Source organism: Adiantum capillus-veneris, chromosome 15 (genome assembly GCF_014529385.1).
Source record: "Adiantum capillus-veneris isolate H3 chromosome 15, ASM1452938v2, whole genome shotgun sequence".
Lineage (NCBI taxonomy): Eukaryota > Viridiplantae > Streptophyta > Polypodiopsida > Polypodiales > Pteridaceae > Adiantum > Adiantum capillus-veneris.
Genome location: NC_140945.1, coordinates 88221958 through 88294046, shown reverse-complemented (window position 1 = coordinate 88294046; position 72089 = coordinate 88221958). Strand labels below are relative to the sequence as shown.

General features: G+C 39.4%; 1 pseudogene; it reads left to right on the top strand.

Moving 5' to 3' along the window:
- The first annotated feature begins 37109 nt into the window (after window positions 1–37109).
- LOC147441028 (triosephosphate isomerase, cytosolic-like) lies at window positions 37110–64211 on the top strand (annotated as a pseudogene).
- Window positions 64212–72089: the final 7878 nt, after the last annotated feature.

The following is a 72089-nucleotide window of genomic DNA, read 5'->3' as shown; positions in this document are numbered from 1 at the left end:
AATCCACATGGAGATAAGCAAGCTCCACCATTTGTCGAATCTCTCTTCCATTAAACATGAAAAAACTCATCTATGTTGTACAGGGGGACTTTTTTCCAAGGTCCACCACTTGTCCAAGCTAGGATCCCTAGTAGCACGAGTGGTTTGGTCTCAAGATACACCACTTGTACACTCTATGTCATTATATTAGAAGAAGAATATGTATTAAGGTCCACCACTTGTCCAACCTATAAGGTTATATCTTAATGGTATCCTTTCTCACCACTTGAAATGCCCATGAGGTGTTTTACACGGGGGTTTCATTCCAAGGTCCACCACTTGTCCAAGCTAACTCTATTCAAACATAGAGAGAAGCAAAGGTCCACCACTTGTCCAAGCTAACTCTATTCAAACATAGAGAGAAGCAAAGGTTCACCACTTGTCAAAGCTAGGCTCCGTTGAAGTATGGAGAGAAGTAACCTCCATCATTTTTCCAAGATAGGTGCCATTCAAACATGGAAGAATCAAGATCTACCATGTCTCCGAGATTCTAGGCTCCATTGAAACACCCTAAAACCATGATATTTTGTACATGGGGTGTTTGCATTCAAGGTCTACCACTTCTCTAACGTATTATACCTAGTAGCATGAGTGATTTGGTCTTAAGATTCACCACTTATCCACTCTATGTCATTATATTAAGAATAACTGGGTGTTAAGGTCCACCACTAGTCCAACCTATAAGGGTATATCTTAAATGGTATCCTTCATCCACATATCAAGGTCCATCACCACTTTTCCAACCTATAAGGTTATATCTTGAATGATATTTTTCCTCATCACTTGTAATGTCCATGCTATGTTTTACAAAGGGGTTTTGTTCCAAGACCCACCACTTGTCCAAGCTAACTCCATCCACCACTTGTCCAAGATAGGCTCCATTGAAACATGGAGAGAAGGATGATCCACCATTTCTCCAAGATAGGTTCCATTGAAACATTGAGAGAGCAATCTCCACCATGTCTCCAAGCTAGGCTCCATTGAAATACCCTAAACCCATAATTTTGTACATGAGGGGTTTACATTCAAGGTCCACCACTTGTCCAACCTATTATCCCTAGTAGCAAGAGTGGTTTGGTCTCAAGATTCACCACTTGTACACTCTATGTCATTATATTAAGAAGAAATATGTGTTAAAGTCCACCACTTGTCCAGCCTATAAGGTTATATTTAAATAGTATCCTTTCTCACCACTTGAAATGCCCATGATATGTTTTACATGGGGGTTTCATTCCAAGGTCCACCACTTGTCCAAGCTAACTCTATTAAAACATATAGAGAAAGAAAGGTCCACCACTTGTCCAAGCTAGGCTCATTGAAACATAGAGAGAAGGAACCTCACTGTTTCTCCTAGATAGGCTCCATTGAAACATGGAGAGAAATAAGCTCCACCATGTCTCCAAGTTGCTAGGCTCCATTGAAATACCCAATACCCATAATTTTTTGTACATGGGGGGTTTACATTCAAGGTTCACCACTTGTCCAACCTATTATCCCTAGTAGGTTTGGTCTCATGATTCACCACTTGTCCACTCTATGTCATTATATTAAGAGGAATTAGGTGTTAAGGTCCACCACTTGTCTAACCTATAATGTTATAGCTTGAATGGTATTTTTTCTCACCACTTGTAATGCCCATGACATGATTTACATGGGGGTTTTGTTCCAAGGTACACCACTTATCCAAGATAAATCTATTGAAACATAGAGAGAAACAAAGGTCCACCACTTTTCCAAGCTAGGCTGCATTGAAACATGGACCTTAATACCAAATTATTTCTAGTAGCATGAGTGATATTTTGTACATGGGGCGTTTACATTCAAGGTCCACCACTTGTCCAACCTATTTCCCTAGTAGGTTTGGTCCCAATTTCACCACTTATCCACTCTATGTCATTATATTAAGAATAATTGGGTGTTAAGGTCCACCACTTGTCCAACCTATAAGGTTATATATTGAATGGTATTTTTTCTCACCACTTGTAATGCCCATGATATGTTTTACATGGGGTTTTTGTTCCAAGGTCCACCACTTTTCCAAGATAACTCTATTTAAACAGAGAGAAACAAAGGTCCACCACTTGTCCAATCTAGGCTCCATTGAAACATGGAGAGAATGATGCTGCACCATTTATCCAAGATAGGCTGCATTGAAACATGGAGAGAAGCAAGCTTTACCATGTTTCCAAGCTAGGATCCATTGAAACACTCTAGGGGGTTTTATTTCAAGGCCCACCACTTGTTTAACCTATTATCCCTAGTAGCATGAGTGGTTTGGTTTCAAGATTCACCACTTGTACACTCTATGTCATTATATTGTGTTAAAGTCCACCACTTGTCCAACCTATAAGGTTATATCTTAAATGGTATCCTTTCTCGCCACTTGAAATGCCCATGATATGTTTTACATGGGAGTTTCATTCCAAGATCCACCACTTGTCCAAGCTAACCATATTCAAACATAGAGAGAAACAAAGGTCCACGACTTGTCCAAGCTAGGCTCCATTGAAACATGGAGAGAAGGAACCTCCACCATTTCTCCTAGATAGGCTCCATTAAAACATGGAGAGAAGTAAGTTCCACCATGTCTCCAGATGCTAGGCTCCATTGAAATACGCAAAACCCATGATATTTTGTACATGGGTGATTTACATTCAAGGTCAACCATTTCTCCAACCTATTATCCCTAGTAGGTTTGGTCTCACAATTCACCACTTTTCCACTATATGTCATTATAATAAGAGGAATTGGGTGCTAAGGTCCACCACTTGTCCAGCCTATAAGGTTATACCTTCAATGGTATTTTTTCTCACCACTTGTAATGCCCATGACATGCTTTACATGGGGGTTTTGTTCCAAGGTTCACCACTTGTCCAAGAAATTCTATTGAAACATATAGAGAGAAACAAAGGTCCACCACTTTTCCAAGCTAGGCTCCATTGAAACATGGACCTTAATACCAAATTATTCCTAGTAGCATGAGTAATATTTTGTACATGGGGGGTTTGCATTCAAGGTCCACCACTTGTCCAACGTACTTTTCCTAGTAGGTTTGGTCGAAAGATTCACCACTTGTCCACTTATGTCATTATATTAATAATAATTGGGTGTTAAGGTCCACCACTTTTCCACCTATAAGGTTATATATTGAATGGTATTTTTTCACCACTTGTAATGTCCATGATATGTTTTACATGGGGATTTTGTTCCAAGGTCCACCACTTGTCCAAGCTAGATATGTTCAAACATAGAGAGAAACAAACATGCACCACTTGTCCAAGGTAGGCTCCATTGAAACATGGAGAGAATGATGCTCCACCATTTATCCAAGATAGACTCCATTGAAACATGGAGAGAAGTAAGCTCCACCATGTTTCCAAGATGCTAGAGTCCATTGAAATACCCAAAACCCCTGATACTTTGTACATGGGGGTTTTACATTCAAGGTCCACCACTTGTCCAACCTATTATCCCTAGTAGCATGAGTGGCTTGGTCTCAGGATTCACCACTTGTCCACTCTATATCATTATATTAAGAAAAATTGGGTTTCCATATCTAAATGGATCTTTGCTTGGATAAGTGGTAGACCTTGAGACCTAAATACCCATTCTACACTAGAGCATTGGTTAAGCCTTATACACTTCAAGCATACCTTTAACAACAAGTAGTAGTTATTAGTTGACTTAAGTCTAGTTGAACTCCATGGTATTGAGACTAAGAGAGAGTGTAGCATAAAAAAGAGTCAGGATTTTAATTTGACTTTCTTTCTATTAATGAGTAGATCATAGATGGATTTTGGTATCTAATAAAACCTTAGGGTAGACAATGTAAAAACTCATGTCTATTGTTGTGTTTGCATTAAGTGTTCTTGTTCTTTAATTTCAGAACCATTACAGAAAAATGGATTGGCTATATGCTGGCATAAATTGAAGAAAACTATTGAATTACCCATCCAACCTCCTCCAAGACCTTGTCCAAGGAATGAATCACCTCCTTATCACCTACCACTTGCTTTCAAGGACATCAAAAGAGTACTTATCTTGGATCTAGAGGGGTTACTTCTCAAGACAGTTGAAATGAAACATGGAGATTCTATGCCATCTTGGGCTCAACACATGCGACTTGTGGAGGACAAAGATGAAGTTTATCATGTGGTGCGACCAGACGCACAAAGTTTTTTGGATTTTTGTGCTGAATACTTTGAGCTATGGATATGGAGTTGCTATAACTTAACAAGGGTGCAACGCATCACACAAAAGTGTTTTCCTGAGCAGTATACCAAGTTCAAGGTGTTTATGAGTAACAAAAATTGCCAAAATCCAAATATCATGTTAGGATTTACAAGGGTTTATCACAAAAATCTGAGTGATATTTGGAAGATATTTGAGGATTTGGATGCAAACAATACCTTAATTTTTGATGACACTCCATATAGGGTGATGTGGAACATGCCAGGGACATATCTTATATTTCCAAAGATGTGGAGGCAAACTTCCGAGCAACTTCAAAACTTCTTGCAGAGAACCATAATTCCATGGTTGGTAGGATGGTTGTATGCAAGAGATAAGAGAGTCTATACATACAACACAATTGTAAATCAGTATAGTGATTCTGAGACAAATTATGTCCTTGGTGTGTACTTGTCAACACGAAAGCATTGAATAAATATGGCTATAAGATGCTTTTTTTATTCTAGTGTGTATCTTTCAACATTTGTATAATTTGATATAGTCTTTTTTTTTTTTTAAAAGGTGTGTCAATTTTATGAACACTTGAATGGAGTGCACCCTACTCTAAGGGGACTTCAATGTACTATTGGAGTGCATCCTATTGTAAGGGGACTCTGATGTATTGCTAGAGTGCACCCAAATTTTTGGGGACTCATTTTTTATTTGATTGGGGCCTATGTTGGGTCATATAGTAAAAGAAATTCATTTTTTGTCAATTCATATCGAGGTTGCATTTATTTGGAACTATGAAAGAATTGATGTTTGATGTCAAAATAAAACTTGTAAGTGTGGATCAGAGAATTCATGGACTTTAAATATGTGAGAGGGATCTTTTTCTTGGGCACAAATGTTTGCTTCAAGAATTTTGTCATTACATACTTTATGTGAAAGAGTTTTAGAACCTAAAAGACTTTGAAAACAAAACTATGGAATCTAAGTGCATGTATTCTTGAATGGCTTGAAAGTTGATGTATACATGCATGTCGCCTTGATGAAGATTTAGATCTGACAAGATGGAAAGATATAATTCTTGGACGTTACCTTTGTCAATTTGGTAATAACATATTTAACTTTCTTTTAATATGGGTGGAAAATATATTATTATGTGCATTTGGAAATATATTATTATTTGCATATTTAACTTTCTTTTAATATGGGTGGAAAATATATTATTATGTGCATTGGAACCTAATTGCTTGACCTTCAAACCAAGATTCCTATGTTATTTTTTCATATACTTTTTTATACTGAATTAAGATTGTGGATGCAAGGTCCACCACTTGTTCAAGCTAGATCTAAGAAAGTATATATACTGAGTCTTCAAACTAGTAAACCAAGGGGAGAGAGAAGCAGGGTCCATCACTTGTCCAAGCTCATCTCTAGACAACATAGAGAGATGTTATGTCTACTAATTGTCCAATATAGTCATGGAGAAATGATAGAAGGTTGATCCACTTGTCCAACCTATCATCTCTAGTAAAATGGGAGGTTTGGCCTTAAGATTCACCATGTAACCAACATATACTTCATTGTATTATGAAGAGTAGAAAAGAAAAGCTCCACCACTTGTCTAAGGTAGTTCCAAAATCAACATGGAGAGAAGAAAGCTTCACCATTTGTCCAAGATAGGCTCCATTAAAACATGGAAAACCTCATATATGTTGTACATGGAAGCTTTTTTCCAAGGTCCACCACTTGTCCAAGCTAGGATCCATTAAAACATGGATAGAAACAAGGCTCCACAACTCGTCCAACCTTTATAGCTGCAAAGTGTACCGGTTGTCTAAACTAGGCATGGGAAAATAATAGAAGGTCCACCACTTATCCAATATATTATCTCTAATAGCATGGGAGGTTTGGTCTCAAGATTTAGGAATTGGCTGACCTGTATTTCATTGTATTATGATGAATTTGGTTTTAAAGTCAACTACTTATCCAAGCTATAAGTTTATATCTTGAATGGTATTCCTTCCCATCACTTAGAAAACCAATGATATGTTGTACATGGGAGGGTTTGTTACAAGGTCCACCACTTGTCCAAGCTAGTTTCATTGAAACATGGATGAAGACAAGCTCCACCATTTGTTAAAGCTAGACTCCATTGAAATCTAGAAAATCCATTCTATGTTGTACATGGGGTTTTTGTTTTAAGGTCCAACACTTGTCCAAGCTAAGATCCATTGAAACATGGAGTAGAGAAACACTCCACCACTTGTCCAAGCTAGGCAACATTGATAGTAGTTGGTTTATTTTGAAGATCCACCACGTGTCTAAGCTAACTCTATTGAAACATAGAGAGAAGCAAAGGTCCACCAACTGTTCAAGCTAGGCTCCATTGAAACATGGACAGAAGCAAGCTCCACCATTTCTCCAAGATAGACTCCATTGAAACATGGAGAGAATCAAAGGTCCACCATTTCTCCAAGCCAAGATCTAGTTGTCCAACCTATAAGGTTATATCTTAAATGGTAATCTTTCTAATCACTTGGAATACCCATGATATGTTTTACATGGGGGTTTTGTTCCAAGATCACCACTTGTCCAAGCTAACTCTATTGAAACATAGAGAGAAGCAAAGGTCCACCACTTGTCCAAGCTAGTCTCCATTGAAACAAGGAGAGAAGAAAGCTCCATCATTTCTCCAAGATAGGCTAGCATGGATAAGTGCACCTTGAAACCAACCTTCCTATGAGGCAATAGAGCATATGCTACATATTTTATGTATGCCCCATGCCTCAAATTAAGAAGTTATAGATTAGAAGTGGACCTTGCTTAAATGTCACATGCAATAAATTAAGGAAAAATAGCCAAGTGGATTGTATTCCTCAATGGATCCTTGCTTTCACAAGTTGTGAACCTTGAGTCACTTTTACATTAACTTGGACAAGTGGTGGACCTAGAAACCAAGCTCTCCATGTTGAGATAAGTTGTAGGTAGGACATTAGAACATAGACAACGATAATGGATGCAATATACTCCTCTCCTAATAATCCAATTGATTGAAACCATGATATTTTAGTTGTTTTCATTGTGTATTGTATGTGCATAAAGTGGAATGAGACCTTAAGAAAACTCAAATTTTTGACAAAATCTCTATATTTTATACATGATATATTGAAAGTTGTCCAACCTGGGAATTGGGATTTTCCCACTTTACCTAATATGGTCTTTCCTTATGACTAGATATGGTTACTACCTACAAAATGCATCTAGTTGTCACAAGAAACTAACAATATTGAAAAACCTATACTTGATATACTAGAATGTTTCCTTTTCTTCTATAATTGAAAAAATCAACCATCGTTGTGTACTATGCAAAATAGGGTATTAGGTGCCCCAAAACTTAAGGAATATTAGCTTTATGTTACAATATGCGACATAGAAAATAAAAAATGCATTTGGATATCATGAAATCCACCAAAAAAATCATAGAAGAGCTAAAATTGGCTAAAAAATAGGATTTGACAATTTTTGTAATTTGGTCATAACTTACAACTTAAATATTTATTTCTCCCTAGAAGCATCAGGACATGTTGAGGACTACTAAAGATAGTTCTCTAGCATTATAGACCTCACAAACATGAATTCTAGAGTGGTATAGTTGCAAAAAGATGAAAAAAAGGCAAAAACAGGACCCGTTTTTTCATACAATTTAGGTTGTGAAATGTTGTTCAAGGACAAGGTTAAAGATGGAATTGATATTCCAAAAAAATGTCAAGTTTTTTTCAGCTCATGAGACAACTTTCTAGATAGATAGCACCTCAAAATCCATTTTGAAACTCTTGACATAATTCAAGGAAAATGGTCACTTAACAGGACATAAAAGTGTCCCATTACCAACCTAGTGTTAAACCTTACCCCCATGACTTCAATGAAAGACTCCTCTTCAGTAATGCTGCCGCTACTTTCTCCTTCTGGAGTGCTATCGATCGAGCCTTCCTCCGTCTCACTTTGAGATGATTCTTCATGGAGCTCCTCTTGGCATTGCTCCTTCATGTCAAAGACAACCTTCTTATGATTTTCATTCCTGCAAATTAGCTTTCTACTCTCCCAATCCTGCAAAGCTTGCATTTTCATTAGCCATGGTCTCCCAAGGATAAATGGGTAACCATTTCCTTTGGTAGACATAACATAAACATCCACCACTTTCTTAATGCCAAAGGCCTCTACAAAAACATTTTTACAAATGCCTACACACCTAGCTTTTCTATTGTTTGCCATCTTGACTTTAATTTCAGGTGTCTCATGGATGTGCATGCCTAGTTTTTGCATAAGTCCCTCTATCATGATCCAAATTTGTGCACCCCCATCCACTAGAACTTTCCTAACCAATCTTCCTTTGATGTAACAATCTAGCACAGGTGTAATATCCTCATTCATTTCATCATGTGCAATTTTTACAAAAGGCACACTCTCTTTTACCTTTCTCCTAGTGCTAACTTCCTTTGTTAAATCCCTCCTAACTTGTGGGCATAATGCAAGAAACTGAGGCCATGTGATATCAGGACCCTTACCTCTTATGTCTTCCAACAAGTTGTATGGATCCATACCATGTCCAAGAGGGAAGTCTTGGAGATTGATACGACGTCGAGTCCTCTTAGCTTCATTGGTCTCCTTTGCCTTCTTACCTCGTCCATGGTCACTCTGTGATGTGACACCTTCTTTCTCCTTACCTTTTCCTCGGCCACGCTTAATGCCATTTGCTTCCATGTCAACCTCATTTGAGTTTGTCACCTCTACCACATGCACATTTGGGTATGGCAAAGGTGTAACTCCTTCCACTCCTTGTGGAGGTGGTCTTGCTCCATTTGGCCTTTGTAGAAGCCGTGGTTGATGACTAGTTCCTTCACCTGCATTCATCACTGGGTAATTCAAGTTAGTTCTCCCTGGCTCCCCACGGGGCCAAGGACAATTATACATCCCATGTACAGACTCTTCGCAATTCCAACATTGAAAGACTCTCGTAGGTCGTGGATCTCGCTCTTCAGACTTCTTTGCTTGTCCCTTTGGACCTACAGCTTGTGCAAGGTGAATTGACAGGCTGCTTAAAGATTCATTTAACTTCTCAATCACTTCCGCCGTTACCTCAGGAATCTCCTTAGATGTTGATGCTTGTGACTTACCTTTGGGTCTAAGACCTTCTATTGGAAATTAGTAGAGTTAGTATTTTTATTGATTTACAAATGGAATTGGATATTTACAATGGTAGTATCCATGTAGGATACAAATAAGGAAGAAAAAAATCTTAATAGGTAAAAAACATGGATTTCTTACAATGTTGATGCTCCAAGTGCCTTGAGTAGGGTCAATTTTGACGCTTGTTGACGGTCCACTAGATTTGACGGTACATTTTTTTCACTCTTGACCTTCCTTTCGGAGCCAAGGTAATTGAATATGAGTAATCAATCACCATGATGCTGTCTTTCAAGAGAAGAGGCTGAATTTTATGGTTTTTTGATAGATATGGGTAATATGGATGAGGAAAAATGAGACATAGGTGGTCAATTTTGGAATGGAAATGTGTGTAGGAAACATGAGTTCACCATGGTTTCTCTTATTCTTCAAGGTTTAGAAGAAGGTGAGTAGGGTGCATAGAGGAGTGGTGAGAGAGGTGGGGATGATGAGTGGAGAGGTGTGTGTGAAAGAGGAAAATGGTAAAGTGGAAGAGGGAGTGTGGCTGCATAGCATGGGCAAACTGGGGTCCACTAATAAAATCATAGCTCACAGCTCGTAGCTCAAAAAAATATGAAAAAATTTGAGGTGAAAGTTCAGCCCACGAGCTACAACTTTTGGTTGTATCACCTTTTCAAATTCGGGGAGCATGTGATCTTTAAAAAATCAGCAAAACCAACTGTTTTTTCCACTGCACAAGGTCCTTGTGAGGTCCTTCTTTGGATGATTCTTTTGAATACCTCCAAGAGTGAGCTCCCCATGGTGCATGCATGCATTCCACATACTGTTGACCTTATTTGGTCTATAATTGAAGATATTGTTGAGATCATGATATAAGTGAATAGTACAACTAAGAAAATCAAATATTGAGGGGTCTAAAAAAAATATGTACATGTCAAATATAAATAATATAGGTGGATGGAGCTACACCAAAAATAAGAGAGCTTGCATGAATTTATTTTTATATGGAATAAAGAGTATGCAAGATGGTAAGAAAAAATATGGTAATGGTAAGTCAATGTACATAGCATAAATAACACACCATAGGTAGAAATATTTAAATAAATACCAAAATAATTATGAAAAATTGTTTTATTTAGGCCCTATATACAATGAAATATTTACACACAAATGGGCCATAATATACTTATATTTTTTATTTTTTTGGCTCAACTAGCCCAGTGACTAGCTAGCTGAGGGTTTTTAAGAAGATATGGGAAAAGTCCCCTAACTCACACACACCTATATATAGTGAAATGGTAGGGATAGCCACAGTGTTTGGATGATTTTGGTAGGGTGGGTTAACTCACTATGACAATTACTGAGAGCCGAAAAACGGCTATCACTATATTGGAAGGACTTAAAAATACAACATCTCTTGGATTCTATGCACATATTCAAGAATGTAGCCCAAACACTATGGTACCACATTACTAGCAAGAAGGAATCTTTGGGTAGGAGGGAGGATTTGAGTCTTTTAAAACATCTCCCTGCCTCTGCTACTCCATGGAATGCCCCAAATGGAAAGATTGTGCTTCCTAAAGCACCATGGATGCTAGCCAAAGAAGAATTAGACAAAGTGAAGGGTACAATTGCCTCTATTCGCACACTAGCAGAATACATGAGGTCGCTAAAGGGAGCTTTCACAAAAGCGAATAAAGGTAGAAGCGTTCATTTGTATGGGTCGAAGTCCCATGATTGGCACAAGATGCTTCAGTTAATCTTCATAGTTCCTATTCTATCTATAGTTTCTGTGTATGACTTTCACTCACTTTCCCTTTCACTGATTTACATTGTAGCTCATTCTGCCGGTGAGTATGTGTATATGTCGGGACAAGAAAGTCAGGGATGCTATTTTCAAACTACGAGAGCTAGTAAGGTACAACACAAGACTCCACTCAACTACAACTTTTTTACGTACACAATAATTTCAACTAGCACTTATTGTATCCTTGTGTGTTTTCTTTTACATTTGTGAGCTCCAAGGAAATCAAAATAGATTCTATCCTTGCTGCTCAAACACTTGCAACAGAAACTGTGTATGCCATTGAAGATGCATTTCCTCGATCGGTCCTTCTTAGTCAAATTCACCTCTTGGTTCACGTGGTAGAGGAGATCTCTATATGTGGAGTACTGCACGCACGATGCCAATGTTCTTCTTATTTAGGTTTTTAAAGACTCTCAAAGATTTTGTGCGGCTACGGTCTCAACCAGAGGCATGTATGGCCAAAGGCTGGATCATTCAAGAGGCATTCGTTTACATATCAGAGTATTTGGCACAAGTTGATCCTTCAATGCCTTACATGTGGTCAGATGAGGAAGATGCAAGGATGACTTCACACTTACCAAGTGGAAAGGGGAAACTACTTAGCATGGATATGAATCTATCCCGAGTGGTCGATAATTTTTGCATTCTCAATGCAAACATTGTGAGCAAGTAGGTGGACTTGTGGACAGTGGCAAAGGCAAGGCATTTTAAAGAGAGGGAAGCATGGAAACAAGCACATGGAGGAAGGAGGCACCCCCAATGCCTAGCCACCTTGCATGTTTCACAAATCTCATTAGTGTAGAGTGGATTCATGAGGGAATGACCGAGGAAAAAGTGCGCGGAGAGGACATCACCAGCAAAAAATGAGAGTATGCACGAGGCTACGTACCAAAGGTAGAGTAATCATATGCCTAAACCTTTCCTTTAACTCTATGTGGTCAAAGAGTCGTCACTTTCGTACGTGCCACATTGACGAGCATAGAACCACCATGGATTGTGCCATCGTGGGCAACTTTGACAAAGACGGTGATGAAGCTAGGTACTATGGAACTATTGAAAGGATACTAAAGGTTAATTTTAGAAGCTTTCATACCTTCATCTTCAAGTGAAAGTGGTCTACGAATGTGTCTAGACGACATGAGAATGTCCTCTACATGGTGGACTCTAGTGTGCATCCCATAGGGAGGTATGACAATTTAGTTTTACCATGAAATTGTCGGCACGTGAGTAACATGTACCTTTTTTATTCGTATTTTCTTGTAGCGTTAGTTATACCAATGTTACTCACTTTCAGCTTCTATTTTATGGGTCATTTATATCCCATACACCAACCAAAACTTTGGTTCGTAATTCCCATAATACCTCGGGGGAGAACCATTTTCTCCTCTAATGAAGTGGAGACTATCTTCAACCCTCTTCAACCTTCAACTTTGGATGAGGTGGAAACAGACGAGAGGGAGGTCGATGAATCAAGTCCGGCGGCAGGAAGTCTTAGCGAGGGTGATTGTCATGATGATGAAGATGATGAGATGGAGGATGACAAACTCGAAGATGCTGAAGGCAGTGCATCCACAAACGACAATTCCATTTCTCTCTTTATTGATTTAGGAGACATGGGCTTAGAATTGGATGATGCTTCATGTAGAGATCTTTTGGAAGATGATTCATAAACATTTTGCAGTTATGAATTTTTTTGGTCGTGTAATCCGTTCATCTCTCTCTCCCCCCTCTTCCTCTCTTTAGATTTGAGAATATGCTCAATTTTGTTAATCAATTGACAATGATTATTTTAGTTGTAACCAAGTGTAATCTTATATCCCCCGCCTCCTTCCCCCCCCCTTTTTCTCTTTGTCTCTCTCTCTCTCTCTTTCTTTCTCTTCTTTTTTAAATTTGAAAATTATATACAATATTATTTAATTTTTATTGAGAGGAGGGAAACACCAAAATTTAAAAGGGGGGGGGGGGGGGGGGGGGGGGGGGGGGGGCGCTAAGCCATAATTTGAAAGTTTAGGCGCTAAATTTGGTTGTCCTATATAACAGCAGTAATAGACGCGGTAATAATGATGAAAACAGTCACGGTAATGTTTTAATCACAAAAAAAAACCCCGCCCTCCTCTCTCTTGTTTCTCTACTTGAGTTTGCACCTTCTCTCTACAAAACGCGGTAAAAGAGCGTGGTGAACACTTGGAGATTTTCATAGTGATCTCCTTCTTAACGATCATACAATGGAATCACTGGAAGGCCTTCAATTTTATGTGCGAACATGACTAGCAATAAGTTCGTGACCTACAATATCAGTACTGTTTCAAACAAAAAACACACCAATATCTAACAGCCATGAAATTTGTAGAGAAATGGTTGAGAACTTACTACATCCATGAAGTCATCTATCACATTGTATGTGCCAAACACCGTACAAAGAAAGATAGTGCAAAAGTTGGCAAAAATTGTGCAAGAGGGCCTCCTTGATGATGAGTGCCAAGTGGTTTGTCCCACATGCACCATTTGAGAGTAAAACTCTATAGCAAAGGTGAACACACTAGAAATGATCTAGACAGAGAATGCATTCCATCGGGTATGCCACCAATGCCGGAATCAAGTTTGCAATGGCTGGGAAGGTCTGCCCACACAAGTTGCACTCCTCGAAGCCGTTGATTAGGGTCCATGTTTTCAGAGTGTAAGAGAGATCCAATCAAACGTTGGACCACTCAAAGGCTTCTACAATACATAAATACCATGCAAAATAAGATTGAGAGAGTGCTTGCTAAATTCAAAGTGGGAGCCAAAGTGTCATAAACTCACTCAGAAGAAATCTTATGAGCCATGATCGAATACTTAATATTTTCTCTAGCAACTATCAATGGTATGAATATAAAAAATGGTTCACCCTTTCTTAATCTCCCATATGGTTATTTATTACCCACCTTTGTCAACCAAAAAAAAATGCCCATCAAATTTAACCATCTACCAAACTACACTACACTACAACATAAAATTATAGCATACACTCATAATTTACCTGTGAACTCTACATCATCTTTGACGTTGTTGGAGTCTTCATCAACTTGAGCCTCATCATCAATAAAAACACACCTTTTGAGAATCTTGTTCTTTTTATTGGGTGGAGTGTCCAAATGTCAGACTCGTGATGATGCCTCCTGATTGATAGTTCCCTTTGGTATACAAGCAGACCTTAGCTTCATGCTCACTTGAAGGTTGCTAAAAGGAGAGATTGGAGGTTTTCTTTTCTTGATATACCTCTTTGGTGCCATTATCTACAAAACAAAAATTATATAGTTTTTAGTTTATATAATATGTAATGTGTACTTAACTGCAAAATATTGGTTTTATATAAACTAAAAACTATATAATTTGTGTTTTGTATACTTTGTGCTAAAAAATTTATACTTTATGTTATATATTATATACTTTATGCTATATATAGACTATATACTCTATCGTAGAACTATATTAGATAAATATACTATATAATCTATATATATTATATGTTATAGGCTCTTTATACTATATATATTATATACTTTATGTTATATATATATATATTGTTAGTATAAGAATAAGTAAGACTTTATATACTATGTAATCTATATACCATCATTTTACAATCTGTATACTCTGTCTCCCCCTTTTTGTTTTGTGTTTTTGATGTGCTTATTAATGATTATATCAAATAATGTAGGTAGTATTTCAAAAAATGAAAGCAATGGAATTTTTTGTACAATGCCGTTTACAAAGCTCATCAAATCAACAAAAAAAGGGGGAAGCAGATCTCCCTCATCATCCATGCACGCCCCGATGAACAAATTTATGTATAAGCTCATCAAATAGACAAAAAAAAGGGGGAGGCAAAGCCCCCCCTCATCCGCGCACGCGGTGTCGTGCAGCTCCCCTCTCATGCTAAGAAATGTGCCAAGAAGATGCAGATCAAGCTTATTAAAAGCCTACTTGATTAATGGTCAGTGATGAGGGCTTGTTAATAGGCAAAGTTTAATGATTAATGTATGCCAGATGCGGCTTAAAAAGGCCAACATATGTCTTAATGATTCCAAAAATGATTATGATTGAAGTGAGCACAAATGGAATATTATGATCTAAAACTACAGTGCTTGAAGTGCTCTACCATCCTGTCTTTACGGCTCATCGATAGGAGCTACGGTGAAGAAGTTAGGGCAGTTTAAAGTTCAAGTCAATTGCAAATCCGTACCGGATTGGGAAACTGCAGATGAGGTGATAGAAATGAAATGAATGCATGGGCATGAATTTCTCACTTTGTGGAGCGCGTCCGTCTTTTCAGATCAGTGATCAGAGTTCCGGTTGCCAAGATATTGGCTAATAAAGATTCACCGGGGGGCCGGTTCCGCACCACTGCGGTCCGCTCGGTCAATGAGCTGCAGCCAGGGTTTTTGAATGCAAAAGAGTAAGTGCTCAAGGGAAATCTATCCAAAATGTTATCTTCTGTAGTGCATGGATAGCATGGTATATTGCCAAGAGCAGGATTACAATAGTCTACATGTACGCCAAATGTGGTACAAAAAGTGCTTGAAGAGCTTCGTGTTCGGAATGTGGTCTCTTAGAATGCATTGACTGCGGGACCACTCAAGGAAGTTGTCGTGCTTGGCAATGTGCATTGTTCAACAAGTGCATGCTAAATAAGGTGCCCAACAAGGGCCAAGGGTTGCCCAAGGCAAGGCCGCCCACTTATGGCATGGCCGCCCAAAGTTAAGGTAGAGAAGCCCACCCAATGTAAGTGGTTGTGAAGGGGGCAAATTAGAAGAAAAAAGAAACGAGGCCATGGCGTACAAATGACGGGCAGCAGTGTAGGGCGATGAAGCCGTGCTCGCGTAGGCCGCAGAGGCGCTTGGACAAGAGTGGCCGTGAGTCCAAAGATGCCTAGCTCGCCATGGCACTCAGTTCCCGCACCAACCGAGGTGGATTTTATGCTGGTCCGAAAAAGTTGATTGCCACGTCAGCAATGGAATTCCTACACGGTGACACCGGTGCTACTGCTAAGGTAGGGGCAAGCTAAAAATAGAGGAATTATTATTGCATGGAAGCGAGATAACGAGGGCAAGGCAATTAAGGAGGAGCAGGAACGAAAGGCAACGAGCAAGAGGAGAGGCGCTTCAAGCTTGGAGAGGAACAAGAAGGGCTTTCTCTCTGTCTCGAGCTTGAATGAAGGAAAGGACCAAAGACCTTTTCTGTCTCTCTCTCTCGAGCTTTGACAAGGATCCGTGCTAGAGAAGCTACAAGAAGAAGGAGTCGAGCCTTATACTAGAGAAAGAGGCCGGCAAAGCGAGGGGAGCTCAGCAAGAGGTGTGAAGGGAGTTAATAAAAAAGGAGAAGGAGACCTCGGCTAGCAAAGCCGGCAAGGGAGGGTTTGAAGCAGGATACCGCCTAAGAACCAGAGCAAAGAAAAAATGAAGTCTCTCTCTCGATGAGCATAAGTCAAGCATAAAGAAAAAGGTACCCAAAGACAACGTTTTTCTCTCTCGCTTTCAACCTTGGTAAAGTAAGGAAGGCGGAGCGGGAGACAGTGGTGAAGGAAGGAAGGCGGAGCAAGAGAAAAGTAAAGAATCAAATAAGCTGACTCCATCGAACTCGTTCATCAAGGGCACATAGAGCCTGAAGATAATTAAGGAAAATTTGCAGCTTATTGCTAGTAATTGAGGACGTAGACCAGAGAAAGCTCTTGAGTGCTATCGAAGCAGGGAAAGACCAACATAGAAAGATAGAATTTACAGAACCTAAGGTCAGTTGAAGCAGATAAAGCGGTAGGAGGAAATTTCCATCATCGTCATCAGCTAATGTTTGATTAATCATTCTGTTAATCCCAGTGTCATTAACGACCTGATTAATCCTATAAACGGGAGCTTAAACTCCTAGTTAGCAGATGATCCAAGTGACGGTGTTGTTAACAACTTGTCTTGGCTAAGGACCAAGTTGTACTCAAGGTAATATTCAATTAATTGATGATTGAGGTGGTTTTCAAAGCTGTCAGTGTCTCTTGTTCTCTCTCTTTCACACCTCCCACGGCTAGAGGCCCGCCGCCTGCCCGGCTTATGTAGCGATCACATATCCCCTGACAGCGGATGATATGGGAGCTCTACCTTCCCCTTTTTTGTCAATTTGATGAGCTTATACATGAATTTGTTCATTCGGTGGAGTTTAATTTAAAATTTAATGAAAACTCTCTGCTAAGACGTCCTATTTAAGCCCAAAATTGCAAAAAAAACGGGGGGGGGGGGAAGCTTTGGCTCCCCCCTTTTTTTGCAATTTTGGGATTAAATAGAACGGATTAAGAGAGATTTTAATTAATTTCCTACCAACACCATTAAGCAAAACTAGAAGAAAGACATTAATCGCCTAACAATGCCATTCAGCGCAACGAAGACCATCAATTCCATACTGTTCAACGTGAAAAAAGTTGGGGGGGAGGGGGGCGGGGGGGGGGGCAGAGCCCCCACCATCATCCGCGTGTGCGGACTATCTTCCTCACACTAGAACGGCAGTAGAGAGAGAGAGAGAGAGAGAGAGAGAGAGAGAGAGAGAGAGAGAGAGAGAGAGAGAGAGAGAGAGAGAGAGAGAGAGAGAGAGAGAGAGAGAGAGAGAGAGAGAGAGAGAGAGGGGGGGGGGGGGGGGGGGGGGGGGGCACAAAGGTCTAGCGGGCAAGAGAGAGATGGTACCTACTTGGGGCTCGAGGAGGTAGACTTTCCGCTCCCAGAGTTGTAAAGCTTAAACCCTAACCATTGAGATTCACATTATGAGCGGACAAAGTCCAAATAGAATAAAACCAAACTCAAACTGAATATGAACAATAAATACTATATAACATAGCATATATAATATATTATGTATGATGAGGGATAATATGCATAATTAATATCAATAATTATAAGCACAATATATGTATAATATATATAATTGTAGAATATTAGTATATAATAACTTATAGTATATATATAATATGTATATGATATACATACATTATAACTATATATATTTATAGTAATAGTATGAGTATAGTATATAGTCTATAATATATAATTATATGATACGTTTATTTATATGCTTGGTGCATGGTTTATACGTTTAGTATATGGATTATGTGTTTACACTTATATAATATTAGTATAATATATCCTATAGTATATATACGTATAATATATATATAATATGCATAAAATATACGTTTTTAATATATATAGTTATATAATATTAGTACAATGTATCTTATAGTATATATGTATACGTTCTCTATAACTATAAGTATAACTATATATATTATATACTATATACTCTATATTAAGTACATGCTAGATTATTAAATAAGTATATAATATAACTATGAGTATATATCATAAGTGTAGGTATAAGTATAACTTTAACTATATATTAATGATAGGTATAAGTATATTATAGCTATAAGTATAACTCTATATATATTATATACTATACACTCTATATTGTAGTGTATGCTAGATAGGATCCAACTAGGCTTGCCTCTTGCATCCGAGAGAAGCTTCTTATATTGACATGAGAGGTAGTTACAAGTAGGTTCACATTCGGGCCGTCCGGACACACACCAAACCTCCCTCCTTGTGGAGAAAAAAGATGGATATCCTTTTTACAATTTGGGCTGAGAATGGACTCGATAGGAAGGGATAACTCCAACGCCTCATCCAGGGGGAGTGAACATACAACAGCTTAGGGGCTAGGGACTGAACTTGGGGGCTAGACTCATCATCATGCCGACATCATCAAGGCATGGAACTCATACATCTTACTTATGCAAACATTAGGTCGCTATCCCAATGAAGTGGACAAGATGACGAACTACAAAACGAGGGCTACGACATAACAACATGAACATGATGTTTTTGGTGACATACATACTTCCCAAAAGGGGCTTGGTGTGAGAATAACAATTATTCAACAAGAACTAGCTTGCAAAATGAGCCAAAGATTATTCAAAGACTACCACTAAACACCTAGAAAGAAAAGGATTGGGACTCTCGATCACAATTATGAAAGCATAAAGACCAAGCACTTCTGCACCAATGATACAGCAACTCCTATGTCTTTGAACCACAAAATAGAGGCGACATCTCCTACCTATTCAAATATATTAAAATCAATAATGACTAAAATGGACCTGGAGCATGAAGAGATAATCTAAATATGTCACGGAATGAGCAGTGTAGAGCCCATTAAGTGTAGGTTGATGCACAAAACATTCACAAAAATTTCAGATTCTTGGCTACCACTTGGCAACAATGCTTCAAAAACAAAAAGACCAAGCACTTGTGTAGCATTGCTATGTAAACTCATGTTTCTGCTCTTAATAGCTTCAAAGATATCTGCACTCTTGAACTGCTTGTATACTTCTTGTGAAATCTCAGAATTGGGTGTTGAATGATCAATTGGCTCTCAACTCCTTCTATAGGGACTAGTGTTTTTTCGTGCTGAAGGTCCTCAATTAGCTTCTGGTTGAGGCATGTGAAGGGTAATAAAGCACGTCACAAAAAGAGTCACATACACTAATGTAGTAGAGAAAAGATAGAGTAAAAGGCCAAGAACCAAGAACTAAATGCCGCAATTGTTGACATGTGTGTAAGAAAAAGAAATTGCAACGGAAGCAAAGAAGCAAGGGTTGACAACATAAGGGCACTGAGCAGGTTCATTCCCACTACTGACATCTCCAGTCACAGACAACTACTGGACAGTAGGACGAGCAGGGACATAGCCGCTAGAGTGATACACGAAGCTGCAAGCATGCTAGAGTCGAAATGTTTCAAAGGTAGCAGCTATGACCACCACGCGTGTGAAGCTAGAGGTAAGCATAACGGTAACAATAATACAGGTATCAAAAGGGCTAGAGATACAATTGCGACTACAAATAGGTGCATGTTGATGGCGAGAGCAGGTCTAGGAAAACAAAGAGTCGCTTTAGTGTTAACACATCTGAGAGAGTGGTACTTCTATCACTCGTAATCGCATAAGGCTCTGGCTACCCTGTAACCCATGAGAAGATCGCCATCTTTGGCTTCCCAAGAAAACCAAGAAAGGGTTTTCTAACTAACCCTTGCCCGTCTCCTCCATCAATGTAGTGTATGCCAGATAGGAACCAACTAGGCTTGCCTCTTGCATCCGAGAGCAGCTCCTTATATTAGCATGAGAGGTAATTACAAGTAGGTTCACATTCGGGCGGTCCGGCCATACATCACAATATTATATACATACTGTTATATTACACAAGTATATAATATAACTATGAAGATATATTATAAGTATAGGTATAAGTATACTCTATAGATATTAGTATAACTATAAATATAACTCTATATATATTATCTACTATATACTATATATTATGTACAAATTATTATATTTTATAAGTATATAATATAACTATATACCATATATATGTAACTATAAGTAAATATATAAATATAATATTAAGTATATATTATATTAATATAATATTACTATATACTAAACGTATAGTATGTATAGTATATAATATACTTATATATTCTATAGTATAATATAACTATATTATATTAGTACAGTATAGCTATATAGTATAAATAAATACTATATAGACATATATATCTTGTGTAATATAACTCTATATACTATATACTTAAATGCCATAAATTTAATTATATATATCTAATGTAATATAACTCTATATATTATATACTTAAATACCATATATTCTATATATACTATGTCCATTTTAGTTTTAAAGCGCTTATTTGGTGATATATAAAACTATACTCTATACTACATAATATATATTTTTGTAAACATCATATATTTTATATATACTATATTCAAAAAAAATTATATGCACGTATTTGGGGAGATTTTGAAAGCTCAATAAGTCAACAAATGGATTTGGCAAAATGTTGATTCAAATGTATCTTAGTGACTATGACTCTGCATACCTTTAAGAGTGAATATTCCAAATCTATTTACAACAATTTTCAATGAACGCATTAACTTTTTGCAGCTCCATGATTTTACACTTTCTTTGTGCCTTATACACATTCTCTTCCTTGTCTTTTTGTCATTCTATTTACCTCAAGTATTATTCCTCCTTGTTTGTCTAAAACATGATAGATACAGCTACAACTATCCTTTCATGGATAATTAATGATGCTCAAATGGATTATAGAGTCTCATTACAAAATGGAGAGCTTCTACTTAGTGAATATTTTCTTAAAAGCCTATTGCCTCCTTCTATTAAGTTTGAAGGCTTGAAAGCAGTCATTCAGACGGGGAACTCTGAGTCTTAGGTCAATATGTTACCAAGATCGGATCATGAAGATCAAAAGAATCACCTTCTTGACCATACACAGTCATCAGCTTACCACATTCTTCATTCGGATGACTATGTCTATGTGGCTGATAGTTTAGAAACAAGTGAAGAAGTCGGTGATGCTTCTGTGTTTTCTACACCATGTAACAAAAGTTTGACTCCATCACATTTAAATGTTGATATTGATGAAGATACAGACATAGTTGTTTTGGAGAGAGTGGAACTAACGAGGTCACCAGAACCCTTTCCAGACACACAAGATGGGGTGGAGCATACAAGGCAAAAATATTGAAAGGATACATCCATCATTTCATGGATGAAAGACAAAGGTAAATTGTGCAGTTTTTCTAAACTTTTAGAGATTTGTGGACCTCCCAAAAAGGTTGATGAGCTCTCAAATTTGTATAATGGCCATTTTTGTTTTGAGTTTCCTCCAATTCACCACAATAAAAGGATGCTCGGTATGGAGGAGAAGTACGATGGTCACCTTTGGTCTCGCCCATCATTGACCAACATGGCATAGATTGCACTGTGCGTTTGAGTTATTGTCTTGGAAGCCTTCAATGTTGCAGAGTGACATGCTCTTTTTACCTTGGTGAAAGAAGATACAATGATGCCTTCTTTCATGGACATTTGGACAGACAAATCAGCATGGGCTAAGGTAACTCTAAAATAACCTACCACTATTGTGACAGGATGATTACTTGTTCAAATGTTTTCAAGTCTATGATCTATTATGTGATGCCAAAGGAAACAACAATAACACGTTTATATAAATTAGGGAGTGCATGACCACAATGTACAGCCAAGTACTAGAAGGGAAGCTCTTGAAAAGGTGCACGATCTTGTTAAGACAATTTTAAATATTGAGAAGGGGGGTCCTAGAAAAGTACAAATGTTAGTTTCTCATCAAATGCTGTTTCAATCTTTGACTTAAGAAGATGATTTAGAAGCCACTGATGTAGAGCTTAATAGTTTTCTTGAGGAAATAATGTCGCTTGTTTAGAATACAGGATTCAAAAGTATTGTGTCAAATGGGAATCTAAACATGGTCAGGTTGTCAGTGATGGATACAACAATATACTATTGCTACAAAAATGGTGTGTTTTTCCATTCTTTCATGGAAGTCGTTTTCCAGGCCAAGGTGGACCTAATGATAAATGTTACGTTTTCAAAATGTCCACAAAAGGGCCTACTTTTGGAGTTAAACTAGTCAATAGAATGAGGCGAGGAGGGACAAGAGATTTGAGTAGTGCTTGGGGTTCACTTTGATCATATGCATCGGATTGAAAAATGGGCAGCTATGTCCTACTCTCTTTATGATCCTAGGCAAGAGATTTGAGTAGTGCTTGGTGTTTACTTTGATCATATGCATCGGATTGAAAAATGGGCAGCTATGTCCTACTCTGTTTATGATCATAGGCAAGTGAATTTATAAATATGTTAGATAGCATGTTTTGATATAAGACACCTTTTATTACTTATTTGTTCTATGTGTACAACATACAAGCATTGTAGATGATTGGAATATGTGAATGTAAAGAATAAGACAAAGAAACATGCATGTTGTTTTGGAGAAATTTAAACATAGTTATGTAGAGGTGTGAGCGTGAATCAGAAGAATTTGCTAGATTTATGTTTGATGAAGCCGCGCCTAATTGGTTGGCAATATGAGTTGCATACAATGGAGGAAGCATAATGTAATGGAGGGGAGGGAGCTCTCAATTGGGAGTAGAGTCTACAAAAACACACAAAAAAACATGTTGCTACAAATAGACAAATGCATCGCATTGAAATGTGTGAAGCATGGCGCTTAGTAGAGACTACAAATGGGGCCTCCCTTATAGCTTCCACAATTCGATAATGGTGGGTGAAATATGTGACATGGGATAATAAAAAAGGCTTTAGAGGGATGGTTTAATTGGTGGGAGCAACGGACCGCCCATTGGAGAAGCTCTGAGACATTGGTATATCAATCATTTTTTTGGTTCTTATTAAATACATGATAATAGAGATTAACATATATATGGTTTTAATCGTTTTGTATTTATAGGTCAGCAAGAGTCCATGGGAGAAAGCTCAATTTCAAGTATAAACTTGTCAAAGACCATCCATGCTAGTTGGCTGGCAAGTGAAGGTGGTAAACACAAAATATCACTTTATAAAGCATGTGTCAATGACGTTTTGAATGCATATATTCAATGTGCAAAAACATTGGGATACACCACATGCAGATACATCGGAACGAGCCCTTCCATAGAAGCAATGATGGCCAGTTCCAAAACCAGAGAATCTCCAAATCCATACCATTTTGCGAGTACATTAAAAGGATTGGTTACTAGTAGTTCTTTGTATGAGGAGCCTGTGATGGAAGGTGACAAAGAGACAGTACAACAAAAGAACAAAGAAGGTGATGTCGGTCCAAGCTCACATAAACCTAGATATGTAATGGAGTGTAGAGTGGTTGCAGTCATTCAAATAGTGAAGAATCACTGCTAACAAAATTATTCGGGTCATCACAAGTAGATACCAGCAAGGCTTTCTTGAATTAAAAAAAAAAGTACATGCATTAGCTCGTAGGCAAGTAGGTGTGAGGTTGTAGCTTCAACATATGAAGACAAATAGCATGGTCCTTTCAGCAGGGGAAGTCAAGTGAAGTATGATAATGTTGAGCAACTTGGAGTGTTTCACCCACTTAGATGGAGACCGTGCATTGAAATTTGAAACACGGCCACAAGCAATGGTGGTAGTGGATTACTACTTTGCAACATCAAGCATAGAGCTGAAGATTAATTGATGTTTTATATCTTGTGCTTAGGTCAAAAAAGAGTGTGAATTATTGTGCTTGAAAGATTGAAAAAAAGAATCGTCACACACATGTGCATATCAGTTTTTCATTGATTCTTGCAATCAAATTAGTTTAATTCAAGAACAAAACAAACACACACATAATCAAGCAAACCTAATTTTTTAAAAAAGTACACATCTTAATGCTCGCTACCAATTAGCTATAATCACTTCCTCAGGGAAGTGACCACATAATTTGGTGTGCACACATGTGCACATCAAATTTTTAGTGATTCTTTCCAACAAATTAGTTTGGTTCAAGCACAAAACAAACACACACATAATCAAGCAAGTCTAATTTACAAAACTGCACACATCTTAACACTTGCCACCAATTAGCTCTAATCACTTCCTCACAGAAGTGGCCACATAGATATACCCAAGTCCAAGGAAAGAGATAATTAAGATTTTACCTTAATTATGCTACTTCTCAGGAGTTATGAGTCAATGTATTGTTTAAAGAGATAGCACTAAATCTAGCATAGAGATGTTAACCAATGTATTTAGAGCATGCTAATTATGCACTAGCTCTGATGCCACATGTAAAGATTATGGTGCATAGACCAATGAGGCATTCATGGTTACACCATAGCCAATAGATACTTAGGCATAGATTAGAGAGTGATTTCAATACATGATAAAGAATGTTTGATTTATCAAATTTGGAGAGAGTTATAAGATTGGCCATCTATACGCTCAATGTGGAGAAGTGCAATCAATTATTCGATGGATATGCACCACAAGTGGAATTGGAAAGGGTCATGTGATCTACCACAAGTGGAATTTGGTCATCAATTTGTGTAGCATGTGTGAGGTTTTATACGTTCCATAGAAAAATTGTGGCTATGCACTAAAATTGTACATGCTTCGCTTTTATGGAGTGTGACTAGTATAGAGGGGTGAGTTTATTGTTGCTACACCCAAGAAGGATGGAAAGTGGATTTTTTTTTTTGGAAATAGGATTGTAAGAAGACACTCACAACTTGGAGAAGATGATGAAAATCAAGTCATACAATAGAGAGTATATTTCTGAGTGCACAATGGAAAGATATTTTAGCCCTAGAATGATGGGCATATATACAATGCACGTGGGACAAAACCTCCTAGTGAGGAAAAACATGCCTCGATGGTCCCAAGTGTGTTCACACACTTGGTCCTAAGTGTGTTCACACACATCACTACCACATATGATGGGCATATATACAATGCACGTGGGACAAAACCTCCTAGTGAGGAAAAACATGCCTCGATGGTCTCAAGTGTGTTCACACACTTGGTCCTAAGTGTGTTCACACACATCACTACCACATATGATAGAAAATCCCCCTGTGAGTGATGCAATTCACGAGAGTTGGAACCTAGTGTATAGGGAAGTGTCATGCCCTAAGGGAATGATCAATCCACAAGGGAAGTAAGCCAAAATCTTTGAACTTATAACAAAGTGATGCCTTTGTGAATAGATCTAAAAGGTTTTTCCTGTCTTGGAACATAAGCCAAGATGATCTCTCTTGCTGACAGTCTCTCTTAGACAGAGTGATAATGCACCTCAATGTGCTTTGTGCAAGCATGAAAATTGGTTTCCCTGCAACAGCGAGTGGGCTATGACTATTAGTGTAGATGATTTTGGCAGTGTCTTGTCCAATACCCAAATTAGTCATATGGCATCAGAGCCATACACACTCAGCCATATCTATGAAGACTACTCTTTACTCAGCCTCACAACTGGAACTGGCCACAATAGGTTGCTTCTTTCTCAACCATGATATGCATGATCTGTTGAGCATGAAACTCAAAAACACCTGTGGACCCTTGCATGTCATAATAACTAGCCCAATTTGATCCAAAAAAGTATGCAAATTTGTCAACAATGATCCCCCCTGGGGATAAAATAACCCAAGATGTAAACTCCACTCAAGTAGAAAAAGATCCTCTTGAAAACCTTCCAACGCTAAGGGGTGAAATCATGATAACATGTCATGCTTTTTGTTGTCGTGACAGTGCTAGTTAGCACAAATTTGACATATGGTAGCTAGTACATTAACATGAGGTAGATCTCTAAGATCTATGACGTATTATATATCAATAGAAAGATCCTAAAACAAGGAATCCAATTGTACAAACTCCGACAAATTTTCATATTATTTGTGAAAATTTTACCGTGCACCCAAGTTTTTTTATATATGCTAGCTAGCACAAAAAGTGTGTCATGCTAACATGCTTTAACCCTTAGCCCATGGGCTATGCATAAATCTACTAACATCTCGGACTACAAATTGAATACATGGCATTGTATTGCATACATAAATAAGGCATCCAATAGCAATGTGATAAAGAGTGACATCAAGAGGATCACGAGCATCATGAAGAGACTCAATTTGAAACATGCTTCCATGGGAGTAGCAATAGGTTTGCACATAGTAATGTCTCTATGTAGCTTGTTTGACACAAGGAATAACCACCATCACATTGCTTGAATTTGTATGCCCAAGTAATGATGGTGAGATCCCCAAGTATTTCATTTGAAAGTAGCATTCAAATCAGCCCTAAATTTAGTGGATACATACTCTCCCCCATTGTTTGTAGACAAAGCCTTCAAGTTCTTACGTAACAGATTCTCGACCACCATAGCTCCAAATTTTTGGAAGACACTAAAGACTTTGTCTTTCTTCTTCAAGAGGTAGACGCACACCTTTTTAATAGATTCATCTATGAAAGTGAAGAAATATAATCCCCCCCCCCCCCCCCCCCCCCCCCCCCCGCGAGACTTATGCAACATAGGTCTGCTTAGATCACTATGAACCAAATCTAGATGATTTTATAATCTCCTACCTAATCGAAAAGTGGTAACCCTAGTCTATTTCCTGTATATGTGTAAGAACCACAAATTTTGGGTGTCTTTTAAAAATAAGAAAAATAAATTCTAATGCATGTTCCATAAAATTTTGGTTTAGAATGCTTATTTGGAGGTGTTGTAAAGATCTAAAGTGAAAATCAAGGTTGTTTCCATGTATATATAGAAAAACAGTGAGAAATTCATCACCCTCACGCTGTACATGCAAAGTGCTTTTTGTTGGACTGTTACAAAACCCTCATTTAACCAAACAAGTGTCGACTTCCTCATACCAAGCACAAAGAGATAGATTCAACCCGTAAAAATCTTTCTTACATTTGCACACTTTATCTTCTTTTCCTTTCTTGACAAAACTGCAAGGCTATGTTACATAAACGTCCTCAAATATATCACCATTCAAGAAAGAAATAATAATGTATGATTGATGTACATACCATCCAAAATGAGCTATAAATACACATAGAAAACAAACATTAGTCATATGAAAATTGGGAGAAAATGTCTTTGCATAATATATTCGTTTATCTTGTGCATAACCATTTGAAAAAAATCGAATCTTGTAGCAACCAATCTCACCACCATCGAGCTTACGTTTCAACTTGCAAACCCATTTTGTAGCAATGGCCTTTTTCCAAGAGTCAAATCACATAAACTTTACATGTCATTATCTATAAGTGCATCATATTTTGAGTACATGGTAGCCATCCAATTTCTTAGATTCTATGATTTATGAAAAGGTATAGGTTCATCCACATTGCATAAACTAGAAACAACCAAAGCATAACAATATGATGCATAAGATGCATGGTGAGAGCTTGAACAATTATGACTAGACAAAGGTGCCAATTTATTCTCATGCAAAGTATGCACTAGCCATTTTGGTATACCTCTAGATTCTAGCATCTTCATTCTTAGCCCTTTCAAAATCAAGTACACCATGTACATCTTCATTGGTAATAGGCTAATCTGTAGCATTTTTTGATACCCCCATAGATTGTACACTTAGCTCATTGGAATTTACATTTAGCTTTCCACGATTATAAAGAGGTCAAAAAGTGTCATAAATGTCTTGTGAGCTCACATAACTAGTACATGATAACAGAGGCTTAACATAATCCACAAACACAACATCTTGCAAAAGCAAGATACGTATGTTTGCATATGGTATAGCTTGTAATCTCTACTTTCAATACTGTAGCCAACAAAAATACATTTAACAGCCTTATCATGTAATTTTGCATTGCATTTGTGGCAGCAAAGCATAAGCTAAACAACCAAAAATGTGCATGTGATCAATAGATGCATTCTTATCATGACATGCTTCATAAGGAGTCAGAGAAAATAGAGCTTTCATAGGACACGTGTTAAGTACATAAGTAGCACACATGATAGCCTCAAACCCAAACAAATGTGGAAAAGCTTAACTCATGACCATACATTGTGCCATCTCCATAAGCAACCTATTTTTTCTTTCATAAGAAACACCATTTACGCGGTGAATAAGAAACAAGACATTGGTGTTTTAGCCCATGATCAACCAAAAATGCATTAAAATCATGAGACATATACTCTCCCCTCAATTTGAATAGAGGGTGCCCATAGTACCTTTAAAGAACACGAACACATGAACACTTTGGACTTTGCCTTGAGTCCATGCACCCATTGCATGCTGGGATTAATCATCATTGAAAGTTACAAAGTATAGGTAATTGCCTAAGGATGGATTTTGTATAGGCCCACAACCATCACTATGCACAAGTTGCATTCTGCATGTAGCCCTTACAGGACCATCCTTTGGAAACTTAAAACATTGCATCCTACCCAGAATACAATCTTTACATAAATGCTTAGAAGGTGTTTCAAGTGGAAAAGAAGCAACCACATCAGATTTTTCCAAACACACCAAGCTGGAAAACTTTAGATGCCCAAAATGTACATGTCAAAATTTTGCATCTCAAACAATCTTGAATCCACAATTGCATTTGCAAAATTCTACTCACACTTGTCATACAAAGTGAGCTTATACAACCCCCACGAAACAAAATGCAAATGCGATGATTCATCACCAAAACTTAGATCATGAATTGTACATCTCTCATCCAAAAAATTCACAACAAGGCCAAGTCTAGCAAGTGCAAGGGAATCAACCCCCCGTAACGGGTGCCACGTCAGCATGGTGCACCTCCAACCGAGTGTTATCGGATGCCTACGTGCCGCCCTTAATCGCCCCCACCATCAAACTTGACCGTGAGCAGTGCCCGTAGCGCAAGGTGCCATATCCACACAAGCTCACGAGCCCTTACTCCTCATCACTAGCCACATTAGGCGCCTGATGTAGCCTAGGTACCCCATGTTTTTCTTGCTTGCGTGTGCATATGGGGCCAATCGATGCCACATAGCAGCCCTCCAAGGGCTCCCCTCCTAATGGCCTCCAACGTTTTTTAAAAATTTCACCCTTATAGCTCAAATTTTCTTCCTTTTTTGACTGCCTGCCATGTGGTGCACCCAAACGCGCTGACCGATTGGGGACACCCCACTAGAACGTCTCACTGCGGACTTTTGAGTTGTACCAACCTCTTTGAATTCTGGTCCTTGCATGGCATCGAACAACGAACCAAAAATTGGCACCAAATCATCTGCTAACACCCAATTGACAACTCACACACACTTGAACTTGTTATATCTTCCTGCCCCAGGTTTTGATTGACGGTACGTCCCTTCCTGCGAGCCCCATATATTGAGCATCACCCTCTCGAACCATGTCAAGCTCCAAAAAACACCAAAAAATACATTTCTTGATGCGGAAAAACTGGTACCAACTTAGCCCCCAAAAAAACTTTGACTACTAATAACTTGCAATCCAAAGCTTCAATTGTCAATCTAAAAAGACCAGCAGGCTTCACAAATCAATCACTGCACACCCATAGCCCCAAAATGGCTTGGGATACCTAGCATCACTTGGCCTATCCTCTCGGATCTGCAATCACTTCCAGCTTCAAAGCCTCGTATGTTGCACTTCGTTTGACGAGCCGTTTGGACCTGTTTCTTCAACACCTGAAGCTCTACATACTTGGGCCAAAAACTAGCCCCTCAAACATTCTTCACTTGCCATCCTAGCATGCCCTATCTGGAGCCCATCTTGGTCTAGAAACCCACATAAACCATCCATTCAATCATCGTAATGACATAACATCTTTTGCCAAAACCTTGAAATGGCCTGCAGATTCTCGTCTTTCATCACGTGTCCGCGAAGCGGCATGACAGCCACCCCCTCTAAACCTACACTTCCTTTGCTATATGTGCCAACCATTACTCCAAACTGCAAGTAAAACCTATAAAGACATACATACTGCCCACTATGAACATGCTTTGAGAAATTTTGCAACATGTGACCTTATTAGAATATACCCTTTTCCAAGATCATAGGGAAAACACAAGAAGTTTCCAGTAATATAGCATAAGCAATAATTAACTCATAAATTATCAAGAACCCCAACTAGATCATATGGTATTTAAGTCAACTGCCCTAACCATGCACATATCCATATCCAACGATATATCAATCAATTGCTATGGACCATGCGTATAAGTATTTCCTCCTGGATCAAAAGCTAGCTCAACATTCCCTACATCATAGGGTAACACAAAATCCCATACAAGAACATGTATCACTATATAATTCCATATCCCTTGTGCAACTAGCTTATCTAATTGTTGATCATCTATCATAGGTAGGAGGATTGGTAATTCAACTTTACCCCCTCTAGCATCAAAATTCCGATCCTGCATATTTGGATACATTAAGTCTTTGGTAAAACCCTCTTTATCAGATTCCCAAGATGCATTAGAAAACATTCCCCTAGTTTTCATAGGCCCAAACCCCAATAGAGCATCATCCAACAACTATATAAGGTCATCATCAACCACATTTCTTATGCATGAAACCAAATTTCTCACTACCCTTGGCATCTGTAATCGAGAATCCCTCCAAAGATTCATCCAATAATCACATGAGATCAAGGTCCACCGCTTCAAAATATTCCTCTATCGTGCATATCTCAGGCTGCAAACTAGTCTTCTCACACATGGTATGCATACTAGCCACATCTGCTGTAGAAGACTGCTCATCAAGTTTCTCCCTCTCATCCAAATATCTTTGCACTTTTGTAGCAAAAACCTCAGCATGCACACTAAAAATTTCATCTACTGTCTTGTCTGTATCATCGGCACAATGCAACCAATCATGTGCAGCACCAAGATTTCACTTTTTTGTGCACCCCCTTTGAATAAGCATCATCAACTTCATGATCATCCTCCCGTAAATAGAGCCCTGTGTCCCCTCTAAATCATCACTTTTCATATCTGCAAGCACATACTCTTGCACATTCAATCTCTTAAAATCTGGTCGTGTCCCCTCTAAATCATCACTTTGCATACCTGCAAGCACATACTCTTGCACATTCAATCTCTTAAAATCTGGTATATCCAAACCCTATAAATATGATAAACACAAGTCTTATAGATGGTCATGTACATCCATACCCTGTGAGCCCTCATGTGTATAGAGACCCTCTGAATCTTGATGCTTTTCATGACCTTGTAAGTCCTTAACTTCATGGAATCTGCAACTCCGGTCCAAGCTTTGCATAGACAACTTGGAAAACCTGTTTATCATCTTTATTCTATAATAACCTATCATCCTCAAGCAAGCATTCGTTGAATAGAAGTTCCAAGCTTAGCCCTAATCTGCTTGCAAACCCCCGCATAGGTAGGTACATTAACATATTCCTCATCATCTTCATACATGCTTGGATCCCAATGTTCTCGGATAACTACAGCTTTAAAATCTCTATAACTATGCAAATGTTGTTGTTGAAGCCCTTGGACTTGCTCAATGAAATTTGGGATCACAAACCTATCAAATTTTAGAATCTTGGTCTCTTTTGGCACCCCAGGCAGTTCCAACTCCTTGTCATAGCACTCCAAGTATCCTACTGATCTCATAACCATAAAAAATACCCTGTTTATAGAAAATCGAGTGTTTGGTATGTTAAAGTGCTAATTGTAGCAGCATCTCTTGTTTCTAGTTATCAGACGATTTAGATTGCCTATTTTCCATGACTGGCTTCGATACTTGAAAATTTTCTATGTTATGCTGCCCTTGAAATCCATCCAATTCACTTTTTACATGCAGAATGTTGCAATTCTCGATTCTCAGTTTTCAAAGTGGTACCTTAGTTTTGATTCATACTCTTCATTTGACCTGCATACTACTACTGCTACAAAATAGCAGCCATTAACCCCATAATCTGATGCATCTCTCTCTCTCTCTTGGTTTGTCGACATGGTTGGATCCAAATCTACCCTGGTCAAGTTCACATTGGGCTCACCAAATTATCAGAGTGCATGTATCTCCAGGGTCAAACGGGAAAGCATCGAGCTTTTGACTATAGACAGAGAAGCAGTCTATGTGCAAGCCAAGGGAAACCAGAGCCGCTAAGGCCGATTTAGTGTTAATAAGACAATATAGAGATTCTTACAGAGAATTGCAAGAGAATATCATAGATCGGAACAGAGTTAATGGCTAAAACCCAACTTAGAAAAGATATTAATGCTTAATTGATACTGGTAATTAGAAGATGTTTCCATTAATCAGATATCTACAACCCTTGATACAAATCAGTTCCATATGCCAATGTCAGTATGCTTGTTGATTTGAAATCCCCTATTCAGATAACCCAAACCCAATGGAAACAATCCATAACCTGCCACATAAATTTCATCCTGCTTATCTCCTTTGCCTATCAAAATTTAGAAGAAAATTTATTTCCACTCAATGCGCAGACGCGATTCATCTTCTCTCTATAAACTACCTTAGTCTAATCTTCTCAAGGTTGATATAGAAAGAGATAAATAAATAACAAAAGGTAGAAGCTTTGTCCTCCTCTTTCCCCTTTCTTATGCCTTTCATGTTCTTTTCCCGTTGCTATTCCAGGCCTTCATAGAGGGAGAGATAGAGAGAGCAAAAAAGATCAAGAGAGCCTTGATCTTACTACTCCCCCCTTCCGATTCCTCTTCTTTCTCATGATCCCTTCCTGATTCCCCTTCCCCGATTCTTGCAAGTACATGAACTGGTAGATAAGGGGATGATGAGGCCTAGTTCCTTTCCCTTTTGTTCACTAGTCCTACTAGTGCAAAAAAACAAGCTGGCACATAACATATGTGTGTCAACTATAGAGAACTAAACCTAATCACTATCAAAAAGAAATCTCTTGTACCATGGGTAGAAGGTCTATTTGATAAGCTACAAGGCTCTACCTACTTCAGTAGGATTGATCTAAAAAGTGGAACGTTTGGTCTTTATGAATATCTTGTCATGCCTTTTAGCTCGACAAATGCTCCGGCCACATTCAACCACCTTATGGATAAAACTTTTAGGCCCTACCACATGTTCACTAGAGTATTATTTGATGATATTATCATCTACTCCAATTCTCTTGAGGAGCATAAGCAATATCTATAGGTAAATTTTCAATCTTTGAGGGAGAATAATTTTTTTATTAACCAAAATAAGAGTGAAGTTTTCCTTCAAGAGATTTAGTATTTAGGTAACATTATCTCTCAATATGGTATCTATATGGATCCATCAAACTAGAGGTAATAAAATGATGGCCTAATCTAAGGAATCTACATGAGCTACAAAGCTTTGTTGGTATGTGCGCATACTATAGGCGCTTCATAGACAATTTCTTTGAAACAGCGAAACCATTATATGACTTAAGAAAAAAGAACGTTAAGTATGCATGGATTGCTAAAGAGAAAAATGCTTTTGATAAGCTTAAAGAAAATATTACCTCCTAACAAGTGCTTACACTACCGGACCCCTCAAAGCCGTTTGAGGTCCAATGTGATGCTTGTGGATATTGGCTTTGAATAGTTTTGCTCCAAGAAGGGCATTTCATAACATATGAAAGGAAAATACTCAATACTGATGAGTGAGTGCTGGGCATATAGAAAAAGAGCTATTAGCTATTCTACATGCCCTAGACACATGGAAGCACTGTCTATTGTGGACTCCATTTATCTTACGAACGGACCACCAATGTCTCAAGTACTTCATGAAGAAAACCAGCCTTTCTAACAAACAAATGAGGCGGGAAAAAATCATTTCACAATTCATTTTTCAGATTGCTTATATTGCTAGTAAGTATAATCAAGGAGCCAATGCACTATCATGGCGACCAAGGGAAAATGTGGTGTCTATAGCAACTCATAATGATCTATCTTTCATGATAGATGAGTATGGTATTGACCATGATTTTAAGTACATAATATGAACCCTTGCCTTAGGGAAGAAAGAGGGACCATTCACCTTGTAGGATGTTTATCTTCTCCATGGCAACATGCTATGTGTTACACTCCCTTCATGAGAAAGTGATGTATGAAACCCATGCTCCTCCCTACGTGGGGCATAGAGGGATTAAACCTACACTTTGAGGAGTAGAGATGTATTTATATTAGCCCACCATGAAAGTGGACATACAAGAGTATGTTCGAAATTGTGTGGGATGCCAAAAGATAAAGTATGATAGAGGGAAGCAACCATATCCCAGACTTTCAAACACCATGGATTTCCAACATTCATCATGTCAGATAGAGATCCTAGAACGACCATTAATTTTAGTAGGTTTAGCAAGCAATCACATGTTTTAACTGTCAAAAAGGCTATTATGGCAACCCGTTGCATATCCCAGACTTTCAAACACCATGGACACTAGTCAGTAGGTTTAGCAAGCAATCACACGTTTTAACTGTCAAAAAGGCTATTATGGCAACCCGTTGCATATCCCAGACTTTCAAACACCATGGATTTCCAACATTCATCATGTCAGATAGAGATCCTAGAACGACCATTAATTTTTGGAAAGGTCTCTATGAAAATCTAGGTACAAGGTTAAATTTCTCTTCTGTCTATCAATCACGAACGGATGGACACAAAGTGAGATAGCTAACCTTACAATTCTTGATTTACTAAATACATATGTTATAGAAGCAGATCAATGCTCACAATGGGAGAAGTATCTACCACTTGTAGAGTATTCGTAAAATAACACTATCCATACTACTATACAAAAGGTACATTTTGAAATCATTGAGGGAAGACCTAAAAGTCCCTTGCTACTTAAGGTACATGGGAAGATCTTCGATGCCAATGAGTATAGCTGATACCTACAAGAATCTTTCCAAAATATTAAGGAAGCTATATCCATCTCCCAAAAAAGGCAAAAATTTGACGCTAACAAACACAGAAGGGCCATAAAGTTTAAATCAAATGATTGGGTCTTACTTAAGATTCCCAAGACTTGATTGAGAAAAATTACGGGCAAAAATCCTACGTGCCACCAAAATTATTATGCTAAATTGGCAAAAAGATACTATAGTCCATTAGGAAGAGAATGGGGTCTAGGAGGGCCTGTTTATTTGGCAGTTAAGGAAGTCAAACCTTTAGTATTAAGAAAGTGATCAAAGGATAGTTTTTCAATTCAAACAGGAAAAATGGCTACTTTATTTGGATTCAAAGTTTTCTCCATAAATGAAATTTAAAATCTAGTGGGTAAAACCATATCATGTAGCATATCTATAGAAAGAGCTCAACACATAGATTCCAGATCTATGATCTCCTTGGAGATCATATGTGGGAGTCATGAAAGACCGAAAATCATAAAATTGCAAAACCAAAGCATGGAATCATGCCTCGGGGAGGTCACCTAATCAAAACTGTAACCTATCATGTGAGTTCAATAGAAGGGTATTTAATGTTCTTGAAACTTACAGAAATATATATACAGAAGGGCATTATCTTTTCAAGTGTTCTTTTATGAGCTTTGGTCAAATATGGCCGGCCTGCCAGTTTGTATTCAATTTGACCATTCAAGAAATCTATAAATGAAATACTTGCAAGAGGGAAATGGTCACTCTTGCATGGGGGTAGATTGCATCGAGTGTTGTCTTATACTTCTCTCCTCTCCTCTCTTCTTTCTTGACGTGCCAGGCGTAGCACTCCACTCTAGAAGGTGCACTTGCGCATGTTCTCCTCCTCTCTCCCTCTCGCTGTCTCTCTCTCTTCGCATACGTCGTTGATTATGCACTATGCCAAGCGTCAGGTATGCTAATTCATTCATTTATGATTACAGTATGTTGTTACTCAAGATGGTGTCAATTTAAGATAGTTGGAAACAATCCCAAGAAAGTGAAAAATTTGTTTCTTGTGTTGCTTACTCTTGCCATAGAAACTAACCCCAAGAGATAAAGGGTTTGCCACCATAAATACAACTCTAGGGGCATCCAAGAGCTAGATCCAAGGCTGAAGACATCGCCAATGGGAAGTAGCCAAATTTATTAGTAGGTACCTCTACCCTGTGTGGGAGGCCGGCAGCTAATTCTTTGGTGCGACCATAATTCATGCACGCTGCAAGCAGTCTCAAAAACAGGAGAAAAGTGTAGTCTTAATTGGTGTTGGGTTTTCAGAGAGGATTTGTGAGTGATGAAAAACTCTCGAAGACAATATGAAATCCACTTAATGGGACAGTGGTAGCGTATTGCATGCAAGGCAAGGTTACCTTCAGGTTACCCTCATGCCATAGGCAAAATTGTAGACTTTTTTATTCGCCTATTGGTGGCGCTGAAGCGGCCCTATCTTGAGTGTTCACTATAGCGCATGGGAGCGATCTCAACAACATTGCATGGCGGTTGATCTTGTGTGAAACTTCAACCACACACACACACACTACTTGAGCCCTGTAGTGCATGTACACCACATGGACTGACTCTCTTCCTCTGGGCCTAACATCATACTGATGCCCTGCAGCGACTACCAACCCACCTCAGAAGATCTCATAGCCACCAACCGTCCCTCACCCTCTCTCAGTTCCAATGGTGCACCTCCCCTCCCAAACTGGAGTTCTCTATATTCTCTCTCTTCCTCTTCACAGCCGCCCACCAGAGACCATGCGGGTGTAGAGAATTGTTGCCATGCAGACCACACATATGCTCCTGTCTCCTCCCTACCTAGCCGTGCGTAGTCCCATGCTGCTTGTCTCACATCACGAACTCCATACAGTAGTAGTCATCAATAGTACCCCCAATATCTATGTTTATTTTGTTATTTTTGTCAATACAAGGGTCTTGACCTACTCACCAACTAGGGAGACCCCACATCGTTGCTCTGCAAATTCCTCCCACACACCACACTATAGCGCCATGTTTCTTGCCGCACATCACGCATACTGAGGTAATGTGGCTTCCATACATGCCAAGGTAGAGTAGGCAACTGAACAGCTGAAGGACACTGGCTGTGAAAGGGTAATTCTTGGCCATTCTGAGCGCAGACACGTTATTGGCGAAACGAATGAATTTATTGTTGGTAAAAAAGTTGTTTATGCACTATCATAGAACTTGAAGGTTATTGCTTGTGTGTGTGAGAAACTGGAAGAGCGTGAATCTGGGAAGACTTCTCATTTTGCTTTGAGCAATTGAAAGCATTTGGAGATGCAGTGCAGAGCTGAGACAACATTGTGATTGCTTATGAGCCAGTGTGGGCGATTGGCACTGGCAAGGTAGCAACACCGTGTGCTAAGAGGTATAAAAAAGGTGCAATGAGAAGACTGGCACTGGCAAGGTAGCAACATTGTGATTGCTTATGAGCCAGTGTGGGCGATTGGCACTGGCAAGCTCAGGAAGTCCATGCAGTCATCCGTGGTTGAATGGAGAAGAATGTTTCTTTCATCAAAGCTGCTAAGGCCGTTCGTGCCTTTTATGGTGGTTCTGTGAATGGAGCCAATTGTGGCAAAGAAAGAAGATATAGATGGATTTATTGTTGGAGGAGCCTCGCTTAAGGGTCCAAAAGCTAAGAAAAAATCTTGAAGTTGTTTGCCACAAAGTAGGAATCTCGTGCAGAGTGTATCTTCCCCCTTAGGTTTCCGGTCATGCAACAATATTTAATCTTAATAATTATCCTTAGAACATTTCACTGTAGCCTACTATCTCTCTGATGATATGTGAGGGAGTTGTCCAGCATTCTCTATGATACAACATAGTACTATAATTGTGTGCATATGCAGCTACCTTGGAACAGTTGCATGCTTTATGGAATGCATACTTGCCTGACTTATAATATCTCTTTTAAGAAACAATGTTATTTTGTTTTTCGACCAAGAAGCTCTTCAAACTGGTGCTTGAGATGCATCTTTCGGTATTAACTATAATGGGACCGCTTTGGCCATTTGTATGCAACTTTAATGTCAAAGGCAATCCTATCTCATTTGGAAATCTGACCGGCCTTACTTCCTTGGATCTCTCAAGCACCAAGCTTACAAATGTCCTTCTAGAAGCTATTATCAAGCATAGGAATCTTGTCACGTTAAAACTTGGTCCCAACTAGCTGGAGAGTCCGCAAGCCTTTTAAATTTGCAGTATTCGTAATTGGGCAACAATGTAGTCCAAAATCTGAGGAAAAATAATAATTAACTTTTCTATTTTCTTTGACATTGTCTCATAATTCCTTGAATAGTGGAGAACCTGAAGAGCTCTCTAGGTACACCCACTAACAGTCTCTCTCATTCGATCACAATGCTCTAATAGAAGTCTTCCAAAATTCTACGATCTCTTGCCAATATTTCCACTATTAGTCTCTTCTTTAATAATCTTTCAAGCCTCTTACTTGAGAAAGTAATGGGACTAACAAGAACCTAATAATTTCTATTTTGATTTTTCTCATCCAATAATCTCTTTTATGGCACAATTTGACTATTTACCAAATTTTTATCTTAGTAGCGGTCTTCATTCCAGGGAATGATTGAAGATCCTTTTCAAGAGTTTCCACTGGTGGTTGATAGGTGTCAATAAACAAATTCTTAAGGGAAAATTAAGAAAAAACAAAACTAATCTAACTGGCTATTTTAAAAAACATAATGATTTTGCTAACTACTGATCTTCATTTTTAAGAACTTGTTTAGCATTTGATTGTTTGCTACTAGCTATTTCTCTGAACCACCTTTACATACGTTATTTCTCAATATCTTCTGACTCATTTTGATTGTCTTTATTGAGTTAGTTCCTAAATACATCTATTACTAACATATGTCTTAAGATTTTGTCATTATCAATCATCTCTTATCTTCCTATACCACATTGTTCTTGCTTAATATACTACTACAATAATACTCACGTTATCTACTTCCTTGTAACTTATTTTCTTTTGGTACAGTTAAATTTAGGGGGGAAAACTCACACAGTTTGCGATACGGATAATACCATTGGACAATTTGAAAGGAAAAATATATTTTGTTTATCTATGTTCTCTTATGGTATATTGTGAAATTAACCATCTCTAAAGTTCTACCTTGTAGGCTTGCACTAAATGTAATTTCTATTGAGAGGATTTGACATTAAGGTATAGAGCACCTCACATAAATTGAGGTCCTTTGGGTTGGTGAACAACAATAATTAGTAAGTACTCTGCTACTCAACTTTACTCCAATGTGGTGTCAAATAGGTAATAAATGTTTTGTTTTATGTCCGTCTAGTCCATTGGTCACATGCACACAGATTCGCCGATTTAGGCAGTGTGTCAATGCTCATTTAGAGCAAATTCGCCAATTTAAGCATCACAACAACAAGCTACAAATTCACACTTTTTGAACTTATATCAAATGCAGATTCACCGATTTAGGCAGCACGTCAGGTGTATATTCGCCGATTTAGGCAACACCGATCACAAAATCATGCTGCAGTGTGACTGGCCACCACTGTAACCGGTATGATTTTGTTAGCCAGGTATAGAAAATGAAAGATATTTTGGATTTGGATTTGGAATTGGTATATGATGATTTTCTGTCACGATAGTATTTATGAAAGTGAACTTGAGATTGATGAGAATTGACTTATACAATGATGAGTGTGACCAATGATATCCTAATTCATCAAGGTATGATATATACCGCTTATTCTAGTGGTATCCGACACTAGAATAGGTAGTATGTGGTGACGGCAGGAATATTCAATGTGTGTAATTTTATGTATTTTTCCTTTTGATACAGATTTCTAATCATTGTTTTTGACAAGTATTGTCTGCAGATTTTTATCTTTGTAACCAAGGACAATTGCTTTCCAATGGATAAGTATGTTATAGAATTGATATTTTATTATCTATTGCAATTGACAGGTGGAAAAAGAATCAACAGATAATGGATTATGCAGAAGGATATTACATTTTATGTATATTTGATTATTCAAGTGCTCTTTATGAGCTTTGGCCATTTATGTTCGGCCAGCCAGTTTGTACTCATTTTTGGGCATTCAAGAAATCTATAAATAAATACGTGCAAGAGGGAAATGCTCAGTCTTTGTTGACAGGTCAACCTTTCAACAACGCTTCCACAAAGATTCCATGAAAGATTCTCTAAAGATTCCAAATAAAGATGCTGATGAAGTGATGAAGACGAAGATGGATACTGTAATGTGAAGATATAAGCTCATGGACATGATCTAATATCCCGTTATTATTATTTTGAGCCGGTTTAGGGCCACTTTTGTAATGTTTACAGGAACTTCATATGTTAAGTCGGCAATTGTATTTTGGCCAGAGATGCTTGTTGGATTAGCAAAGCCAGCTCACAGTGTTGTAATTAAGCTCTATAGAAGCCTAGGGACAAATCAAGTCATTTTGGTCGGACATTAGGTTTTCTAAGGTTTAGTATATAAGCCAAAACCTAAAGCTTTGTAAAGAGACTTCTAATAATCTGATCTTCTGTGTCGTTGGGAGACTGCGAGAGAGTGAGAGAGAGTGTGTGTGTGCTACAGGAGCTACGGTGGTTGGAATCGCAAACGGAGAGCAGCAGTGTGTTGCCCACAAGGAGAGCTACGCATTGATGCTTACATCACGTGCGTTCGTCTATGTTTTGGCAGATTCACCTACGATCTAGTTTTGGAGTTTTAGTGAGTAAATGTTGTCGTTTTTTTCATTCAGCATATCCACGCGATCAGAGCAAGTAGATCTACACATTAGGCACTTTAGTTTTTGAAAATGTCGACCTGCAAAAACCGGCCAGACATCCTACACGTTTTCTGCACAGAGGATATTTGGTAGGTTTTTTGGTCACGGACCTTAGGGAGAGTGGCCTATTGGTGTTGATAGGATATCCCTCAAGTTTCGTAACGTTTCGAGAACGTCTAATGGGCTTTTGGCTTGCGGTAGCATCATAGGAGACTCTCACATTCACAGAACCGATGGCATGTAGATTTGATATCTCTGTAGGAAGTAGTCATTAGTCGGTCGAGTAGAGGTTGACACCCTTTGCTTGCTTCCACGCGCCTGCGGATCGAGCTCCATCCTCAGTTGACAATTATATGTTAGGTGAGTTCTCGCTATGCTGACGTCCATCGCGGCGTATCCGTCCAACATTAGCGCCGCTGTCGGGGATGAGGGCCCTAAGTAGGTGACCGAGACTAGTCCTTGAGGATAGAGATCCCTCTGGCTTGCCAGAGTACTATTTTACATTTAGATAGGATCAGAGGGTGGTGGACTCTATAGGTCTTAGGAGAAGTCTAGGGAGCGTGTGTCTGGCCTAGATCCTTCGTCTTAGGTAGTATTAGGTAGTAGTAGGTTGTGGTGTAGAGAGTAGGAGTTCGAGTGGTAGATGTGGTGGTAGGTTGACTTGAGACTCCGTGTGAGGCCAGGAAGCAACCAAGACATCAAAATCACCACCTCACATGATGAGTAGGAGTAGTGTAATTAGAATATCTTGATTGCTGATCTAGAGTACTTTATGCATGTCTTATTTTCTGTTCGGCTCATCAGAAAAGTGGAAAACGTTAAGTAGGAAAGACGGTAAATTGTGTTTGGAAGCTGATTTGAAGTCCAAACATTTCTGTGATTATTACTGAGAGCTCTACAGGGCATAGGGAGTACTACTACCATAAAAAATTTGCATTTTAAGACAATAGACATCCTACTCATAGGATGTCTCCAGGGCACTTTTGGCAGGGAATTTGGAAAACTCAGGTTACCAGTGGGTTCAGAGGGTAGGTTTTACCCTAGTAACATATTGACTTGAGTGTTTTTCCCTATTTTTGTTGACCAAAAGCCAAAAAGCAGAGTCAGAAAACGTAAAATTTCAGAAAAGGCTTAAATTGAGTGATTTTTGCATGTTTTTGCAATTGTGAAGCATACTTGCACTTGCTGAGAGCATAAGGAAGCATCAGGGACACTTCAACCTGAAAAAATAAGCAGTAGACATCCTACGCGTAGGATGTCTACAGGGTGATCTGGGCACTTTTTTGAAAATCTGAGGTTACCAGTGTGTTTAGAAGGTAGATTCTACCCTATTTTCACCTGGAAAGTGGAAATTTGACCAAATTTTGATAGATCAAAGCCAAAAGACAAGAATTGCCAGACATCCTACCCAAATTGTGTCCAAAGCCTAATTTTGAGACCAAACCATAGGATAACTCCATAGGCATGTTCTAAATGTTGTATTGAGTGCATGTGATAAATTTCATCTCATTTGGGTCAGTGAAAGGAAGATTGAACAGACTCTAGCATTTTTGACTGAAAAAGGCAAGAATAGCTAGTTTTGGGGTCTTTTGACATCTAAACTCAAATCTAAGCATACCAGTGGGTTGCTGAAGACTAGGGGAATCTTTGGTCCAAGTTTGGGTTCATTCTGAGCAAAAAGACATCCTACGCGTAGGATGTCTCTTGCATGATTCTGAAACCAAATCTCTACTGTGACCATACCATGTTGTCGTATAGCCTTAGATAAGCCTCCTAGGCAAATTTGGTCCAATTTGGAGTTGATTTGACCTGGGAATTCATCAGAACAGACATCAGGCTTTCGGAACAGTTTGATCATTTGACCAACCTATAGGTGTGAGAATCAAAAAGTAAAAATAGCTGTGAGTTTAGCACATCAAGGGGAAGCTACAGTGCAAGTTTGAGCTGAAATAGAGCAAAAAGACATCCTACGCGTAGGATATCTCCAGGGTCATAAAGTGGTCAAAATTCTACTTTGGCCATATAGGGAGGTTCTAAGTGTCTCAAGGATTCCAGAACTTTTTTCAAAAGTGAATTTGGACCTTGTTTGGCCTATTTACCAAGCAAAGACAAGAATTGTCAGACATCCTACTCTTGGAGTGCACTAGAAGCTTATGCAACCCAAATCTTGACCTATTGGCATCCAAATTCAAATCTAAGCATACCATTGGGTTGTTGATCCCTAGGAGAATCTTGGGATCATGTTTGGACAAAATCTGAGCACTTGGACATCCTACGTGTAGTATGTCTCGAGCTTGATTTAGGACTCCAAACCAATTTATGAGCACACCATTGCGATCAGCACATCAAGGAGAAGCTGGGGTCAAAATGCATTGGGAAGTCAGGGGTGTCTAAAACCGACAGTTCGAAATAATTGTGAGAAAACGGTCACGGTTTTTGAAGACTACTAAGCTAGCAGATTGAAATTATCTTTTGGGAAAACCATTGGTCACCTGTGGAAAGGTGTAAGTTAACTACGGCCTAGTGTAAAATTTGACCGTCCGTACACAAATCTGGTAGCAGTAACACCATACACAAGGACTCTTGATTTTGCAACAACACTCGCAAGTTTTGGAGAACTTTAACACAAGATTTTTTCTAGCAAATCACTGCGACTTGTGCATAATTCTCTTGTGCTAGCTTAAGTTTAGTGCAGCTAAAAGCGAACTTGAAAGTCACTTCGTAGCTCAAGGAACAAGTGTGACCGTCAAAGGTACATCAAGAATTTTTGCATTCATTGTGAAAAAGTTTTCCAGCTAAATAGAATTTTGTAGATTGTGTGCTAAAGTGAACACATGTTAGCTTGACTCAAGAATCGCTACAAAGGGAGCAGTCGTTGCAGTATAGTGGTAAGTTGCATAACTTATCATAGTGCTTTCACTAGATCGAGACTGCTAAAAAGATGTAGGCAAAGCAAGCAGCCAGACAAGTCAGTATCAACCTTGGCAAGCAAGGGAGATAAGAAGTTCAAGCAAAGCCCAATTCAGAAAAATCAGAGATTAAGGCATCCACAAAAGCTGAAGGACCTCAAGCGAAAAACAACTGACACAAGGGTGCTAATAATTTTTATTAGCATTGAGGCAAGCAATCAGGCATTAAACAGATTCCAACATCAGATATGAAACCCTCTCGGATGGGGGGAATTCAAAATCAACAAAGAGACCCTATATCTTCAAGAGTGGGATTAAGAAGTCCAATTTTACAAGAAGTAGTGTCCTTTTCAGGAGTCCAAGTGGAATTTCGAGAAGCATTGGAAGATGCCGAGCCGGAGGAGAGACCACTCGAAATTCACAATGCCCAATGTAAAAGGTCAGGTCAAGATGTCATTGTGGTCGAGAAATATGATAGGCACCATGAAATAGCCGATGTGAAAAATATGGATGAGTTTAGCAATTGTGGGCAACCTGTAAGTCACATACTTGGACCCCGTCCAAAAGCACCATCAAGGGAAACGAAAAACAAAGATTCGGTTCAATCTTCAACCTCGGTGCAGAACTCACCAAAATCAACTCGAAAACATAGACCTAAGGCTATGCAGAAGCCCCACATCAAAGACCATATACTGATGGAAGAATTAGCATTACAACTGCTAGAAAGCATGGATAGTGATTTGATTTTTTATGCAAGCAATAGTGGAAGCTATTTTCAGCTTCTCAAGGACAAGGCGATGAAGGATAAAGAGACAAAGCCAGTGGATACACCTAAGTCAGTCGTAATCTACAGGTTCATGCATGCAAAGAAGAGGTCATATATGTATCTAGATACCACAGGAAACCATTATCAGCAGTATTATGGAGAGCTGTCTCGTCCAAAGAGTGCACATGTTGAGATAACAACATATTGCGACCAATGTGTCATTGGTCATTTAGTGAAGGACTGCCCAGCAAAGCTCTACATGGAAAAGAAGAAGCAACAAGCCAAAAGCAAAGTTCAGATAGTGACAACAAGGGAATGGAAGCAAGAATCCCCAACAAGATCTCCGGAAAAGAAGCAGATCTTGTCGCAAAGCAAAAAAGATAGGCTCAAGACACAGTTGCTTGAAGTCAAGGGTGTCAACAACTACATTATCATAGAGAATCAGGCTTTCAAAAAAGATCAATTGAATCAGCTGATTCAAGATCGTTTAAGGAACCTCAGTGAGGACAAGTCAAAGCATCCACAAGGTGATGAAGATGAAGCTCGTAGTTCAAGGGTCGAGAGCAAAAGAAGCCAAGATTCTGACGATAGTGAGACAACACAAGAAGAGGTGGCAGAGGTAACAAAAAATCTTAGTGCCACATCACAAGTGGAAGACATGCAAATAGAGTCAATGGATGAAGCTGAAATTCTACCAAATAAATTCTCTACTGTGGACTCTTCATTGGTGATTGAACAAATCAAAGAGTATGAGAAGCTAAAAGAAGATGTAATTGAAGACATAGAATGCACAGGAGAACAAAAAATGACTGAGTCCAAGATTGACTACCAAGGACAAGCAATACAGGATATGAATGAATATTTTTGAGAAGAGACTCTACAAAAACCCATGGAACAAGGGAAACCAAAGGCCACGGTGACCATTGCATCAAAGCAAGAGAGTCAACCTCAACATCCTACTACACAAGCTTCAAAACATTTCCAAGAAGAAAAGTCACCATTGAATGACCTTCAAGTGCTAGAAGAAGTAAATAGTGACAAAGAGCTTCTGAAATCAAGAATCAAGGCATCACAGTCAGAAACTACAACAAGCAGCTACAGCAGAAGATAGTAAGCACTTGGGACATGCTACAACCAGTCAAATGACAAAGAAGTTCAACATACAAGAGGGTGACAAAGCTTCCAAGGCACAAAAGTCCAAGAAAAGTACTGAAAGCAACAAGGACATCAGCTACTTGGCAGCCAACAAGAAGATTAAATTCTCGTTGGATGTGCATGAGAAATTGAAATTCAATTTTACAGCAGAGATAGATTGCACTGCCATGACTAATGTCATGTCTTATGGGCTGTGGTTACTTCTAGATAAGCGAGAACTGTATGAAATTTAGGTACAGGTTCCTATATCACATGGAATAGTTGTCACAAGTTTAGGGATTTCAAATGCTACCCTTACACTACGGTCAAAGGTAATCAAAGACAAATTCCTAGTGGTGGATTCCTCCAAAATGAGTACACATTTGATTTTGTCCAAGCAGTGGGCAAAAACATTGGCAGAAGAACCTAAATTTTCAACAATGGTCATCACGACTAGTTCTCAAGAAATCCAGCCTACTACTGCTCCAAGATTATCGGCTTCCGACAAAGGCAAAGCCAAAATGAGCCCACAAATGTCCTACCAACAGAAGCAGTCCCTTAAATCAGAGTCTTCAATCCAGTCCCAAAAAGTTCAAGACAAAGATTCGACATCAAACTGACCACATGCTTCCACATCAAAGGCAGACTCCAAAGAAAGTCTTTCAACCAAAATATCCTACACTGCGAGCTAGATCACCGCCGCCAAAGGTTTTCAACGGTCTACATTAAAGCTGAAGAAATAAAGGCCAAGGACCCAATATGGGTAAATGAGCCTAGCCAATTGACTAAAGGTAAACACATGGGATGGATAGCCTCCCACTACAGCTTAGCAGAGCAAGGCTATTATGAGGGTCAAAAGAAACTTTGGTTACCAAAACCACAGACCTCATCTTATGTGGTGGATAAAGGTTTCAAAAAGCGTCCCCAAAAGCAACAAAGCTAGGTGTTGCTTGTGTTCCTCCAATGAATTAGAGTAGATGATAATATCATCAAAGAACACTCTAGTGAAGGTTGGATGAGGCCTGAACAGCTTCTCCATCAAGCGGTTAAATGTGGCTGGTGCATTGGTTAAGCCAAAAGGCATGACAATGTATTCGTAAAGACCAAATGTGGTGCAAAATGCGGTCTTTACAATGTCTTGATCAACTATCCTTATTTGATGATAGCCACTTTTTAGGTCAATCCTACTGAAGTAGGTCGATCCTTGTAGCTTATCAAATAGGTCTTCTACCCGTGGAACGGGAAACCTATTCTTGATAGTGATCCTATTTAGTGCTCTATAGTCGACACACATACGATATGTGCCATCTTTCTTTTGCACTAATAGCACAGGTGAGCAAACTAGAGATGAGCTTGGCCTAACCATACCCTTCTCAACTAACTCATGCACTTGCCGCATAATCTCCTCTTGTTGAGCTTGAGAAACTCTATAAGGAGGTTTGTTAGGCGGTGAACTTCCTGGAAGAAGTTCAATTGCATGGTCATCATTACCTCGTTTAGGAGGTAGCTCACAAGGGATGTCGTCAATAAAAACATCTTGAAACCCCTTGAGAAAATTGGATAACTCTAATTCCTTTTGGTTGCTTTTATTTTCTTTTGTTAAAGCATTAGGTTTATTTTGAGAATCTTTAACAAAAATCATGTACACGGAAATAGAGCTCTTTATTGACTTGTTGAAAGATGGTGTATGTACAATGGGGATGGTGTTACCCATTTCCTTAGCATCTATATACATGTCTTTTTCCCTGAACTTAAAGGAGATTCTCCTTTCAGGAAATTTAACATCCGCAACCAGGCGGTCAAACCATGGTGCCCCTGGGATTACATCCTCATGCTTGAGAGGAGAGATAAAGAAGTCCTCTTTGTCCACATAGCCTTGGACATGAAGCCTAAATTTCCCAATTAAGGGAGTGACTGAAGATTCTTGCCCCTTGAAGGCACTGTCTGCGGGTAGGACATCTCCCATCTCGTAGGATTGTATGCCTAGCTTAGTGGCTAACTCCATAGATATAAAATTGTGAGTAGAGCCAGGGTCAAAGAGAATAAAAGCATCATGTTCTCTTACCTTTCCCCAAGCATGGCATAGAGGAGATCCTTTGTGGTGAGTTTGGTGAGTCTCCTCCTCTTGGATTTCAACCAAGGAAGCTGTAGGAGGATCTTGGCGGTTGTTCTTTTGGAGACAAGCGCGGTACGCATGCCCTTGTTCGCCGCACTTGAAACACCGGTTATCCTTACAATAACGCTCAAGCTCTTCAGGAGAGAGTTTATTCTTACCTTTGTAAACTCCCTTCTCTTTATCTTTGTTGGAGTTGCCCTTAGGAGCCTTTCGGACATTGTCCTTCCCCTTAAGCTCATTGGAACCCTTGTTTTCTGGGGGCTTATTATTTCTTTTATCCCCCGTTTGGAAATTGATTCGAGAGGCCACCATAGTGTGGTGTATTACCGCCGATATGGTACATGGCCTTTGGGAGTTGACATACTCCGCCATTTCTTCGGTTAAGCCCGCACAAAATTGTTGTTTTTTCTCTCCAAAATACAACTTTTTGAAGACAGTGTCTTTGAGTTGTAGGTCCCAAAACTTGTCTACATATTTGTGGATGGATTCATTGGGAGAGAGCTTTAAGCTTCGCCATTCGGTGAGGACTTTGTATTTGGCATCGGTGGCCAAAAACTGCTTCATAATGGAAGCTCTTAAAGCTTTCCATGTTCGTGGAGCTTCAACGTTGGCTCGTAGGCTAGACCACCATTGCCTGGTGGACTTTTGAAAGTGCATAGCTACATGGCGTAGCTTAGAGGACTCCATGAAGCCCTCATCTCCAAACGCCGCATCGAATTGTTGGATAAAGGCCAAGACTTTGTCCGTAGCACCAAAGGTGCCATCATAGGTAAGTAAAGAGATGCTCTTCCCTCCCTCTTTGAATTTCTTCAGCTTGGACGACCTCTTCCATGAGGCATAGGATTTCCTATGGCCTCTTCTTTTTGATGGTTCAAAAGTTGCACCATCACTTTCTTCAGAAGGTGAAGAATTTGAAGAAGGTGGAGAAGAGGGTGACCTCTTTCTTGCCTTTTTCTTGTCTTGATCTTTGTCGTCTTCACCATAGCTTTCATAAGAGGAAGAGGATGTCCTCTTTCTCGCCTTTTTCTTCTCTTGCTTTTTATCATCCCTCTTTGAATTTTGGCGTGGAGAAGAGTATGATGGTCTTCTCCGCTTTGGTGGTGATGGAGAGCGTTTAGCCCGCCGTCTTCGTGGAGCCATCTCCGCCGAGGTGGCGGGAGACTCACTTCTTTCTCATTACTTCGGTGGAGGCTCTTGAGCTCTCCTTTGGGAAGGAGATGCATCATCAAGAAGTAAATTCTTGAGCCCTTCGTATGGATTCTCTTCTTCTTCCCGAATCGGAGAGAGACCTCTTTTGGTAGTCTCACAAGGAGGTGTTCTCTCGTCATGGTGATGAGCTTGGAGAATCCCGTGAGCACGGAGCTGCCGTTTCACTTCACTTTGGAGAGATGGATTGCCCATGGCTTGTTGAAGCCTAGAAACAAGATAGTTAACAAGCATTGAAGCATCATTAGTAGATTTCTCATGAGCAAAATCAAAGTTATCAACATTAATTTCACTCTCTTTACTATTGTCAGCCATTCTAACAACTTTTAGCTATAAAAGTTTTAGGTGTACTTTGTCACTTCAAGCCCTAGTTGCTACTCCTCTTTACCCCTTTAGAAAAAAGAACTCAAGCTACTGTACCCATGGCTCGAATACCATTAATTGCAAGGAATAGAAGAGAGGGTCTTTCAACACCAAAACAGCATCGGCTCCTGTCAAGCTTCTAATATCTCAATAGTGGGCAAGCCCCATAGGACTCCACTATTAAGACCATAGCTCTCAATGGTGATGCCCCGTTAATTGCACAAAGGCAGGCACACTGCAAGGCTGAAAAATCCCTATTCTACTTACTCACAGGCAATTAATAATACCAACCATTTGTAGCTAGCTTGAGGACCTCCCTTCTTGATCAAGAAAAGAGAAACCTTGAGCTCTGATACCAATGTAACATTTAATGGCCTAAAAACTTATGTGTAGCGGAAATTAGCATGAACATAGTGGGCATTTCATTAGAATATATTCCTAATGAGAATTACAAGAGTGCTTGGGTGGAGAGACCAACAAAAATCATAACACCTAGTTAGATAGCATCGACAATACTTTCAAAAGAGAGAGAAATTAAGATAATGACAACAGTTGAGGACCGGATTTTCATGGAGCCGGTCCCCCCTCCAAAAGGTTTTGTATTATGGTTTCTCCCATCAAGAGAGACATTGTACAATACAATTCTTTGTGTTCCTTCAAGAATAGCTAGTGCAATGAAGATGAAAGCTTCATGCACTAAGCAAAACACTTAGCAAACACAACTTGAATTATCCCCGTTCTCAGACCCAAGACCTCCCACACCTTCGAAGATGGTGAGAGCTAGCAGGGTATGAGAGTAGATTGAGAGGAAGAAGGAGTATTTTACGAGAAAGATGTAGATCTCCTCACATAATCACTCATATTAGCATAGCTTAGCTTAGTAATTAGCTTGGTAGAGGAGATGATCATGCATTGAAGCTTGGCTCTTGGTTGGATTTGCATCCACATGCCAAGAGAGTGTTGATGTAGGCTTCTATCTCACAAGCTTGGAGTAGGTGATGAGTTCTCCATTAAAGCTTGGGAAGAGATAGTCTTCTCTTTCTTCACACATGAGCTTGTGTGAGTGTGTGTGTGATAATGCCTTGAAAAAATCAGCCCCCTCTCTCTCTTGGGCGAGCCCCCTTGCTATTTGCTCTTGCTCCAGCCTCATTGGCCCTCCCCAAGTCAAGCCAATCACAATTAAGCAGCATAAGTGATAGCCTTTTGACATGTGTCCCCCTTTCCCCTTTTGTGAGAGCTTTAGGTAATTAAATAACTAAACTAAACTCTCATTGGACCCCTTTGCCTCCTGGCCAATAGGAATCAGGCAAGCCATTGGGCTCCTGAATGCTCATTGGACCCCTTGGGAGACTGCCCAATAGTCTTCTAGGAGACATAATTCTCATTGGTTTCTTTTATTAAATGTTTTTAAATTAATTAAACTAGATTTAATCTAGCTTAATTCTCAGTGGTCCACTTCAAGGGTCATCCAATAGAAACTAGGTACACCTTGTGAGCATCTGGCCTAGGGAGCTGACATGTGTCCCTCATTACCTTTGTGTAAAGGGAGCCTGTGTGTGTGTGTGTGTGTGATTTTATCTGTCATCCCTAAAAGAAGGGCTCGCCCCCTCATGTAGGGATATGCATTGACTTTGGAGAGCACACAAAGCATCCAATTCCCCCTAAGCTTTAACCCTTTGGACACAACCTTTGAATTTTGGAACCTTAGCATTTTGGAAGTCTTAATGGGCTGAACCTTAGGGTATTTTTAGCCCATTGTTGTACATGGCTCTTTTGCAGATGGCCCCTCCTTTGGATCCCTATTTTCACTCCTTTGGATCTCTACTATGGCCGGTCTGCTAGCTTAACCAATATTCTAGCCTTTTCTCCCCTGGCACTTCCCCACATTAAATGATCAGTTTAATATGAGAAAATCATTTAGGAGAATTAGATATTGATTATTATGACACAAGATATCATTGGTCGTACTCATCATCATAATTAATTCTCATCAATCTCAAATCCAGTTTCATAAAAATACTATCGTGACAGAAAAGAATCATATACCCATTCCAAAACCAAATCCAAATATCCTTCATTTTGTATACCCGTGTAACATGATTCTGTGATTGGTGTTGCCTAAACCGGCGAATCTACATCTGACGTGCTACCTAAATCGGCAAATTGACACTTGTGCTACCTAAACCGGTGAATCTGCACTGATATTATGTAAACTTTTGAATTTGTCATGTAATGTGTGTTGCCTACATTGGCGGATCTGCACGGACAACTAGTGCTGCCTAAATCGGTGGATCTACACCCGGATGAGCATTGAAACACTGCCTAAACCGGCAAATCTGTGTGCATGTGACGAATGGACTAGACAAGCCATAAAATATAAAAATATTTACTATTTTTTTGACACCACTTTGGGCTATAGTGGGGGTGAAAGGGCGGTGGTAATGCGTGTGCTAGGCTCCACCCAACCGTTCTATCTTATAGCCTTCCCCTAGGGTACACATTGTCTGGCCGTGCCGGGGGCCTTGCCCGTAGGATCCATGTCCAAATCCAAATATCCTTCATTGTGTATACTCGTGTAGCATGATTTTGTGATTGGTGTTGCCTAAACCGACGAATCTACATCCGACGTGCTACCTAAATTGGCGAATTGGCACTTGTGCTGCCTAAACCGGCGAGTCTGCACTAATATTATGTAAACTTTTGAATTTGTCATGTATTGTGTGTTGCCTACATTGGCGGATCTGCACGAAAAACTGGTGCTGCCTAAATCGGTGGATCTACACCCGGATGAGCATTGACACACTGCCTAAATCGGCAAATCTGTGTGCATGTGACCAATGGACTAGACAAGACATAAAATATAAAAATATTGACTATTTGTTTGACACCACTTTGGGCTATAGTGGTGAAAGGGCGGTGGTAATGCGTGTGCTAGTCTCCACCCAACCGTTCTATCATATAGCCTTCCCCTAGGGTACACACTGTCTGGCCGTGCCGGTGGCCTTGCCCAAAGGATCCATGTCCTTACATTACCCTCCCTTGGAGAATCATTTTTTTCCTCGAAAACGAACGCAGGAAAATGTTTCTTAAGTGCAGAGACATTCTCCCACGTAGAACCTTCTTCAGGTCTCTCTATCCATTTTACCAACACCCGTCATCTGACATGATGTCTGGTACGAAGCTCACGAGAATCCAAAATCTTTTTGGGCTCATGAGGAATGCTTGGAGATGCGATAAGGTCAACCAACACACCTGTTTCAATGACATTACATTCTTTCCTAGCTGTTTTGTAAACGGCTAACATGAAAAATAGGATGAACTCGTGAGTGCTCTAGAAGAGCTAACTTATAGGGCACTTGACCATATATGTTTGAGAATGGTAAACGGTCCACAATAGCATGGTGAAAGTTTGGCAACTTTTCCCGTCTTATGGGGTTAAGGTTTAAGCCAAACAACCAAAAGACCTCTTGCCCAGGTTTGGAAGAGGCAGTTTCCCAAGAGAACCAAAAAGTGGAAGATGAACGAATGCTAGAAGGTATGTTGTCTACAACACTTACAAAGCATTAAAGAGAGGATTTCAAAGTGTGTGAAGGAAATTTCCTAGGTTTTTTGCTAAATATTACACCGATGTGCGTGGAGTAGATGTTGTTCAACACAAGATTGAGTTGAAGCCAAAGGTCACACCTAAGGCTCAAAAGCTACATATCCTAGGAGTCATCAAGGAGCAGGCTTTACTCAAGGAGGTAAGAAATCTTCTAGCAGCAGCTTTCATTTATCTAGTGGAGAATTCAGAGTGGGTTTCTCTTATTGTTGTCACTCCTAAGAAAAATGGCAAGTGCAGGGTGTGTGTGGATTACCATCCACTCAATGAGGCAACAAAAAGAGATCACTTTCCCCTCCCATTTCAGGATGAGATACTAAATGAGGTAGCTGGTCATGAGAAGTACACTGTGTGTGATGTCTACTCAGGTTACTTCCAAATAGGGATTGCATTGAAGTATCAATTAAAAACAACCTTAATCCCTCCTTGGGGTTGTTATGCTTTTAGAGTCATGCCATTTGGTCTGACAAATGCTCCTGCAACATTCCAAGATTTCATGAACATGGTATTTCAAGCACATAAGCCAAGATGATCTCTCCTATTGAGAGCCTCTCCCTGACATAGTGGTAATTCACCTCAATGTGCTTTGTGTGAGCGTGAAAAATTGGGCTCATCGCAATTGCCAATGCACTCTACCTGTCAATGTAGATAGTGTTGGCATTGTCCTGTCCATCACCCAAATCATCCATAAGGCATTTGAGCTATACATACTTAACCATAGCTGTGAAGACTGCCCAATACTCAGTCTCAAAACTAGAAGTGTCCACAGTAGGTTTCTTCTTGCTCAACCATGATATACATGAACTACCAAGCATGAAACAAAAACCACTTGTGGACACTCGTGTGTCCACGAGTGGTTGTTTTGACACACTAGATGAGTCTCTGTTCAAAAAAGCATGTAAGTCTGGTGGAAATAATCCCCCTTGGGATAAAACAAGCCAACATGTAAAGTGCCACTCAAGTAGTGTAAAACCCTCTTCACAGCCTGCCCATGCTTAGACTTTGGGCTATGCATAAATATGATGGCCTGTGAGACTACAAACTCAATATCCGACCTCGTGTTTCATACATAAATGAGGCATCCAATAGCAGTTTGGTAAAGAGTGACATTTGCAGGATCATGAGAATCACGAATACTCAATTTCAATTATGTTTCCATGGGAGTGGAAGTAGGTGTGCAATCCTCAAGTCCAAACTTACATAGCAATGTCTTTATGTAACTTTTTTGACACAAGGCAATACCACCATCACACTGCTTAAATTGTATACCCAAGTAATGATTCCACAACCCCAAATCTTTCATATTGAAATTAGCATTCAAATCAGCCTTAAGTTTAAAAATATGTCTCTCATTTGGTCCAGTGATCAGCAAATCATCTACATAAAGAACCACAATGAGAACTACATTACCCTCAACTTTACATACAATGTGCTTTCTCTTGCGCTGTCACAAAAGCCTTGTTTGACAAAATGAGTGTCAGCCTTCTCATACCAAGCACAAGGATATTGCTTCAACTGATACAAAGCTTCGTTACATCTGCATACCTTATCCTCTTGTCCATTCTTGACAAAACCACAAGGATTTGTTACATAAACTTTATCAAATATGTCACCATTCAAGAAAGCAGTAACAATGTCTGATTGATGTACATCCCAACCAAAATGAGCTGCCAATGTACATAGAAAATGCACAGTAGTCATACAACAAGTGGGAGAAAAGTCTCTTCATAATCTATGCATTTTTGTTGTGCATAAGCCTTTGCAACAAGTCAAGCCTTATAGCGATCTATCTCACCATTCGGCTTGCATTTTAACTTCTAAACCCACTTCATACCAATGGCCTTTTTGCCAGGAGGCAAATCACATAAAGTCCATGTGTCATTTACTATAAGTGCATCTTATTCCAATTGCATGGCAGCCATCAAATTTTTTTAAATTTTGTGTTTCATCAAGAGATAGAGGCTCCTCAACATCATGTAATCTATGCATAGCCAAAGCATAAAAATTTGATGCATCAGATGCATGGTGAGAACCTGAACGAGTACAACTAGACAAAGGTGCATCCAATTTATTGTCACACAAAATATGCACCAACCATTTAGGCATACCTCTATCCTGCTCATTCTCACTCCTTTTCTCTTCAAGTACATCATGTACATCTGCATCAGTAATAGGCTGATCTGTAATATTTTCAAAAACCCCCATAGGTTGTACATTTGCCTCATTGGTATTTACATTCGTACTTCTACCACTGAAAAGAGTCAAGAAAGTGTCATAAATGTCCTGTGAGCTTACATTATTGTCTCTAGTACATGACAGCAAGGGCTGAAGAGAATCTTCTTGTGAAACCAGAATATGCTTTGTTTGTGGATGATACAATGTGTAACGTTTGCTTTCAGCACTATAACCAACAAAAATACATTTGACAACCTTATCATCCAATTTTAGGTGTTGTGTTTGTGTCACGAAACCATATGAAAAATAGCCAAAAACACACATGTGCTCAATAGAAGGCTTTCTATCATGCCATGCTTCATATGAAGTAATAGATTGCAAAGCTTTCATAAGATACTTGTTTAGTACATAAGTGACACACATGATGGCTATTGGCGGGTACGCGACGTGCGGACGCTAGCATAGCAACAACAAAACCAACAACTCTATGTCAGTCGAAGATAACCTTAACCCGTAGGCGCATGGAAACAAGAAGAGAGTTATGAACCTACTTCTTGACCTTGTAAGACAATCACTAATAAGGAAATGAGGTCAAAGATCACACTAGTGAAGACAATCCAAACTACAACGTTGACGATCACTGAATCTAGGTCAAATTCACTTGAAACATCACGAAACCCATAAGGTACACTCTCCTTCACTTGAGATCAATATCTTATGGACTGTGACTAGATAACCCACCTCCAATGACCCCTTGTGACAACCACTTATAAAGACAGATAGCAAAAAAAAAGTTGTCATTTTTCATGGCGTATGATTCTAACATGTTCAATTGTCAATAAAGCTTCCTTGCCATAAACCAAGTGGTAAGGGGAAAATCCTATGCTCGTTTTGATAGCAGTTTTGTAGGCCCATAACGCACAAGGCAACTCTGAATCCCAAGTCTTCCCATGTGTCTGAGTCATCTTTGTCAAGATCTCTACCAAATCTCCATTGAACCTTTCATTAAGACCATTGCATTGTGGATAATAGGGAGAATTGTACCTATGTTGTATATTGAGCTTTTCGCATAAGAAATCAAACAGCTCTCCTCTAAATACTGGTCCTCTATCAGAAAGTAGCTCTAGTGGCACACCAAATTTGCAACATATGTACTCATAAACAAATTTTTCCATCTCTTTATTGGTAATTTTTTTGACAGCGTTAGCTTCTGCCCATCATAACATATAATCCACTGCTATCAAGATGTAAGCATTTATTTTGCTAGCCATAGGTAAGGGTCCAATGGCATCAAGACCCCATTTTTCAAACACGTCAAAATCTAGAATTGTCTTTCGCAATTCAGGCTTCAAAATTATCTTTCCCATCCTTTGACAAGGCAAACGCGACTTGCACCAATGATTAACATCTCGTTCAATACTCGGCCATATGTAACCTTCTTGCAAGACCTTATGCAACATGACCTTCATAGCAAAATCGCCTCCACAAGATCCCTCATGATTTTCTTCCAAGATTTTGTAAATTTCCTCTTTCCAAGGCACATGACGCAAAACCAAATCACATCCTTTCATGTAAAGCACATCATCAAGAATTTTGTATTTCTTGGCTTTTCTTATGAATGCATACTTTGTAGAAGACGGTAAACCTTCACGTAGAACACCTGCCAATAGAAAATCCACTTCCTTTGATAAGATTTCCCTCCCATGATATAAAGGGGCATCTGCCTTTACCACAAACACACAAGTGATCATCTCTTGGGCAGCATCATGTGCTTCTTCATTTAGAGACCTCTCAATATGCTGCAAACTCCATGCTTCGAGCTTTTTGAGCAACGCTTTCACTTTGAAGAATAAATATTTTTGTTTAGGGTTCTTATTCTTCCATACTCCCAACACTTGCTTCACAACCAACAAAGCATCTCCTTTAATTTGCAAGCGTCCAATTCCCAATTGTAAGAAAATATCCAAACCACCTTCAAGAGCCATGTATTCTGCTTCATTGTTACTTTTGGCATCAAGTTTTAGCCCTTGTTTCCTCATAAACTTTCCTTGTGCATCATAAATAACAATGTCTCTTAAAGCAGAATTATGACTTCTTCGATAAGAACCATCAAAGTATACTAGTGAAGCATTAGGGATGGCGAGAGTCCCTACTTCCTTCTTTTGCACCACCTTTTCTTTAACCAAAACCAGAATATCCTTATAAGTGAGAAGGTCTGCAAGGGTAGCCCGAGTACTTTCCTCCACCAAAAAGGTGAACTAAAACTCCTGAAGCTCAATAACCCATTTCATCACTGTTTTTGATATATTTAAATTATGGAACAACTACAAAATCAATGAATAATTGGTGAGGAAGGTGAATGACTTTTGTAGCAAGTAGTGTTTGAATCATTGCAAGCATAAACCATACTGGTCACATCACCAATTCAATTTCCAAAAAATCTCTTTCATGAGGAGTCTTTACTCTGCTAGCATAATGAACAGGCTTCATATACTGAGATTCCTTCCCCCTTCGTAATAACATAGCCCCAACAACATCATTTCCCACTGATGGGTTAAGATAAAACTCCTTTTCCCAATCAGGAGCCTGCATAATGGGGAGTGTACTCAAAACCTCTTTAACTCTGTCAAAAACCTCATCACAGTCATGAGACCATTCCAAGGGATCATTCTTGAGTGCTTGTTGCAAAGGATATAATAGATGTGATGCCAAGGGTTGAAGCGAGATAGATATTTAACTTTCTGTATGAAAGTGGCCAATTGTCTGGTATCTTTTTGAGATGATAGTAACAGCAAAGCCTCCACTTTCTCTGGATCTGCTTCAATCCCATTTTTTTAAATAACATGCCCAAGAAGCTTCACCCGTGGCTATGCCAAATGACATTTTTTAGGATTGAGCTTACCCCCATATTCATCATACTTGGCAAAAGTCATTTCAATCTTTTGAACATGCTCTTTCCTTGAACTGTATACACAGAAATCATCTATGAATACTTTGACAAACTTCCCAAGGAAGGGGGTAAGGACCCAATCTACTTTTCTTTCAAAGGCTCCCGACCCATTTGTCAACCCAAAAGGAAGGCAACAACAGAAAAAATAACCCCATGGCATGATAAAAGTAGTCTTTTTCCGATCTTCAAGAGCAAGGATAAGCTAAAAATATCCTGAATACCCATCACAGACACTGTATCTTTCAAAACTAGGCACTGGATTCAACAATTGATCAATAAAAGGCAAAGGTTAAGGATCTTTCTTGGTCACCACATTTACTGGCTTGTAATCAACACAAACTCTCCAATGCCATCTTTCTTTGGGGTGACTACTACTGGGCTCACCCATTCAGCATTAGCCACTGGCACAATGAACCTTGCATCCAAAAGCTTATCCACTTCTTCCTTTAAAGCATTCATTTTTTCCTTACCCATCCTTATTAATTTTTATCGTATTGGCTTTGACCCTTCAACCAGCTCGATCTTCACAAGATCCCCAACAAAACCCCTTATTTCTTGATATGAGGTAATAACAACATTTGGAAGTCTCTCCAACATTGCTAAGTACTCCTTTCTTTCTCCTTGTGTCAATAGTACTCAGCATATTTCGAATCAACTCTTTCTTCACTAGCAGTTCCTGTTTAGGTTGCATCAACTCTTCAAGTTGCTCTAAACGGCTTGAAGCATTTATATTCCCTGATATTTGCAACACTTCACTAATTTGTTTATGTTCCTCATCCAACAACAAGAATGACACTTCACCCTCATCACTGGAACTCAAAGTAGTACTACTTTATGAGTCTTCAGAATTATCATCACAGTGGTGGTTTCAGACTCATTATTCTCACTCACATCTTCAAGTGCCATAGGTTGTTTGTTATTCATATCAAAAACTCTCTTCTCACCCTTCTTGCCATGCACACCGATTGTGCCCTTGCCCCAATCTTGCAATGCACCAACAACTCCCAACCAAGGTCTTCCCAAAATGAGAGGAAAGGCTCCCAGACCAGCTGGCATAACATGAAAGTTTACCATAACTTTCACGTTAAAGACTTCAACTTCCAAATTCTTGATCATTCCCAAACATTTCACTTTGGCATGGTTTGCTAGTCAAATCCAAAACCCTGAGCTTCCGCATGTAATGAGACCCAATCTCTCGACACATGACTGTGTGATCACAATCACAAAAACTTGAGGACCTCCATCAATGTAGGCTTCTCCCATGCCCACACCTTTGTGCTAAGCGTTCACCACCACAGGACAGATGTCGGGTAACTCTTCCACACACAACACTCTAACTTGTCCAGGCTTTGGCTCTTTCTCTGGATTTTCTAATGACTTCCATTTCCTTTTAAGTTTGGGCACCATATTTATCAACTATCCAAAAGTACAATCTACTTTCCTCCCAATCAGGTCTTCATTTAAAATGTAAGTTGTTTGGCCTTCTCCCAATGGTAAATACACCACTTCAAATCGTCTATGAGGCTTTCTCTTTCTCTTGGTTGTTGCATCTTCACCCTCTTTCTCCTTCCCTTTCTTTCTGCTAGGCCCTGGTGCTGCATAGCCTTCTCTCTCTCTCTTTTGCCTACTGGCAGCACATCTAATTCTTTCTTTTTGACTCGCACAATACCCACATGACCACCATAAGTTGAGGCTTCATTTTCTTGTCCAATACCTTGATCTCCCCGTATATCTAATGCATAATCATCAGCTCTGTTAGGAATCTACTAAGGAAGTGGGAACATATCCCCTCCCATCCTTGCTGGCTTTGAACAATAAGTGATAAAATGACCAAGTTCACTCTAGTTATAACAAGTGGGGATGAACCTTCTCTACGGCTCAAAACCGCCTTGTCCACACCAGCATTCACTTTAGGTTGAGCTTCACATGCTTGAGCCGTTCCTCTACCACGACCACCTCCACCACCAAGAACATTGAGTCGTAATTCCTGTATCATGGCCATCATGTCTTGCATATTTTGTTGTAACTGTTCAGTATTAATAGCCCTTTGAATAGGTTAGCCTCCAGCCTCTGCCTGATTCTTCTCCTTTTCGCTACCATTATTTTTCTTAGGGACCACTTTCCCATATTCATTAAGCCTTTGAGATTTCCATTCTTTCTCTCTCGCAATGGCCACAGCCTCCTCGAAGGTGATGGGTCTTTTCAGCTCAACTTTGAACTTCAGACTTTCTTTTAAGTTTGCCACAAAGAGGTCCTTCTTCAACATGGATGGAGGGATCTTGTTTCCCAAAACCCAGGCCCATTTATCCCATAAACGGGTGAATTGCATGAAAAAGTCATCAACACTTTGATTAGCCCTTTGAGTGTACCCCCTAATTACATGCCAAACTTTGTCAGATACTTTGATGGATCGGTATTGTGCCACAAAAGCTTGCTTCACACAATTGTAGTCTAAAACCACCCCTGGATTTTGTGCCTGCATCAACTCATCAAAATTGTGTAACCAAACTTTTGCCTCATCATGTAAACTATATTGCAGCAGCCGCAACAATATAGCTTGGTCTAGTATATTGCAGAGTAAGATATTGACTTCCAACTTTTCAATAAACGACTGTGCATTTTCATTAGGCAATCCATGAAACTGTGGGAACTCATCTGCCATGTTTGATTGCCACAAAAACACTTACATGTGACGTCAAAAGCTCAAGGGATGTCGATGGATTGCTCCAGTACCTAATCCACCTCACACTGGATAACCCATTCCCCAGTGCTTGGTTTCACAGAACCTCATGACCCTCCAAAGGCTACAATCAAATTATACGACGGCCTTAAGTAATTAAAAGGGGTATTTTTTGGCTCTTATCCCAAGGGATCTTCTCTCTCCTCTTAGCCGACATGATTCCCCTTGTAGTCCTCTTTTTATTGGCTCATTTTGGGCTTAATTTGGGTGGAAAATGGCATGTCAGTCACTTTTTGACCAAGGAAAAGGGGGGAGGGGAAGTGTCCAGGGGACCAAAAAGCATGCCCAGGTGCCTGTCCAACTGGTATGAACCGAAAATGGGCACCCCCCCCCCTTCCCCAACACCCACAAGCCCCCATTAGCAGGGCAAGAGATCAGCATTTCCCATTTGATACAACCTTAGGGGGTACCCACTCCCCCCCTTATACCCTCCATTTTACACTTGCTCCCACCCATGTGGGATTAATTCATTGCCACTTGGCACCATCCTCCCACCTCCCCACTTAAGCATATAAATTTCTTATTTTGCTCCCCACACCGAGCAATCTTGATGAAAGCGTAGCGGGTGACTCCGAGCATCAAATGCAACGTTGTAAAGCCCTGATCGGAGCATATCACTTAGGACACATCAAGTACACATGAGTATCGGCATTGTAGATGTTCTCCCTTGATTGATATGCACTAGTGTGTCATTGTTTTATAGTCTAGTAGGACACTTAGCTACATGATGTGGATCCCCACACGTGTAGCATTGAAGCGGTGGTCTCTTTGCAATGAGATTAATATTTTGGCCTCTTGTTGCAAGAGTAGCTACTTTTGATAAACATGTTTTACTTGTCCCTAATAGTCCTCCATGTAGTATTGCAAGAGTAGCTACTTTTGATAAACATGTTTTACTTGTCCCTAATAGTCCTCCATGTAGTATTGCGGACACTCTTCAAGTGCATCCTCCCATAGGAAATATTAGGGTATATATCATCTTCACAACCTTCCAAACAATCACTAGATGGCTTGCTACCCATATGATTCATAGGGGTGACTCTTGGATGCGAGAGATGTGCTCCTAGCACTCGAGGTGATAGCGGTGTAGCTTGAATAACATTTTGGGCTCTAGGAACCATGTGTTGTGATAGTTGTTCAAAAGGTGGGAAAGGCATCAATGCAGGAACTCAAGGTCAATCCTTCTAGGCCAAGGATGGTCTATTTGCCATCACACATTTGAACATTATGCAATCCTTAGCTTGGTGACCGTACCTACCACATTCATTGCAATTCCAGTTGAATTTTACTCTAAATGTAGGACATTCACTAGTGCTATGTGGATCAAAGAAAAATCAGCACCATTGTTGTTCCCTTCTTGAATACATATGATTGTTTTATGGAGCACAATTATTCAGTGTCTTCCAATTGGATTGCATTGATAGTTAGTGATTGTCTCCTAGGTAGTAATACCTCTAATGACTAGGCTATTATAGATATTTTCATGTTGCTCCTCATAGGAATCTATCAAGAAATTGGTTATTGTTGAAATTATTTTATAGAAAAACGAAAATTCAAGTGCTTTAGATGACTAATAAGTCTCTTAGAGACTCTCCTTCCTCACATTCAGTCTTTTGTAGGCTAAGATGCTACACCCCAAAGCGCACCTTCTCATATGTACTCCTTCAAGAACAATCTCTAAAGATTAGGGTAAATCGTGTTCTCTTCCATCCTTAAGGTCCTATACCAATCCCCAGCCTTTCCACTCAAAGTCAAGCTTAAAGCATTGCACTTAAGTAGTTTGTTGTGATCTCCTAGGGAATCACATACTTGTTCAAATACTTAGATATGCTTTTAAGCATCTTTGTCCCCATTGAATTTTTGTGTAAGATTTTCAATTTGTATGGCTTTACCCCTAGGTTCTCTCTTATGTGCATGAATCATGTTCTATGCAATCGATCAACCGATCATTTGAGTAAATGCTGCCAAATCACCTATGTGAGGAGGTATGGTTGGTGGAGGCACTCTTGGAATCATATGTGGGATGGGGGTTGTTATTGGTCTGGCATATCTGTAGCCGACGTAGGATATGCAATATGACTTGGCATAGGCCCACTCAAATAAGGGCTTGATAATGGCAGTCGTGGCTCATACGCTATTGGTACAATTGGAGGTGTAGGAGCCATGTGTGCATAAGTGGCTACAAGCACATATGGTTGAAGCCTAGTGGTAGGTACTACGCCACTAGGTAGCAATATTGTACTAGCCCTAGAGGTCGTGGATGCATTCTCTATCAGGAGCATCACTAGAGTAGGCGTGGTGGTTTCTCTGAGAGGAAGTTGAGCCAAACTAGGAAAACTAAAGTTATTGTTCGTGGGCTCGAACTGCATCGGGAGTCTAGGTGAAGCGACATATGAGGGGTCCATGGGACTCATCATAGGATGATAGATTATGTTGTTTGGCCTTGCTTGTATCCAAAAATCTCATGGGGCCATTTGAGGGTACATTTACGCCTCGATTTTGCCTCTCCGAGTAGATGATGCCATGGAAGACATCACAAATTATTATTTGTTGCTCGTTAATATTAATGGCGCTAGATGTGGATTGTACAATCTGAGCAGAGGCCAAAGCATTTGTAGTAATCATGGAGAGAGAGGGACAAATTCCTCAACATCTGATGTTGGCTTAATCTCTGCAGCTATGGTTTCACGACAGTCCGAAGGCTTTTCAAATTTGAGGGACTTCTTTTCCTACAGCACTTCAAAGGGGTTGTGGAGAGGGATGCCAAGAGTACCTCCTTTTAAAGGAGCGGGGGGTGGAGAGGTGTCTTTTTGTTTCCAAGCACTAGCCGCTTCCAATGTCATGGATTCTCTTGCCATCATCTTCACCCTCTTGACCCTCTTTAGCCCCAAGACTTTCACAGCCATCGTAGTTGTTACTGTGAGCGGATTACATGTGTACGAATGAAAGAAAAAAGAGTTTTCCTTGTTTGAGCATTCGGGGATTAGTGGTAAGACACTCTGCTAATCCACAAACTTCTCTTGCATTCTCATGTCTTATTTGTCACATATAATAGCCTCCTTTTCCTCCCCTACTCTTGTCTCTTTATCATTCATTATTTGATTCCCACTCTCATCCATAGTTGTTGCCCCACCAAGGACTTGATTGCCTTTCCCAATGGTGAAATCCTGCACTTTAGATTGGCACTTTTTTTAGCCCTCCTGGGACAAATTACAATCCTTAGAAAAGTGGCCAAATTTGTTACAGTCGAAGCATGCCCCAAAGTAGGTTCTGAAATTGAGAGGATTTGTGATGAGCCCAGCTCCAACATTGATCACCATGCTCTTTGGTGGTGTGATAGAAACAATTCATCCTATACAAACCCAGTTGGAGGTCTTTCCAAGACCCCTCTTGTGAGAAACAAACAAAGGAGTTCCCAGTTGATTGGCAAGCATCATGATGTTATCCTAGAGCCAACTCGGAAAACCCACAAACTCAACCTAGACAGGATGAATCCCCTGGAGAGACTCTGCCGACTCAAATACAGGCTCCCAAGGTACCACACAAACAGTTGTCTTGTTAAATATCAAGGGGCCTTTATCAAGGATCTTTGTGACATCAAAACCTCCTTGAACCTTACCAAGAAAAATCCCTTGGCAAGGTAAGTATTACTTTCAATTTCTCCACCAGGGCCAAGATTTGAGGACCATGAATCCATTGTATCATCTCATACCTATTTGGGAATCTCCCACTAAAGCCAAACACAAGCATAAGCTTTGCTTGCATGGCAAGTTGCTTCTTGATAAGAGCTGGCGGAATTGCAACTCTGATAGCCTCCGCAGCCTCCACCTGTTGCAAAAGAGATTTTTTAAAGGCATTATAAGCCGGCTTGATCTGCCAACCCTTCCTTGGATATCTGGCTATTTTTGGCATGTGTGCTTGTTCTTTTGTTACCGCTCAAGCCTTTTTCAAGCTATTTATGTATCATTGATGTGATTTCAGCAGTTTCTCTAGACCTAATACCCTTCAATACACTTGCAGACGAGATGCTTGTCCTTGAAGATGAATTAGCGACTGACTCTTGGTTCCCATTTGTAAAAAATTGTACCTTGAGGTATGCCTACTTTGAGGGTCTTCACCTAGAAGTTAATTTCCTTAGCTATAGACATTAAGGTGATCTCTTTTTCTTTATCGTTGGTTTTATCATAAAAGGCCTTCTCCGTCACCAAAGCTTTATCATCTCTCTTGTTCAGACCCCTTGTCAAAGTTTCACCCATCTTACTGCTGTCATACACACGCCGCAAATTTATGCAGCTATGGGGTGAATTTGGCCCATCGCCATCATCCATCGGCACATCATTCGATGACAGTTTCCCTGCCACAAGCAGCTGAGAATTTAGTGATTTTTTCCTCCATGGGTTGTATCTAAGAACTCTAAATCCGTTGAGGGAGAACACTCTTAAGGTGAGGAATTAAGATTGGAGAGGCTTGCAAGCCACTACTAAGGTGCTTAGCACTCCCTAAGGAGGGAAAGAAATAAAAACTATAATCAACTCCCTTATTATAAAAGAAAAATTGTAATCAGCACCCTTATTATAAAAAATTAAAAGGTATTCCTAATGACTTTAAAAAAAAATAAAAGGTGCTCCTTATTCAAAGATTCCACTCAAAAATAAGAAAAACGATGCGTTAATCTATAGCACGTAACGACAGGCAATGACAAAGCACATTGATATGCAACATTTCCTAAGAAGTATGAATACAACATTGCACACATGAGAGAGAGAGAGAGAGAGAGAGAGAGAGAGAGAGAGAGAGACCAAGGAAAACGTTGAAGAGAACTAAGAAGAAAACGCTCAAGGAAAAATGAAAGAGTAGAAAAACACCTATTTATGTGGACAAAAAAAGTCTTTTGACTTTCCATCTTCATTTGTCTTTTGGATTTCCACCTTCATTCGTCTTTTGACTTTCTACCTTCATCTGTCTTTTCATTTCCTAAACTCACCCTTCACTTATGCACATAATATGTTTTGAAAGAAATTTTTTTCCTGAGATTGGGGAGACCTAATTGCTTGGTAGATAACAAAAATCTACGCTTAGAACTGATATAATGAGCGTGCCAAAGATGAGGATAATAAGTGCTTGTATAGATCCAAGTAAGTACGCTAAGGTGTGGAAATATAATAAACCAAATGAACAAGGACTTGATCAAAGTGTAGCGAGTGGCGACGGTGCAAGATTGAGAACCCCTCAGAAGCTACCCCAAGCCCTCAACCCCAGTATCAGCGCCCACAAATCTACACAAGACTATAGCGAAGGAGCACAAGCTGACACAAGCCCTCTACTTGCACATGCACATAGTCACAATCAACCCAAACCAGATCTTTTTTGTGAAGGGTGGCTCTTAGAGTTTGAGAAAATCAATTTTACAAACATACAAAGTCCCCTTTGGGATAGATTTAGAGGAAATTTTTAAAATAATCGATTTTTTTAATTTAACTATATTTTCTCAAAATTTTCAATTGAATTTTTTCCTTCTCCCTCTCCTTTCAATTGGTGGTTTTTATTTTTCAATTGGCTTAAGGCTAAGCATCAACACAATTTTCCCAAACATTGGTGGCTCTACTTTGCATTTTGAAGGCCATAAAGAACTCCCTTTTCCTTTCTACCAAATACACACTTAGCCTTGAAGTTTATACTTGAGATCAAAGCATGCCAAATTTTTAAAGCTTTCATGCATTGTATAATTTGAGCTAATATCTGACACTTGGCACCTCCATGTATAATTGTCTGTCTAGCCTTGAGAATGTGCATATTGCACATTGTAGCTTTGTGCAAAGTGCTAGAGTTGGATGACGCTGGAGTCAAATTGGCACTATGTACACCTAATACGAGACACGTAGAGAGAGAGAGAGAGAGAGCTCTTGAATAGGGCTTGCTCACAAAAAAAAATCAAAGAAAATTTAAAGTAAATAAAGGCACAATTACACCCTTTTGGATTTTAGGTCAAAATTGAAAGAATTGATGGTATTTATATAAAAAATTGCAAAATTTCATCAATAGGCAAGCTTGGAATCTAGCCAAAAAATTGCAATTTTAGTGGTAAAAATACACTAAACCTTATTTTATTGCAAACATTGGGAATCTCAAATAGCCCCAAAATGGAAGAGCATGATCACTCTCTCACCACCCTGAGGACATGCTATGCAAATAGAGGAGAGACCCCGGGGGATTCACTCTATATATAAAACGGGACGCCACGTGCGAGTGGACAACTTTGATAACACCCTCATATACGACTCATATTAGGGCATACAACCCCCCTTTCTACGCTTATACGGCAATCAATGCAGAAAATTATCATACCCCTATCTTACATATAGAATTTAGGTCTCATATCATCTAACTGAGTAAAAATAGTCAAAGAGCATGTAGCATAGTGATAGGCAATGTACTAAGGAACCACTTATGTTGATAACTAGATGTACCCTCAATGTGTCTTAGTTTGACTTTGAAACTATGTACCTGTTCAGCTTGCACTCTTGCTACTCATCCAATTATGCCCCATCTAAATTACTCAAAAAACATTGTCATATAGTTGTGCTAGGTTCTTTGTGTAAATTTGCATCTATACAAAATCTTTATAGCTTTCATCCCTCAAGAAATGAACTATAATCACAAAACAAGGAATTGATACAAAGAAGTGTTAATTCTTGCATGGATCTTTGTAGCTATTGACTCAAAAGTTCAAGGGCAGACTCTTTTGGGAATCCATGATTTTGAAACACAAAACCTTCCTCTCATTTTTCCCTTTTCTCACTTCCCTTCCCCCCAACCAATAAATATGATACCCCCTCCCTTATTTTTAAGCTTGGCAGATAAATTATCGGGGGCCTGCCCCTAACTTATACGCTTATGTAACTTGTAAAAAAAAACCCCTCCCTTGCACTTACGTGGTGCAGTAAGTTTTCCATGGTGATTCCCCTCGGGGAGAGACACACCCATCGAAAATCTATTACACCCTCTCATGGGGCATCGATGTGTGGGCATGCGTGCATTCAAGAGAGAGAGAGAGAGAGAGAGAGAGAGAGAGAGAGAGAGAGAGATGATCACTGGAGGCATCCATGTGTCATTTAAAGTGTGAATCTGCTTTTCTTTTGAAGGCCATAAAGAAACTCCAGCCCTCAAATTTGACAAATGACTTTACTTTGATCTTTTATCTTAAAGAGCTTTAAGAATCCGAGGCCAAGTGTAAAAAATAAAGTGTGTGTTTTCAAAAAGGTATAGTTAGTATGCCACAAGCCAATTGGCTAACCCCCAATCCATGTATATTATTGCACCACAGTAAGCAGTAGCGGCCATGCAGCCCTTACTATATAGACTTATCCAACCCATATGATGGATTATACATGTTTTAAAAAATAAGGAACATTGCTCCTCAGAAGTGTCATATTTTGTCACGGCCCACCACACGATGTTTTTAATTTCATCAGGCTATACGACTGATTATGCCCCCCAAAAACACAATCTAGATTTTTGTTGAAGTGCCGTTATCAGCAGTAAAAAGCGGTGAATATCAAGTATGAAAAACCCCTTTTTTCAAAACAAATTTTTATGTACCTGCAGTTAAATAATGACCAACTATTGCAGTTCTCTATTACCTGGGGTGCCTCATCGAGTTGCAAGGATGGTAAGGTACTCCCCCATGAACAAACTTGAAGTAGTGCATTAGGTAATAATTGAACAATGGGAGGTGTCAAATCTTTTGTAGCTTCATGGAGGCTTTGTATGGTAGGTGGACGTTGTGTAGAACTTGTACCTTTATGGATGCATTACATGAAGAGATAGAAGCTTCATGGAGCTCCCCCTTTCTTGAGCTAAGCCAAATAGATTGGTTTTCCCTTGGAACCCAAACTAGCTCTGGAATAGGTGTGTAGCATTCTCGGATCTTTCCCTTCCCATGGTCTTCCATCGGCTTTGGAATCACAAGGTTTGACACACATGGTTTTGTAATGGATAGGGAAGGACACGATTTACGTTTAGGTACCCAAATTTGATCATTTCCATCATAGTAGCCTTGGGCTTCTAATAGTTTTTTGGGAATCCAACATGATTTGGTTTCCACCTTCTTAACCTAAGTGGACGCCTTCCTTTGAGGTTTCCTTTGTGAATTAAATTGAACCATAGGGGGGTCCGATAACGATACCTTGGGGACCCATTGATATGTACCCTTAGTTAGATCTTGTGGAGCCTTTGATGTAGCACTTTTTGTCGTAGCCATGGAAGCTGAAGCTTTAGAGGGTTGTGCTACTAGCAAGGATGTTGTGACTTTTTGGATTGGCAATATTTTGTTGTTTTTGGTGTTATGAAGAGGTGAGATTTTAGGTGTTATTTCTTGATCCATAGGGCCATGAGTTGGTTTCTGCGTCGTGATACTCCCGGTCTCCTAATTAATATTACATTTGACTGCAGACATCTATTTGCGCCCCAAGTTTATATTACCCTCCATAGTACCAACAGGCATAACCAAAAAGCTTTGAGCCACGGTTCCATTTTCATAAATAACAGGAGTGTGTAGCATTCCAAAAACAATGGTCTTCTTCTTATTGACACCCTTGACTTGCATGGTGCTTGTGGATAGGGGTGGTTTTCCTAGCTGACACCAAACTCCACAGGATAACAAATTATATTGAGCTCCTATATCCAATAATTTGTTATATAGTACTCTCTTATAAAGGGTATTTAGTTCAATTCGATATCCTAGAGATGGCTCAGATTCCAATGAATCATCATCATCGTCTTCAAAAAACACTTTCGTGATTCCGAGATTAGCTTCTCATTGGCATCTAAGACGTTGTTGTCTTTCTTGAGCCTCAACTCTTGCTTGGATATTTTTAAGCTCTACCTGTTCTTTGGATGCTTTCTTTTCATTTATTCTAGAACGCACATTTTCTCGATATCGTTGCTTCTTATATCTCTTACTCTTCTTATCTAGTTTCTGATTATGGCCAATCTCTAGTGAAGAGTCACTAGATGGATCGCTACTTGTGTCTTCTGCTCCCTTGGATATATTGTCATCTAGGATACCATTGGGCCCTGAATGGTTTGCCCCACATTTACACTAAGATCTAACTCAGATTCTTTGTCCTCACAGTCAATTTCAATTGATGATTCTAACCCCAAATCGTGTGGGCTATAGTCTTGTGAGACGCTATTGGTTCCAATGTCAGTCAAGCCTTCATCTTGTAGGTCATCAAAAGCTTTATGCATTGCTTGTAGCATATTTAAGGATACAAGTGGTGGCATTTCATCCCCCTCAAGTGTTACCCAGGTTGTCCCTCTGCTTCCCCAAGTGTCTATATTTGCTGCTAAGTGGACCCAATCCGCATTGTCCGACTCAGTCATCCCAAGTAGTACATCCATATAAGGAGAATCTTCCCCAACATCGGTGTCCACTTTACATGTGTAAAAATATTGCTATGGGGCCGAGTGAACTGTAATGTCATATCTATGATCAATTGTAAACTTGTTTCCTAGAGGATGTGCTTGATTAGTTACAAGATCCACTCGAATGACAGAATCTTAGAACTGCACAAGTAGACATGGTTTTTAGACCAGTCATACACCATTTTTGCTTCCCTCATAAAAGGACGTCCTAAGATCATCTCAGATTCCATAGTGTTCTTGGAGAAATCCATAACAATAAAGGTATTTCTTATTTTATGTCCAAAGACCTTGATTGTAAGATCTTCTAGCATCCCAATAGGTTTAACAATAGATCCATTGGCCATCTTTAATACTATGGTTGTGGTCCCAAGGTGAGAGATCTTACCATAGTTTCCTAGAAATTTTCAGTCACAATGCTAACCCCAGCACCACCATCAAGGATTACCTTCATAGTTAATCCCTTGGTAGTGATTGGTATGGTTGCATTGGATTCATTGTCCTCAAAGTATTGTCCCAACTTGTTAACAAGTATTTCTACAACATGGTTCTCATCTAGGTTGGGTTGTGGATCTAAGTGTTCCCCCTCTATTGGCATCTCCCTAGCTCCATCCATCTATGAAAATTGTGGTAGCCCGACCTTCAGTTCTCCATTTGAGAAAAGCTCAAAGAGCTAAGAATAGCTCAGGGTCTCCAAATAGTTTGGACATGATGGTGGTTATAACTTTTGAAGCCATGAAATCCATCAATTTGGCAATATTTAACGGCACCTTTTGGGCTTTGGTGCCTTGACATAGGGAAGATGGGATCTCTATTTCTTCAATAGGGTTAGGTAGTCCCTGTGTAAACATTCTTTCCAACAAAAAGTGAGTACGCCCACTTTCCCATGACTTTAAGTCACTTTCTTCTTGGATGACACTAGGTATGGCTAGGGGTCTATGGACTTTGTGAAGTTGTTGTTGCGTAGGGAACAATGTCTCTATAATCTGGATTTGCCTAGGTGCTGGCTCTAGATCTCTTTGGGTATCTTCTACCAAACTTCTTAATTGCTTGACTCGCTCAATCTCCTCTGTAGGGTTTGGATAAGTTCCTATCTTCTTCTTGGATCCTGGCCATTGTGGCTCATGATGATCTTCCTTGTTGGTTTCTTTCTTTGTGGTCGTTTTGTTCTCCATGGTTTCACATGAATCAAAATCCTCTTTAGTGTTGTTCATATATACGGGGTCGTTACCAGTCCCTATGTTGGTCTTTGAACTAGGGTCTGACTTCGTTGGTTTTTGCAACCTCTTCCTTCATGTCTTCTTCTTCTTCTAAGATTGGGCAATTGATTCCATGTCTCTTTCTTCAAGAATATAATTTTGCTTTTGGAGAATCAATCGTGTGAGTACGTCTACTAGTACC